Genomic DNA, 60,948 nt, shown 5'->3' with positions numbered 1-60,948 from the left:
GAATCTTCACTATATAATTATACTTGTACAAGCTTTTGAGTAGATATTAGGTTAAATTTAGTTAAAGGTCAAGTGGTTTTAGAGAGATAAATATGTGAGAAGTTTAAAGACGGACAAACGGACGACCGACAACGGCTGATCAGAAAAGCTAACTTGAACCCTCGGTTCGGGTGAGCTAAAATCCCTAGGACTGATTGAAGAACTGACAGACTGATGGACGTACGGGTCAAAAACATTATACAAAAAAGTTGCATGAGGTTAAATGAGGAAATATTCTTTGAATATTACTGATGGCTAATTTGTTGACCACCCATCCCCCTAAAGAAAAATCAAACATAACGATATGAATATTTTATATTCAGAAGCTATAAATACCGTAAAGACATTTAAAGGCAATACCGTAACGACATCTAAAGGCAATACCGTAATGACATCTAAAGGCTATTGCCATCTAAAGGCAATTTTCTTAATTCCTCAAGTGCAAGTTTGGTTTAGAGGAAATTGCTAGCCCTTAGTCGCCCCACTTTCTAGATCAGTTTATGTATTAACAAATCATTTGAAAACCGTTACTTAGATGACCGACGAAGCCTATGGATCTCTAGTTTTAATATGTATTTCAATGCATTTTTAAAATGCGTGTATCAATCTCAAAATAAGATTTGATCTTGGTCTTACGATTGACTGTACATGTACACTGGTAAGTTAAAAAAATTAAGTATTTACTTCACTATAAACATACACAACAAAATAACATATAAATACTATAGATTCCTAATTAAACGCGAGGAATTAATATCCGCGTAAAATCGCGAGAAACACCCTTCGCGAATTTTAAAATCTCGCCATTATTTTTTGAGAGCTGAGAACGATAAAAAATAAGTAAAAAGTTCCGCGTTCGCGATTTTATATTCTCGCGATTTGATACAAACCAGCGAGATCGCGGAATTAAGTACTCGCGTAATATAAGGAATTTACAGTATATGACAGCAAGCCGGGTGTGTGCGCTGGACGCCGTATTGTTTGCATTTCACTCTCAATGAAATTTTAAATTACATTATAAAATAGAATAACCGCATACAGCATATTTCGACCTGACATATTTGTAATACTTAAGGAATATAATTCATATTAAGCATGTACGAAAAATATGCGAAGCGCATCAGGGCCGGTCAGAAAAAGACTAGAAATAAAATAAAACAATTTTACTTTTAAAACTCAATAAAACAGCAGCTGAAGTGTCCAACCCATACATTATTACCATTGAAAAAAATTCAATTGGACATTTTCTGACTATATAATACAATGCATAAAACTTATAAAACTTATATAGTCGTCGATACTACATTTTCCCGCTATTGGTATCGATACGCGGAATAATAAAAGGATTTTCCGACTAGAATACAACCAAATATAGATATACAATATATCATGTATCTCTTATAAAAAATAAGTTTCCCTTCGAGTTATTGATGACGAAGTGTAGCTTTGTTCAATGGACCAATGGGATCATCTAAATCTGTCTCCGCAGCAACATATGTTGTCAAACGATGATGTAGACAACATTTCGATTATATCAAGTTGTATTTTCTATCAAAATGTCCATGAGAAAAAACAGAAACTGAAATCTAATTGTTAAAACCTTTGTAAACAATAAGGAAACTTGTGGTGATTCTGAAATGGATACTGCATCATCGGAGGCTCAAATGCAAGGATTTGGGGCAACCGTTTATCCCGAGGGAACAAATTTCCATGGCATTGTGTATACTGGCTACAATGACTATCACCAATCTGCAGTGGATGCAAGTCGGCAAATGGATGGAGTCCCCCAGTATCAGTATTTTGGATACTCCGCCTTGCCACAGACTGAACTAGAAAACGGCACATATTGGCAAACCGGTGATATGGGTGTTCATCCAGGACTCGCGGCTTACCCAGTAGCCTACGCCAACCCCACGGATTCTTCACAGGGGATTGACTATACGAGTTCCTCTCCTGGAGGCCAGCATGCCATTGGCAAAAATGGCAAACCTAAACGCAAAAGGGTGCAGTCTGCGGCCCAACGTCGTGCAGCGAACGTTCGAGAAAGACGCAGAATGTTCCATCTAAATGAGGCTTTTGACGAGCTGCGCAAGCGTCTCCCAGCATTTAACTATGAAAAGCGGTTATCCCGAATTGAAACACTGAGGTTAGCAATGACTTATATTTCTTTTATGAAGGGAGTTTCCGAAGGACAGGATCCACAAAAAATAAAACTTAGACCTTGCAAGACTGAGGAGAGTGAAAATTACCACTCTTTGGATAGAGAAAGTGGAAGTCCGTATTTTAGCAATGATACGCTAGATGACTAGTTTGCAGAATATTTAAATTTTGTAAAATAATGAAGCATCTATCTTGTAGTTTTAAATGGGGAAATCAAGTATGACTATCATTTACTGTAAGTTCCTCGTGTTTATTATAAGTTCCTCGTGTTTATTATATGATTCTATACCCAAAAAAAAAACATTTTTGTCCCATCTGCCAACATGAGTTCGCCTTTAATAGCATTACTCCCCATTTGAATGCGTCAACACTTTATTTAAACAATGTAGGTGCAAAAATATTAACAGAAGCGATATTTCTGATAAGCGCATTCATTTTATACTATCTCGTATGCCTAAATACAGTGCTTCATATACAATAAGGGAAGAAATGAGTAGATTTAGTTGTTCTGACAATTTTGACTTCCTCAGTTTATTGCCACAATTTGTTTATCTCAAGGAAAGGTTTTGATTTTCTCTGTTAATGAATGTATTGCATGCACTTAAGGCTGCTTCTTGTGATTCATACTGTCAATATGTACATAACTATACACAGAACTTGTGCTGGGTTCAATCAGCAAAATCACCATGTCTTCCACAAAACTATCGCAAATTAAAATAGGAATTTTCTTTCAGGAAAATAAATATTTTAAAGTTTTCAATCAGTCATTTTATAAAATTTAATTGTATTGTACTAGAAAAATTGAAAAATAAATATGTTGAATCATATAAAGAAATGTTTTATTTCGTTGCGGAATTTTATTATCGGCTTCGGCCGATCATAGTTAATTCAATATCATATCAGGCAAAGTTCACTGTTTGAGCACAAACTTGACGCTTTTCACGTTAACTTTGTTGGCAACGCAGCAACAATTTCGTGTGAATCATTAATAAAATGTTTTGTACGAAGGAACATTATTAGATAAAATCATTTTGAGATGCAAACAACTATTATCTATATTATGATTAAAGTCACGGTCCATGTGCTTAAAAATTTCATTCGAACGTGTTTCCCCATAGAGAGTACACGTACATTCATTGGTATTTCGGAAAGCAACAAATTGTCAGATTAGTAGAGCTTAACGTATCTTTTTATTGTACGATGGACTTTTATAGAAATGCACATTAATATATACATACATGAAGCTAACCATTAATATCACAGGCCGATCACTCTTTTTGAAAGGTTCTCTTCATTCTTTAATAGCTAACCTACATGTGTAGCTACATTTGTATCTGTTTGACATTTTACATTCATTTTAACCTTACAAACAAGCATTATCTATTTCAAATCTTTATGCAATGAAACCATATCAATCTATTTCATGCATTTATAAGATTTAAAGTCTTTTAAAATTGTCAGTGTCCTGTCATTGATTTACAGTGCTCATATCTAATTACATATAGTAAAGATACTTTAAGGTACTTATCAAAATCTCACAGATTGGTTTTAACAACACTGGTGTGCTTTTTTGAAACGTTTGTTTCAAAATTTACATTTGAAAATATAATAATACAAAACAGCATCTATCAAATATATTGCGAAGCATCGTAAGCACTTTTGAGATTATCAACATAAAACAGTTAAATTATTCCTTGACTGTGACTTTTGTGATATATATCCATCGGAAATGAAATTGCAATCGATTTTATTCACAATAAATACCTTAGTTCACAGAATTTGTCGGTAACATTTGGCGGGATATTGATTTTAAAGGTTTGCCGGTGCAACATATTGTGATGTGGCAATGGCTAACAGTAAACGTCAATGAAAATGAAAAACCGCAGCTTTTGTTGACAAGACCATTTTAGCAATATAAACAGATACATTTACAGACGCACATCTCGATAACTTCACAGCGAGTTATTTCTAAGATAGTAGTATTTACTAGATTTGTTTTTAGTATTGAATTTATTATAGAATATAAAAATCCGACCCAATTAAATAAGATGGTTCAAACTCGAACTGATACTTAAAAGTTTTGGAAATAATACAAGAGGGGACATTTTACAGTAGAATAAGATGTATTGTTTTGATGTTAAACGTAATTATTTCAATAATTGCATGTTCAATCATTTCAACTTTATTTTCTTGACGTTGAACACTGTCCAGCAGATATCGATAACTGTTAAAAATATTCAACTTAAACGTCAGTAAAGATATTGCATGTTCAAAAATACGCAAGATTCACTAAACAGTTTCCTTATTAAAATGAAATTGTTTTAAGAACAAATTGCAAGAAAATTCAAATTTCGATTTAAAAAAAAAAGCACGGGTGATCAAATATGACAACTGTAGGCTACATATTTCTACCACCATCATAGGGATGTGGGTAGACAAGTGCAATTATAGCTTTTAATATGGGAATTTATCCACAAACATTAAATCTCCTGAAAGTACTTAAGTTTCAGAAATTTAGCAAACTTTTATGTTACGAAAAACCAAATTAGGAAAAAATCGAAAACAGACTAATGATTTTGTGAAATGTTACATATGTAGCTGTAATCAAAATATGCGGAAATCTTTATGCAACATACAAATGTTACCTATTTATTATGTTTTAATTGTGCTAGAAGTACAACAATCGCGCAGCGTGTCTTGTCGACTAAATTCAAATACCATGACGTAGGTACATGTATGTTTTTTTCTTCAGTATAATCTATCTTTATTTCATATAATAATTTGCTTTTCTGTTACAATCCTTCAAATAAATAAACTTAGTAGGGAAATACCTTATAAAAATAAAACATTTATCAAATATGACAATTTATATCTTCATTCCGTTATATGATCCCTTTTTTCGATATAATTTACTTGTTTTATTATACTGATAAGGGAAATTGTATTTCCCGTTAAAATTCGATTTAGCTTAATGGGTTTGCAAGGTATAACGGATCAAGTAATCAACGTCCTTCGTAAACCGTTCCTTAAAATCACTTGCGATTTTCCAGCTGTGATTTATATGCAAATTTTCTTGAATTTACTGTTTACTTTGTATGCATTAAAGTTGGGACCAGAGAGCTGCAACAGTTGGCCCGGTAAGCGGCGAGTGAGCCAAGCTCCGTTATATACAGTGCCCATATGGTGCAGTGTTTTCTGATCCGCGGAGATTATAGCGGGTAACACGTGCGCCCTATCCCGGTATTATTCTAACTGCAGCCGTATCACTACACGCTACAGAAACGGTATTCCATTCATAAATTCACCTCCGGATGTTTTTACAGCAATGTATTTCATAACATTTATTGAAAAGAAGTCTCAAATGCTGGGTGACACCTTTGTGTTCTTTTATTCATTTACATGTAATATTTGCAGTTAATTTGATCCTGGGAAGTCAAGACGGAAAAAAATTATTTAATAAATTTTATTAAACGCCTCTCTCGTTTAGACTATTTTTTACACCGGAGTACGTATTATTGATTAAATAATAAGCAACAAGCCTTACAGGGACAACCAACTTTTTATTAATTTTCTAATGAATTGTAATGCGGACCTCTTATAATTACATGTATGTAAGACCTTTTAATACCAATCATTATAAGCATTCATTGCAGTGGAATGCATGTCAATGGTAAAGTTTTTAGGTTTGTTAAACGCTAATTTGAAATGTTCTTTGCTTTAAAAATAAAAATAAATCATAAACAATAAATCATATGATTCTAAGTTAAATGGAATAATAACGAAGGAAAAAATTCCTGCGCATTTTCTATGAAGAATGTCTTATAATCACCAACTGTGGATTGCTTCCACTACATGATTATATAGGTATTATTGGGTTTTTTCTTCAAAGTACTGCATACTTCTACAGTATTAGGTTTCACTACGATGAACTTTTGTGATTGATCCTTTACGGGTTGATTCCATCAAGTGGCGTCTGGGGGGACTTAGGAGACCGAGCTGTATCCGGGGCGGAGTGTGGGGGTCCACCACATCCCATACATGAGGGTTCGTGACCTCGACCTTCAGCAGCTCGGCGGCCTCTACATGACCTTGAACACAACAGCAAAAGTTGGGTTATTTAAGGGATGCTTCAGTAACCGGTTGCTTTTGCCTAGTGGACCAATCTTACATGAATAGATTTAATATTCTGAAGGTATGTGAATCAACGAAATAAATTTTTCCATGATGCGCTTCATTGATTCTCTTTTTTATCAGGGTAAAAATATTATCAATGTTACCATTAATGAATTTTACATTCCTAAATTCTTAAGAATTGGCGGTTGGTAGTTCTACATATATGTTAAATTAAGCTTTTTAAAATTTCATTTAACATTTTTCTTGATTTAATATCTAAATTTTAAGGACAAATGACAAATTTTACATGAACCAATATAATTATAATATTAAACGCACGTTGTTTTACATTTTTGCAATACAACAGAATTGAAATAAAAAATGATATCAAGCATGTAAATAGAAGGTCAGTTCTGAAAGTCTTATTTGCTACATTACCTGCAGTAATGGCACTGTCAATTGGATAGATTCCTGATTTGCTACACAGGTAAGGGTCTGCACCTGAGACACATCAAAGTATAATTAATCAGAGCAATATTTTTTTTAACTCCAAAATTTATTAAAAATAATTTCATATTGTATACTCATGAATGATTGTAGCAAACAAACTTTTACCTGATTAATTAAACCAATTTAAGGCTAACATAACCTTATAAACTAAAATTTAGGAAAAATAAAAATTTCTAGGAAAATCTATTAGCCCCCACAAGACCTCGTTTTATAAAAATGTAATTTTAAAAATGATGTGACCTTGACCTTGGTCAGTGACCTCACATCATATTAATGACACATCTGCAACCTTTGTGTCAAATAAGAGCATCTGATGTTTAATCTTATAAAAATCAAGGAGTACCAAAAATTATAGTCTGACGCCATGGACAAATGAACAGACAGAAAGATGAACATGCGATTCTGATATATCTCTAAATCTTCTTTTGTTGGGATACAATTATGGCTAAAATTAATGATTTTAACAAATATCACTATAGATAGAAAGTTAAAAAAAAATTACTTATCTGCCCAAGTTTATGAGATTGCCATATTTTTTGATACTGTGTTGGTACTGACCATTGTGAAGCAAGCAGCTGATGATGGTAAGATTTCCTTTACTGGCTGCTCGGTGGAGAGGGGTGTAGCCTTTGGCATTTTGTTGATTCACATCACATCCTAAATATTGCATTATTCTTGATGAATTTAATGGTTCATTGAAGGTTAACTAATTCTGTCTCCTGAACATTTAAAAATTATAGGTGTTCTTTGCACACTCATTTTTTATTTGACTGTTGATGAAAATTAAGACAGGCGTGCAGTGGTGTACATATGATTGAACACAAACTGTTATCTTCATTCAATGATCTATCAGCCAGCTTGTTCACTGACAAATAATTCAACATCAGTAGTTTTTTTATTACTGAAATTGATTATATTCATGTTTTTGTTTCTTTGCAATTTGCAATCTGGTTTTCATCCTTTTTGACTTGTCTAAAAATGTTTATTAAATCAAGATGAAAGAATATAAAATATATTTTTCTTTCTTTTTTTCTATTATACGACTTGGCATAGAAATAGTAATCAAAGTTTAAGATCTAACAAGGATTATATTCTTGGAAGAACATTGGCGAAGAAAAATATCACGCTTATGCAATTCAGAATAGCTGTAGATTCATGAGTTTATTTAGCATAATTATAAACAATAACACTAATATTGGATTTTTTCTTAGGAAAAAAAAGAACTTCAACCAATATATGTACCAAACTAAACAAAAACAAGGTGCAAGCCTTGTTTACTTTGTGAAGAATTGGAGTTTGTATCTTGCTTAAAGTTTTACGACCAACACTAACATTTTGGTTGATCATTAGAAATTATTTCTAAAACAATTTATAAACCATAAAAATTGAAAAATAAAATTTGGCCAAAATCATGACCATGCCCCTTTAAAATTTGATTTGACTATCAAATTACATTTTATTAGCTTTTTTAAGTGCTTATTCAAAAAACAGATATCGATTTGTGTTAAATAATCACTGAAATTGATATTTTATAATCTGTAAATGGTCAATATATTAGCTTTACTGTCAATTTTATATCTTTATATAAAATTTTCACAATTTGTAACTAGACAACATTGAGATGGTGTCCACCTAAAATAGCCCTGCTTAAATAGTGGACAGTAGGATGAAAAGAATTTCAGAGAATTTTGCTTTGACCTTGACCTATAACTTTGAAATTTTCCAGCTGAAATAAAACTTCTAATTCAATTTCATTACCCCTTACATACAGGCACTTTTGATCAATCTGAACAGATTAACAAAATGGGAAATAATCTATGGTCTAAAACTGCTATGACTTTCACACTGACTTGGTTCAAGATCACTGCACGCCAATAACCAAAGAGCTCTGTTTAAGTAGAGTATTAGTCCAAAAGGGCTAAATGGAGTGCATAAATATGCTCTTAAAAAGGATTTTTGTTTGATCTGATATGACCTTGACACTTGATCTACAAACATCATTCAAGTTCACTGCATACCCTTTGATCACCATGAGGCACCATGTTGGTGAAGTATGAGTCAGATTAGAGCAATGGGAGAGAAGATGTGCACTTGACAACAGTTTTTCATATAATTCTGCTATGACCTTCACATTTGACTTTTGAAATTGATTCAAGGTCACTACACACCAATTATTCATGAGCTCTGTTTATGTGAAGCATGAGCCAAACAGGGCTAAGGGGAAAGTATATATGCTCTGAAAAAAAAGGATTTTTACTTGGCCCAATATGACCTTGACCCTTAACTTACAAACTTTATTCAAGGTCACTGCAAACCCTTTGACCATAAGCACTCTGTGAGTGAAGTACTTGCCAGACTGGACCAAGGAAAGAGAAGATATTCTCTGGACAAGGATTTTATTTATAACTCTGCTGTGACCTTAACCTTAAACCTAAAAACATGGTTTAAGGTCATTGCACATCCTTTACCCAAAGGCACTCTGTGGGTGAAGTATGAGCCTGATTGGGCCATGGGGAGAGAAGATATGCTCCAGACAAGCAATATTGGATGGACAGATGGATGGAAAGACAGATAGATAGACTGATCACTATTGGGTGCCCTCAGAGCAGGATCCTAATACGGTAATCAGAAATATTCTATTATTGAAAGCATAAAGAAATAATCAAAATATCTTCAAAATTAAAGAAAATTAAGAGTTTAAATATTTATTTCAATTTAGTAGTATGAACTGATTGACATTTTGATTTTCTATCATTTCATTAAAGAATAGAAACTTCATATCTTAAACAGATGTCTACATAACTGCAGATAATTACATTTATTTTTATCATCCTTTGATTTGAGAAAAAAAAGGCAGTGACTGTGACCTGACCTTGATGCGAGAAACAAGATGGTCAAATTTGATTTAACTGATACATGTACCATCATTTGATTATATTATCTGTTTGACAGTGTAAAAATTTCATAAATTTATTAGTATAAGAAGTGCATGTGTCTGATAACGAGAAGACTCCTTCCTTAAGAGATCAATGACATAAACTTTCATTATTGGTTTTTATTCACTCCTCATCCTCAATCAAACATTTGCCAAATGTATAAACCCTGATTAATTCACAGAATTGCAAGGGTTAAATATTAAATATGTCACCGGTTGTTGTAGGTCAGTATATATTCAGTTCTGATGCTCACCTGCCTTTATGAGGTCATTAATGATTTCTTGGTCTGGTGTGTGGGAATTAAGAATACCATATGTGGCCAGGTATAAAGCAGTGTCTCCTGAAGATGTGGTCCTTTTCACATCAGCCCCTTAAAAAAGTTAATCAGTTTTTTTTTAAATATCCTTTTTCAAGTTTGAACCACAAAAATTCAATTTAGAAACAAATTCACGCTTTCTTTACAGCTGTTTTTATGGGTATTACGTAACCTATATTAGAAGACTAGGGAAATATTTTGGCATGGTTTTAACACTTCCTGGTATTTTGAATTGCGACTGACAAGTAATAATGACTAATTGCATGCTGATGTTGTTTTATTTATATTCAGTGCTGACAGGTTCAAAATATATAGTACATGAATACCTCTTTCCAGCATGTATAAAATCAACTCCCTTCTTCCACCCAGACAAGCACACTGAGAATGAAAATATTTCAAAGCAAATTAAGTAGTTGGGATTTGAATTTAAACAAACACTTACAATCAAACATCAAAAATTAAATTTCAACAATTTTACTCTCAACAAAATGATAAATGTTAAAAATTAATGTAATTTTTCTATCATTATTGGTACTTGATTAATAAAGTTGCATTCTGTAACAATTAATTAATACACAAAAAAAGAAAGAAGTTTTGACTAATTTAAGGAAGCAAGATAATTCAGAAAATTTTGCATGACTGCTTGACTACCATATTTTTATGAGAAACTAACCAGAAATAAGGATAGACCATTTGTTGGCATGACATAGTTAATGTTATATCCATAGTGTTCCACTAGCTTGACAACAGCCTCTGTGTGTCCTGGTTCATAAGCTGTCTGGAAAAGAAACAGAATTGGTGTCGCTCTTGCTAAGAATAATTATGGTTTTAACAAGAGGCCCAGGGGCCACATCGCTCACCTGAGCAACAATATCCTTAACTCTGATCCAATTAGCATTACAGTATCAAAATCAAAACCCACTATGTGGCCCCACTTTTCTGGTAATAGTTTTTGAGTAGAAGATTCTTAAAGATTTTCTTCCAACTGTTCTATAGAACAAACTTGAATCTACACTACCTGATGATGCCTTCACACAAGTGTAAGCTTTTCTGGCCAAATAGTTTTTGAGAAGAAGATTTTCTCTATATATTCCTATGTAAAAATTCATCCCCCCCCCCATGATGGCCCCATCCTACCCCGGGGGACCATGATTTGAACAAATTTGAATCTACCCTACCTGAGGATGACTCCAAAAAAGTTTAAGCTTTTCTGGCCAAGTAGTTTTTGTGAAGAAGATTTTTATTAAAGGTTTTCTTTATATATTCTAATGTAAAAATCCACTCCCCATTGTGGCCCCTCCCTACCCCGGGGAACCATGATTTAAACAAACTTGAATTTTCACTATCTGAGGATGCTTCCACTCCAATTTGAGCTTTTCTGGCCTAATAGTTTTTGAGGAGACAATTTTTAAAGATTTTCTCTATATATTCCTATGTAAAAATTCATCCCCCCATTATTGCCCCACCCTACCCCTGGGGACCATGATTTGAACAAACTTGAATCTACAATATCTGAGGATGCCAATTTCACAAGCTTAAGCTTTTCTGGCCTAATAGTTTTTGAGAAGAAGATTTTTAAAGATTTTCTCTATATATTCCTATGTAAAAATTCATCCCCCCATTGTGGCCCCATCCTACCCCTGGGGACCATGATTTGAACAAACTTGAATCTACAATATCTGAGGATGCCAATTACACAAGCTTAAGCTTTTCTGGCCTAATAGTTTTTGAGAAGAAGATTTTTAAAGATTTTCTCTTTATATTCCTATGTAAAAATTCATCCCCCCATTGTGGCCCCACCCGATTTGAACAAACTTGAATCTAGCACTATCTGAGGATGCCTTCACACAAGCTTTAGCGTTTCTGGCCTAACAGTTTTTGAGAGGAAGGATTTTAAAGACTTTCTCTATATATCATTTTCATGTAAAAATCCACCCCCCCCCCCCATTGTGGCCCCACCCTATCCTGGGGGATAATGATTTGAAAAAACTTGAATCTACACTACCTGAGGATGCCTCCACACAAGTTTAAGCATTTCTGACCAAATAGTTTTTGAGAAGAAGATTTTTAAAGATTTTCTCTATATATTCTTATGTAAAAATCCATCCCCCATTGTGGCCCCACCCTACTCCCGGGGACCATGATTTGAACAAACTTGAATCTACACTACCTGAGGATGCTTCAATACAAGTTACAGCTTTTATGGCCGAATAGTTTTTGAGAAGAAGATTTTTGAAAAATACCAACATTTTTTCAATAATTCTAAATTATCTCCCCTTGAAAGAGGGTGTGGCCCTTCATTTAAACAAACTTGAATCTCCTTCACATAGTGATGCTTTGTGCCAAGTTTGGTTGAAATCTGCCTGATGTTTCTTGAGAAGAAGACGAAAATGTGAAAAGTTTACAACAACGCCAATGCCCACAGACAATAACGGAAAAATTTTGATCGGAAAAGCTCACCTTGGGTGAGCTAAAAATGAAATCATTCACATCTTTAAATATCTTTTTTAAATATCTTTTGGTTACATGTCAAAAGTGGTGGCAAATTATAGGCATAAAAGAAAGCATAATTTAACCAGATTAAGTTACATGGTATACTAAATTAAGTTACCATTGTTAAAAATATGTTAATAAGTTAATCACAGTTGAATCTCATTGTAAATTCCTATCAATCATATAACATTGACTCTCAAATATTTATTAACAAATTCAAAGCAGGAAAGCGAAACCCAAAAAATTAAATATTCTTGTGCCCTGTTACTTTTTTCCACAGTAATTAAACTACATGGTGGGAGATGATGGTCCAGACCGGGATTCGAACCCGGGCCCCCTGAATCTCTAGTCAGGTGCTCTACCAACTGAGTTATCTGGCACCGTTATTTAAGAACCGGTCTGACCGTCACATTCCTCCCCCCTTAAATGATCTTCCCTCTCAAAGATCACCCCAGGCTCTACATTAATTCCCCTGGCAGGAATTAACCTGTCAGGGGTTGGTCACAGCACCAAATGTAACGGGATGGGAGAAATAATGATGGTCAATGATAACATCTAGCTATCATTGAAAATAATTTTCAACATTTAGTGCCAAATATAGGAATCTGCATAAATATAATACTCACATATATAACTGATAAACATACCTTTGCTAAATCAAACACACTAGTGTCATACATGGAATTAGTACCAGCAGGAGGAAATAAGCTTTCGCTACGACGATTTGATGCTGCCATACAGATAAAGAAAATAGTAAAATGCAAGGAATTTCAACAAAACTATCTGCTGCATGAATTTTTTTTAATATCTGAATTTTATAGGCCTAACATATACCTTTCATGCATGTTATCCCACAAATCAGCACAGAAATTGTACAAAAAACTAAGATGAGCTTAGTTTCCAGTTGTGCACATGGCAAAATCTGGACTATGCCTTCCAAAAGTTTGTTGCTAACATCTAGAATCCAAATAACTGCTTCACTGATTGTATTATGAAGTAACAGTGTGTAATGGACAGCGACTGAGAAAATGTACTCTTTCTCCAATATTAGACCAAGAAAAGGCGGGTTCTCTATAAAGACAATTATGTAACTATATATATATAATAAGAGTACTCAGAAATTTATTTTTAAAGTAACAAAGAGGTCAACAAAGGTTGCGATGGAATGAAAATTCATAATGCCTGAAGCATGTACTTCCCATTCCCAATTGTTACCATAATAATACACAATCAGATCTTGACTCTCTCCTTCTCTCTCTCTCTCTCTCTCTCAATATATTGATATAAACAAAATATAAGTAGACATATGTAGTCATATTACATGTAATTTGTGGAGCATAATTGTAATTAATGTATGATATATCTATATATGTATAACGTTACAAAACTCGTTATACAAAACAAAAATTCATGAAAATCATTGCCACGAGGCCATCATTTTCTTTAAAGAAGCCACTGTATATGTATACCGGTACATGTATCTTTAGAGAAATGTATGGACAGACTAGCTACATGTATGTCACTGTAGCTTTCCTCTTACATGCGCATTTAAGGCTTCTATTGTTACGTCATTTCAATTCAGAATCCAATATGACACATAGGGCCGGGCAGACACCGCGTCTATCTGTCTATTGCACGTCTATCTGTTTACTGCAGCATAAGTTACTCATGATAAACGCTTAATTATTTGAAATTGTGTTGCACAATGATATTATCAAAATGAATCATGTTTGGTGGAGAAAACTAAAGTTTACCTGTGTCATTCATGTTATTTAGCTAGTCACGTATAACGTTAGAGAGTCTATTTTCAGCAGACGATCCGAGTCGTAAACACGTGACGTCATTTCCTATAACTCATATAGGAGGTATAATAGTAACGTATTATTGGATCTAAGAACCTCGATATGGACCTTGATCTGATTGGTTGCCTACTAACCATATTTTGTTAAGCGAACTCTCATTGGCTAATGGTGGTACGTTCAAATCCTCCAGATCTGACAAGGAGCTAAAAATCCGTTGATTAAAACTGTGTGAAAACAGAATCATTGCCTTATGTCAAGAAAGGTAAGAAAAACAGAAAGAATAAACAACAATAGAACAATATATTCCACAACCTCTAATTGACTTGAAAGTATTTTTATTCTGTAATTTTTGGAGTAAACATCAATGCCGAATACAGATTGAAATCGTAATTTACAAAGGGAGGATTGTGTGTGTGTGTGTGTGTGTGTGTCTATAGATATATATGTGTGTTTGTGTGCCTGCGTGTGTGTCAATCAAATGTTTTACCATGTATTTTGTTAAACCACAATCTTTTCTATAAAATTTTAATTGTGAACCGCACAACACATTTACTACAAGATGTAAACAACTTTAAGCATTCATTTTCGAGCATATTTTTATCAGTTTATTAAAAAAAATTAAAAGAGCATTAAATGCTTCATATTTACAACACTCTACACTTTCCAACTGAATTATTTTGTTACTTTCTCATTCTACTTTCTCATTCTACGTCAATCATCCGCCTGAAACTACGTAATGTTTAATTATGACATCATGTGGCGTAAGAATACACAGTGGAACAGTGGAATATCAAAACTTTATAACTTTATTACATGAGTGATATCCACCGCATATTGAGCTAAACGTGATATTATTAACTCATTAGATTTGTTACCGACTGTTTACAGAAATTTGTGGGTTCTGTGAAGTCCATAAGAGGCGAGGTGTTATAAATATATATATATATATATATATATATATATATATATATATATATATTTAAGTATTGAATCCTTATTTTTTGAAAGATATAGTCTCATAACTGCAACGGTGTGTGCATACAAATTGAATAACGCGCGTTAGCGCGTTATGAAAATTTGTTTGCACACACCGTTGCAGCTATGAGACTATATCTTTCAAAAAATAAGGATTCAATGCTTATATTTACATTTTTTTACCTTCTTGTCTTGTACGCAAATGGGAATTATACCTCAAAATTACTGTATTATCCTATGGGTAAGTTCAAATTAATGGAAGAGCCACTGTAACAGCCACAAGCGTGATCTTTGATTTTCGCTTGTGACGTTGTATTTATCAGCGTTCAACGTTTGTGACGTCACAGTTAAAACTCGTCATTTAACCTTTTAGTACCCTTTCTGCGTTATGGTGCTATATCTGCAGTAGCTTTACATGCAAAATATACGTGGAATGTAAATATTTAAGCATTGAATCATTAGTTTTTGAAAGATATAGTCTCATAACTGCGCCGGTGTGTGCATACAAATTGAGTAACGCGCGCTAGCGCGTTATGAAAATTTGTATGCACACACCGCTGGAGTTATGAGACTATATCTTTCAAAAAATAATGATTTAATGCTTATATTTACATTTTTTAACTTCTTGCCTTGTCTGCAAATGTAATTTATAGGTCAAAATTTCTGTTTTATCCTAAGGGTAAGTTCAAATTAATGGAAGAGCCACGGTAACAGCCGAAAGCGTGAACTTTGATTCTCGCTTGTGATGTTGATATAAATAAGAAATTCGCCTAGGTGTGTGATATAAACCTCAGGGCTGTGATATAAGATTTATATCGTATACTTATGGAAAATATACCCTTTTCCACCCTGTGCGATATAAACCGAAAATTCGCCTAGGGATGTGAAATAAGATAATATAATATCGGCTATTATGACGTAGAGTTCGATATGCTTCGTTCAACTCCGATCTACGAGTATGAAGTCAAAAAGTTACGTCGACGTCAACCTAGTATACAAACAGCTGGCGCAAAATTTCATGGAAGTTTATCAGAGATGGAATATATAGACACGGAGCGATTTGTTAACAAAAATCATTCATCACATGATATTTTTATTGATTCTTTTATATTTTCTATAAGTATATGATATAAAAATCATAATGTGGCAATTTTTATATATATAGTCTGACGGCTCTCGGGGTGATATGCCGCGACATCGGGCTAATATAGGATACGATATAAAAATTGCCATATAATAATCTATAAATATATATATAATTTTTTTTTTCTTTTTTTTTTGCAGAAACCATCACTTGCCCTTAATAAAGTGCAAGCACCAGGATTTCTAAAATATGACTTGAGTAAGATACCACCAAAGTTAAGGAGGAAAAGTAATGTTTGTGCTGCAAGCAGTTCTGCTAAATTTGTCAAGAAATCAGCTCCATTGTCCATATTCAATGAAGAGTTAGACGTGGTAATTTTTTCTCTAATTAGATTGAAATTAAAAAAAAAACAGGTGAATTTTGCATTACATTTACATTATTAGTTGTTTCTTAAATATTTTTAAGCCAAATGAAGTTCCTCCGACCATGGAAGAAGTTTCTGCAGCATCCTGCAGTATTCCTATTGAGAACAATTTCAAACTTTATTGTCTTGGAATTGTTGAATCACAGTATTTTTGTCCGTGCAATGGCAGCATGACTGTATTTGCTCTGGCTGATTTTGATGAAACAAGAAAGGAACTTCAGGTATGCATTAATATTCTTGCATTTACAGATATATTTTCACTTTGGAAAACCTGCAGATGATACTGATTTTCTGTATTTACTTTATCAAAAAATATATGTATGTCCAAGACATTTTTATGCATCCACTTGTCATACAATATATGTTTATGTTGATTTGTCAGATCTTTATGTGGACTTGTGATATTGATGTCAGCATGACAGAAATAAGCCACCATATATATATATATATATGGAAAGTAATTTTGAAATCTGCCCATAAATTTGAGAATTTGATAATAAAGATTTGATTTTTCAGAAGCATCAGATACAAACTGTGAGAAGGAAAGCAGTCAAATTTGAAGGAGACACTCGATGGATTTGCTTCTGCTCCTGTAATCCACTGCATGCAGAATATGTGGATGCATTGTCTGCAAATCTACTTACTTCATATGAAGGTTAAATATGTTGTACTTTTAAGTATTATCTAATTGGATTTAATACCTATTCTGTTATTGGATGATCTGTTTGCAGGGATGGGGTCGATTACTTTCAAAAGTAATCTATTAAATTACAGTTACTTTGGGTTTTAAAAGTAATCTATTACAGGCTAATTACATCCATTTTTTAAAGTAATCGATTACATTAGATTACTTTTCCTCATTGTAATCATGATTACTTGTGATTACTTTAGATAACATTATTTGTTATTCAGTTTTTTCATAGTTTAAATGTTTCATTTAAAAAAACAGTGCATTTTATTACAGGACTCTTTATTCTGGTATCAGTGTAATTTGTAGCATTATTTACAAGCCTTTTCATTGCATTTTATCATCATTAACATTTGAAATGTAGAGTCATTTAGCCTGCATCTATCTGGTCTGAAGATCAGAAATTAAATAAGCACAGTATGTGAACTGTTTTCTAATGCGCTTAAAAGCAAGGACTGTTGAAAAGCAAACTCATTCTATCGTGACTGGACATGAATTTAAACATGCCCAAGGGCAATAAAGGAATACTGGCCAACTTTAAGACTGAACCTTATTCACAAAATATAAGATCCAATGAATAATGATTTCAACCTATTGAATTTTGCCATTGTAATCATAAAAGTAATCAAAAATTAATCATGATTACAGGACTTTTTCACAGAGTAATCGATTAAATTACGATTACTTGTAATCAGAAAAATGGATGATTACTGATTACTCATGATTACTCAGCAACCTGTAATCGATTACAGCTGATTACGATTACTGATTATGATTACCCTATCCCTGTCTGTTTGTTTTAGATTTCTGTTGCAAATGTAATACTGTACATGTATTTATTTCTACTGACCAGATAATGCAAAAATCATGAATCCATATACATGTATTAATATGTTAGAAGTATGTTATAGAGTACATGTATATCTCTTCAGCAATTCATTTTGTAATGCAGCTACAATCTTGGCATCCTCGCTAGCTAAGGGTTTCTGATCTGCACCACTCCTGAAAAACTCTTGGCATAAATCAGCCAGAGCAAATATGCTGTCATTGCATTGCACGGACAAAAAGGCAAGATTTTCTCCTGGATTTTGATTTGGGATTACTGAAACCGTTCGCCCAATAAAAAAAATGCAAAACATCTGTGTTTTAAGGTAGATTGCGGGTTTACTGCTTGCGAGAAAACCTACCCTGAAAATTTGTCAGCGTGATCCATAGGTATTTAAAATTTGATTTCTAAAATTTATTTGAGATTCGTCTGCGTGGTTATTATGTATCGTGTTTCAACACGGTGTCGCTGATTAAATCAAGCATTGCCATTTCAATAAAATAAATAGTAAATTGCATATCTTAATCGGGAATCGCATTTTAGAACAATAATTCTAGGTTTTAAACTATTTAGACAAACTTAATTTTTATCAGCACAATAACAGAAGAGATAATGTTGAATCAATTCATAGAAAATTATCAATAGGTGTTCTCAGCCAATTTTTTGCAAAACAACTTTAAAGATTTAAAAGATTTCGCAAAACCTTTTATTTTCATTATAACGTTAGCCCGATATCATCATTCTCTTAAGTCTGAGAAATAAAAAATACAAATGCTTAGATTGACTAGACTAGCTTCTTTACTCATCATTAGAACATATAAATTTTAATTAATTAGACATTATACTGATTTTATCGAATGCGCATATGCAATTATATATAATGTAAAGTAATGTGAAGAGAAGAACAATGGCTATTTTTTCTTTCCATGAAACTCTGAGTCAATAAATGCAAAATTAATTACTATACAACTATTGTCATAGTTTGTATGTTTGTAATCGTATACGATGATTAGCTAAAGTCAAATGAATTCTAATAGATCGGTGGTTGAAAATACAGAAGTTATAATTGTAAAAGAAGTGAAGCTAAAAAAAATGATTTTAAATAGAAGAGTTTCAACGCACAATCATACCTTATTAAACAAAATGTAACACTGTATTTCGATCACCCCTTTAAATTGTTACAACTTGATAATTAAAAATGTTTAGATTAACTGCATATAAGCTTTTTTAAATATTTCCTTTTATGTTTTTAAAGATCATTTGTCATTTTAGAGAAAAAAAATGTTTGGGTTTGCTATGACTCATTGACGGTCAACACATTACTGTAAATTCTATTGTGAAGACAGCAAACCTGCGACCTATGTTAATTAACAATGTTTCATACTGATTAGATCATGTGACAAAAAAGTTTCGACTTTTGAAAGCACGATATGCCAATTGTTGGTGAGTAGCTGTGCGGATCAGAAACCCTTGGCTAGCGAAAATGCAATCTTGGTAGACCTCAAAGATTGTTTTGACTCATCAATCTTTTGCAGTTCCATTTGGTACACATTATTTGAAAACTCTCATTTTTTTTTATTTACACGTATTTATTTTTTTTATTTGATATCTTCTAAACAATTGAGAACATTTACAATGTATATCTTAATTTAAAGGATAGAAGTTTGGAGGTAATGAAAAAATTAATTTAAATCATAACTTCAATTGTTAATTTATTACATATCTCTGGGCATTGCAAATGCATGTACATGTACATTTATATTTTTTGTGTATTTAATATATATTGTTTTATACTGGCATTAAGATTTGCACCATCTTGTTTAAGAAACTGTTTTAATAATATCAAGTGATATATAATAGAAGTTTGTACCTGATTGAAACGCTTCATTTTTTAAATTTCAGACTTCTCAGAAACGAAATGTATACATGTTAGAGTGGTTGAGAAGTTCACTGATGAATTTGATGATATTTCCCCGGATGTGTACTTCTCAGGTCAGTATCCTTTTCAGTGAAACTGATTGACACTTTCTCTTAAACACATAGTAAAACATGCAGGTAATGAATTGATGCATACAGGAAAGTGATTTTAATTCCTCTTGAGTTTAATATACATGTATATTGTGAACTGAATGGATATAATGAATCACGCTTGTAACAAAGCAAAATCCTCCCTCTCTGGCACTTCATTATAAGCATGTATTACTGTATACTATTTTGTTTATCTTTATTTCTGTTAGATCTTTCATTATGAGAATGTAAATGTAATGTGAGAATTTGCGAGTGGACGGGTGATCAGAATTGACATGGATTTCAGCGCCATATCAATAAAAGCAACTAATCTTATTTTGCGAGTGATGCTTCTCGTGAAATTACATGTTGATATATTCCTTGCATTTAATAAGGAATTTACAGTAGATGATAGTTTTTTTCCAACAAAATCTTGACAAAATGTCCATTAGATTTAAATTTAGAATTTATTTTCAGAGCATTCATATGGCAAAAAAGAGACAGAGGGACTGAAAGAGGTATTAATGTAAACTTCAAGAAAATTGATCTGTTTCTTTTGTGAATGCATGCATGTATTCATTATTTTGAGTTAATCTTGGTTTTCATTTACTTTGAGTTCTGGTTTATCTATATTGAGAGTAAAGTCGTTTTAATACCTTATCTATAATTTAGTAAGTTTAATTCTCAATGTAGAGGTCAAATTCAGTCTCAAAACAAAAATAAACACAACGCGAAGTACTGATAAAAACCTATACGGCACTGACCTGCTACATTATTTGGTGAACCGTGACCAGGATAGGGTTTGTACTACAATGGTCAGTGGCACGTGCTACTCACTTTGAGAGCCCTATTCAGTGATTCGGACTTGGCTGAATTCTTTTGTTGTTAGTTTCTATTGTATTGTGGGTTTTTTTTATTTCTTTAGCTGTCGCTTTTCTTTGTAATGGATTTGTGGGTTTGAGAATTCATGCATCCATGCAGATTTACCAGAAAAGAGAGAGAACGAGCACATGGCGAAATCTGTCCTGGAATGGAAGCTTGATGGAAGAACTGTTCCTCCTGGTAAAGTTATTTCTTCTCTTAGCGGTGAAAGGACTGCGAACGATAGCATTGTCTAGCCGCCTAACTAAAAGTCATTTTTTGAAAGTTGTCTAATCAAACTTATTTTTTCATTATAATGTAAACATTTATGTATATTTTCATTGAATATAAATGATTTGGTCAAACAAAGAGAGATAACTTTGTATTTTGGGTTAAAATAGCTCATTTCATAATAGAAAATAACGGAAAACGGAAATGTTTTTTAAAACATCTTTCCCCCCCCCCCCCCCCCCGTGTGAAACAAAAATTCCTTTTGAGGGGATTTAATTATTGTTATTTAGCATATTTTTACCAAAGGGTTTGTTGTTTCACGGGGGGGAACATATGTCTACAGACCGAAATACATTTCAAAAAAAGAATTTTGCTTTATAAACTTTCGAAAAATAATAAACAGATATGAATTAAAATAAAATTTTACTTTAATATATATGGTAAATATGTTAATTAAGTTTTTATGCACATATTGGCCGCTAAAAAATATTTTCCTCACTCATAAAGACCGGTTACAATGAAATTTTTTTGAGACCCCGCATTAGCAAAACTTGTTTAAAGAAAATTAATTTGATTACAAATTTTATTTTGATATAAATTGATTAGGATTTGATTATACTTTTTAGTAGAAAACTTAGTTTTTGAATATCTGTCAGAAATTCCGAAATATTTGGATGTAAAATGTAGGCGGGAAACGGGCGTTAGCGTTCGCAGTTCTTCCATTACAGTTGTCGTTCGTGGGTATTACTTCTATGTACAAGCCCGTCGACCCAGTATTGTACCCTTACTGCCGACCCGAGCATCCGAAGGGAATTGGCTAAATGTGTTTTGATATAACAATGCCAGTTGAAAGTTAGAGCGGTGTAGCATATTATGTCATTATAAACTTAGTTATCATTTACGTGTTCGTTGATTTGTTTATTTTTGTGGCTTATAAACTTAATTAGATTTTTTGTAAAATTTGATAGGTTATTAAACACACGTAAAACTAGTAGGTTAGTCTAACAGTAACTGTCCTCTGTCGATCTTGTTGACAAAACTGGGATAGTATGCCTGTTAATAACTGTGTAAACATAATACTTTAATGTACTGTAAAGTTCTGTGTTCTGTGTGATGATTTGATATATGGATTCAGTTATGATATTTATGACATGTTTATTAATAATTTTTCTTGATTTTTCAGACCACTTATTCACCAGTTTTATTGCAATTTATCCAGACACCAGGTTGACCAAAGTGAGATTTGGAAATGGACTGGAACCTGATACATTCAACTCCATATATTTCAAGTGTCTGATCGTCTTCATAATATCCGATGTTATACCGGTATCCACTGTGTTCATTCTGGAATCCGTGAAGTTTGTGATAATCGTGTGTAAATGTTGTGTTGTACCCATAGTATTATATCCCGGAATGTGTTCCAATTAGTGATTGCTGAGGACCATGGAGACTGGTGCTGTGAAATGAACTTAGCAATGTGACATATTCACCTGATTATGTTTTGCTTATATTTTGTATAATGTATGTTTTTTAAAGGGAATTTGATTGAAATGCACCACTCAATTTTAGTCAAATGCATAGCATTTGTCTTTAAAGGGGGAGGAATGTGGTAGATCGGGATTTCATTTCTATTTATTATTATAAGTATTCCGATCCCGATGTGATTTTATTCCATTACTTTGGTAACGCCCACTTTATACGAACGCCAATAACTTTAATGACAGTTGTCTTTGTTCTCTTTTCCGTATATAAACCAGTGTAAGTCCTTATTTGAAGAGGGAGACGGCTGGTTTCGCTAGCTACTTTTCTCCAAGCAGAGAGGGGGAGGGAGACGGCTGGTTTCGCTAGCTACTTTTCTCCAAGCAGAGAGGGGGAGGGGGACGGCTGGTTTCGCTAGCTACTTTTCTCCAAGCAGAGAGGGGGAGGGAGACGGCTGGTTTCGCTAGCTACTTTTCTCCATGCAGAGAGGGGGAGGGAGACGGCTGGTTTCGCTAGCTACTTTTCTCCAAGCAGAGAGGGGGAGGGAGACGGCTGATTTCGCTAGCTACTTTTCTCCAAGCAGAGAGGGGGAGGGAGACGGCTGGTTTCGCTAGCTACTTTTCTCCAAGCAGAGAGGGGGAGGGAGACGGCTGGTTTCGCTAGCTACTTTTCTCCAAGCAGAGAGGGGTAGGGAGACGGCTGGTTTCGCTAGCTACTTTTCTCCAAGCAGAGAGGGGGAGGGAGACGGCTGGTTTCGCTAGCTACTTTTCTCCAAGCAGAGAGGGGGAGGGAGAAGGCTGGTTTCGCTAGCTACTTTTCTCCAAGCAGAGAGGGGTAGGGAGACGGCTGGTTTCGCTAGCTACTTTTCTCCAAGCAGAGAGGGGGAGGGAGACGGCTGGTTTCGCTAGCTACTTTTCTCCAAGCAGAGAGGGGGAGGGGGACGGCTGGTTTCGCTAGCTACTTTTCTCCAAGCAGAGAGGGGGAGGGAGACGGCTGGTTTCGCTAGCTACTTTTCTCCATGCAGAGAGGGGGAGGGAGACGGCTGGTTTCGCTAGCTACTTTCTCCAAGCAGAGAGGGGGAGGGAGACGGCTGGTTTCGCTAGCTACTTTTCTCCAAGCAGAGAGGGAGAGGGAGACAGCTGGTTTCGCTAGCTTCTTTTCTCCTGAGTCCCCGTCTCTTCTGTCTCTTTGAGGTCCCTGTTAAAGTTTGGTTTTAGGGTTGGGGATTTTAAGTACTTGATATTGACTTGTGTACCTATTTTGTTAATATAATAATAAATTTATAAAGGGTTGTTAATCTTGGTTTTCATTTACTTTGAGTTTTGCTTATTATATCTGGTTTATCTATATTGAGAGTAAAGTCGTTTTCATACCTTATCTATAATTTAGTAAGTTTAATTCTTAATGTAGAGGTCAAATTCAGTCTCAAAACAAAAATAAACACAACGCGAAGTACTGATAAAAACCTATACAGCACTGATCTGCTACATTTTATTGAATATACCTGTACATGTATATATATACATTTACATGTATCAACTTATATGGATTGGCCAGTTGGCAATTGTACCTTGATATAAGCTGTTTCCATTCTCATACAATTTGAATCAAATGAAATATTTTCATTTTAAAAATTAAATTGCTTTAATAGAATACTCCTTATGAAATGAACTTGAAACTAATAATACCTGGCAAGGCATAAACTATAGTTTATTTGTTGTGTTACACAAATTATATTTTTCGTAGGAAATAAATTTTTCAAAACTTATAAACATAATACAAACAATATCTAACATAAGAAGTGAACACAGATCTAAGGAATTTATGCTTGAGAAGTGTTCTTTACATAATGAAAGAAGTTAACAAAGTTGGGAATTGATATTATAACAATATTTTTTTTGTACTTCATGTAGTTGAGCACATGACTGAAAGTTTTCACTCCAAGAAAACCAAGGTTTTTGAGGGGTGAAATTTTCAATGATATACCCTCAACCGAATGTACAATTTTATTGCATGGTTAACCGTTATATTGTGAATTTTTATTGCATGATGCGTATCATAATAACAGTGAATCTTACACACAGAAGTTTGGCAGTAAACATGTAGTCATCATTTTTTGATACATGTACATAGTACCATCATCCAATAAAAATATGTTAGCTGTTCACAGTGTTGTTTTGATCTATCTGGCTGGAGGGCATGGTTTAAACCTTCAGAGTTTAATAGTACCGGTGTAGTGTATCTAAGAAATGCTTATTGATAATCAAATTCATGTTATTTACATGAGCATATAATAATGAATAATGGATACAATGAAACAATTTTATCTTATCCTAGTGATTGGTTCTAGATCGTTTTCCTTTTTATTATGTTTAAGATAATCTCATTTCACAATAGAATGCAGATCTTGTGGAATTGCCATTTGGAGATGACTATTGCCTAGTTTTATGTGGGATAATGCCAGGAGTTGTCACAGTCTTCGCTAGGAAGCTTCAGTGTTTTACTTGTCAAAAGGTACATTGCTGCCATACCAACCACATCCATTCCTACATAGAAAAGGCCTCTACAGACACAGTACCTGATATTGTACTGAAACTCATGAGAGGTATGGTAGATGAGACCTCTACTAAGACTTTTATCTACCATACTCTCTCAAAAAGATCCATACAATTTAGGCTCGATGTTGCTCTCCAAGCCACATTTTTAGATCCTGTGGCATATTGCATCAAGGAAGATGGAGTTCTAAAATTTCTTCCATTTGAAAGTGATATCTGTAGTGATTGTGGCAGCCAACTGGAAGCAGAATGTAGCCTTCAAGGGAATCAACCAATGCCACTTTTTTGCAAATATCAAGTATATGAAGTGTCAGGTAGGAATGTTTATATATTAATTACTCCCTTTATTTGTTAAGATATTCTAGATACTTCTTCTAGATAATATTGCAAGCTAGTATTTATAAACTATGTTCAAATCATGCATGTAAACGATCTGATTTTTTAATTGACAAAATCTTGTGAGATATTAGTTGTAAATTTATTCTCATCTTTATTTTTTGTTTTTAGTGTGACGGTCAGACCGGTTCGAATACCGGCGCCAGATAGCTCAGTTGGTAGAGCACCTGACTAGAGATTCAGGGGGCCCGGGTTCGAAACCCTGTCTGGTCCGTCATTATTTCTCCCATCTCGTTACATTTGGTGCCGTGACCAACCCCTGGAACTGACAGGTGAACCCCTGCCAGGGGAAGAGCCTGGGGTGATCTTCAGGGAAGAAGATCATTTAAGGGGGGAGGAATGTGACGGTTAGACCGGTTCGAATACCGGCGCCAGATAGCTCAGTTGGTAGAGCACCTGACTAGAGATTCAGGGGGCCTGGTTTCAAAACCGGGGCTGGTCCGTCATTATTTCTCCCATCCCGTTACATTGGAAAGAAATAAGTTCATATACAGTTTTGTCCTGATGAGCAGTACTGGCATATTGCACAAACTCACTAATTAAAATTAATGCTTACACTACATCACAAGTATATGTAACTAACAACTCTCTATGTACATTAAAGGCAAACAATTGTTGTTAAGCTTATTTAAAGAAGATGATAGTGAATATATGTAGTTATGGAAATTTGTGTAGCAAGCAATATTTAACCATAATTTTGTGTTCTTTACTTCAGTTTTTTGTAAGAAGTGTACCTCCTGCACAAACATCTTGTTCTTTGATGGTGGTGATGTCTCTGTCTTAAACATGAGGTCTTTTCTTATGCATCATAGTATTCTCAGAGACTATATGTGGCATTTCTTGTATGCAAGGTAAAATATGCATAATATGTTGCTTCTTTAAAGATCTTGAATAGGATTTGAAGATCTAGCTAGTGTTAAACAATTAAATGTTGTTTTGATGAGCTAAAGTCTGCAATGAATTGTTTCAACTGCTGTTGTATTAGGTTTTTTAGAATAGATTTTTTTCTATGGAAACATTAGTTACTAGTCCAGTATCAACCAAGTTTCAAGCATCTTTGTATAAAGTCAATGACGTCAGAAGCAAATTAAAAGGGGGGGGATGGGGGCTAGACTTATCAGAAATCTTGACAAGCCAAAAAAAAAAACACCCTAATTTCCAAAATCATGAAAATCCTAGCGGGGGAAGGATTATATATATACATCTATAACTCAAAAAAAAAAAAATGAACAAAAAAATTCCCAAAATCATTAAAGTCCTAATCTGTTGGGGGGAGGGGGCTGCTAGTTAATGTATGACTCCAATTTTCAATATTATTTCATTTTTTTAAAGGTTTATGTAGGACCAATTATGTTTGTTGCATGAAAAGGGGGGCTTGGCTTTCCCAGATGCTATGTGCCTATAATAGTAAGGTCTAAGTTACGGTTATGACGCCTATGGTAATTCTGTCATGTTGTAGATAATTGCCATTTAAGGTATCTCAATCCTCACGTTTTAATTTCATTGCACACATGCTTATAATGAATTAATGCTCACTTTTATTTCCTGTGCCTGTACATGTAAACTGTAGTGTTCTTTACAATAAGTTACATTTGTAACGAAGCAAAAGCATCCATTTCTTTTCAGAAATTTTTTTAATATAACTAAATTGCATATTTAATAGATTAGTGTATTTCTTGCTACAGATGCACTCTCTATGCATACTTCAATATTTGGATGGAGGAACTATCAGATATGGGAATCAATGCAGATCAGTATGGAATGTCATATGTCAAATTTAGACACTCATGGTATGGATTTCTTAGTTTACTGGACATTGACTATGATATCGGATTCCAGTGTGAGATTTGTGGTCCATCACCGAGCACTATTGTCTGTGATGCTACAAGCTTGGCTTTTCGTAAATCTTTTGTTCAATGGCAAAGATTTAATGACTCAGAGGCTGTAGAGACTACAATTTTGATAAAAGGAAGATAAGTATTTAATAAGTGTCAAGCATGCATAGTTAAATACCGATAGTAATCCCTGAATGTGTAGAGGAAGTAGATTACATTTTCATTTTTATGGAAAGTCAGTTTGTAATGCTTTAAATGTATTGGAATACTATAAAAGAACTATTATTTGAATCATCTTTTATATCGCTATTTCTCAGTTTGAAATCAATCGGCACCAATTAATTTTCATGACAGGAAATATTTTTCACACACATATAAAAGTTGGTTTAAGGTAGAAATGCCTCTCTTTTTATGATTTGATTTGCAGTGTTTGATGGTTATTTGAATTGGCACAGTGGCTCAAAATATATGTTTTACTTTTGATTAGACAATAAAAATAAGAAGAGCTACTCAAAATTTCATCATACGGAAGGTTTCACACATCATAGGTCATCACCTATCAATTTACAACTCATTTCACTATGCATTTAAAGATGTTAGAATATGCAATGCTATATTTTGGCATTGACAAAATATAGTTTTTGGTTTATCATGTTTCCTTCATTTGGTCATTGTGAATTCTAAATAAAAGAATATAAAATTTTATTGTCTTTAAATAGGCATTGAGTTATTGTAAACCATATGAAGCAATTACTGATGAATCTGGTGATTTTTTAGTACTAGTACGATAATTTTTTGTTTCTTCTCTTTAATACTAGTCACAAAGAAAGAGTGGTGATAAAGGAGAAGAAATACAGACAAAGTTTAATGCAGTACTGTTTGGGAGTACCACCCCTGTGTGAAGCTGATTTTACCTCTATGAAGAAAAGCATCAGCCGTAGTTTTCCTCCATTAGGTCCTCTTCTGAACATCATGGAAAACATAGGATGTTTTGAAAGCTGCCCTCCAGAGCATCGTCCCCTGTTAGAGCTTCTAGGCAGTTCATCACCTGCATGTGCTCTTATTCCATACAATGTAGTTAATGAACAGATCCTTTCAAAGATGTTTGATTCTCCAAAAGACATATCAAGGGATGCAGAACTTCTGAACAGTATTCAAATTAACATTCCTTTACTTTTTGAAATACTAAAATCTGTGTCATTTGAAATTTCTCCAGAGTATAAGGAAATAATTTCCGAAGTATTTGCCAAATCCAAAGATACATTTCCTAATCCAAGTGCATGTACATCAGACCAGTTTCCTAAACCAAAGACTGAAGATCCTCTGACAAAGGAGGAGTTAGACATTGCCTCCCAGACAGCCTTTTTCCCAAAGCTGGTACCTATCCGTCAGAGGGGAAGGTATACAGCAGACAAAGGAAAGTTTAATGCTGAAAGCTGTAGGAAAGATTCAACCAGACACCCAACATTACTACCAGGGATTTTCACTGTCTTTTGTGAACATGGTAGGTACAATGTACCATTTAAAAGAACAATTAGTAAATTAAAGTTATTTTCCCCAGAACCACTTCTTTGTGATAAAGGGTCATCTAACTTTTTCTAATTTTTAACTTGAATGAAGGGAGTGTTAATTTTATTTGTTATCCCTAAAGGGAGACAAATGAAAGGAATTAAGAAATACACGTACAGTGTCTATATTAATGAGAGGGATCGGTCATCTCTGTCTCTTAAAGATTGGTATACTATAAAGTTAGACACAAAGCAGGATATGACTTCAAGACGTGTTCATATAATAAAAATGTACATGGCACTAAATCTGCATAACATGCTCTTTTTGGTTGTTAGTAAGGAAATTAATGTTGCACGCAGCTTTTGCAGAAAAAATGCATAACCTGCAAATTTGTCTGCAATACCTGCAACATTAATTCCTGTACTTACAACCAAAGAAAGACATTTTATTGTTTATATCTTTATCTAGTATATAAATTATCATTTAAAGAAGGATTCAAAAGATTAATTATTGTATTATTGAACATCCACTGATCAAGAAATCTGTACAGGTGATATGCTTAGTGTTGTTCATGAACTGATAAACTGCAATGATTTTCTTAAGAAATAAAGAAAATATTCAGTGTATGTAAATGTTCATGTATATAGAACATGGTCTTGAAATATAATTAATATTTGGGTGAGGATAACAAAGCATAATAGAGGGTGAGATTTGCTGACCCCAACTAAATGTTTTTAACCAAGCCAAATTGTTTATATTCAGTCAATGCAAAGGATGGTTGCAGTATAAAATTACATGTACATATACCATCAATTTTTCTAAATATGTATTGAGAAGACAATACTATCTTTTAAAGGAATTTGCTATGGATTCCAGATAATGGAAAACAACGAGTCCCCCAATGTTCCATTTACCTTCATACGAACAAGATTTTTAACAGGTGTGTATGTGTATTTATTAAGATTAACATACCTGGTATCTATATTTAATTCCTTAAAGAAAGGCAGAGTAAGTAGAATTAAAAAATCTGGAATTAAGTTTGTTTTTTTCTAACATTTAATCCATATGCAATACTGATTTAAGCGTTTATATTGTATATTAACTAGTTTACAATTCTTGAAGATGATATTTTGCATGAACTTTTACCTTATTTATTATAAACAATTCTGTTTTTATCTCACCATGCTGAAAGCTCAAGTGCGCTTTTCTAGTCACATTTTGTCTGTCTGTCCATCTGTAAACTTTTTACATTTTCAACATCTTCTCTAGAACCACTGGGCAAATTTCAACCAAACTTGGCACAAAGCACCCTTAGGCAGAGGGGATTAAAATTTGTGAAAATAAAGGACCACACCCTTTTACAAGTGAAATTTCAAAAATCTTCTTCTCACAAATCATTAAGCCAGGAAAGCTGAAACTCATGTGAAAGCATCCTCACGTAGTGTACATGTAGATTCAGAGCTGTGAAATCATGACCTTCAGGTGTTGTTGATTCTTTAAAAAATTTAGACTTTGGCTCCTGGACAGTTCTTGTGCCTCACAAGTGGTTCAGAGTTTGATGTAGGTTTATATCCTATTTATTTAAGAAAGGGCTTCTCAAGAGATTTGATCACATACCAGCCAAGTTCATATCACGGTGAACTTTTTAACATTGCTGTTTATTACTTATATTTAAATTTGGGAATGGCAAAACATTCAGAATCATTAATTTAACAGTGTTTTTACGTTTACAATATTGCAACCCTCAAGTGAATAGCACGTGCGGCTATCATTGTGACATCAGAAAAACGTTCATACAGAATTGAATGTTTTTGCTATTATATAGGTTCATATAAGGAAGCATATTTGCAAATGTAAATATAAACAATTGTTTAGGATCTTTTTTTTTAACTGAAGTGCTCAACTTGTGATACCAGTATGACTATAAAATTATCTTGGTAGAAAAGGGACTTGATAATAAATAAAAGAATATCCAGGGGGAAAATTTGGTTTATTTTGGGGGGGGGGGGGTTTACAGGATCTACACGTATTACTGTGGATTTATTAAATTTCGTGGTGGCTCAGTTTTTCTGGATTTTGTGGTTACCTCTCATCCATGATAATCATCCTCCATGGATTAATAAATTAAGGTTATAAAATCATATTTCTTTTTGTTAGGTAATAGAGAATACACGAAATTATGTCCTCAAGAACCTGTAAATTTGAAGTAATCCACGAAAATTGGCCACTACGAATTTTAATGATTCCACAATATGCAGCATTGTCAAGATATTTTGTATTATGACTCCATTTTGCTGATTTTGTCATGCCTATTGTATCTCAGGTGAGCAATGTGGCCCATGTGCCTCTTGTTTATTTACAGCACCTTCTGTTGTGATATATGATAATGCCTGCAATCTGCATGCATACTTCTTGAACAGAGACCCTTTATTTGTTCAAAATACTACTTTTGCTGTAGACAACTTGCATTGGAGAAACCACAAATGTAAGTCATTGCCTTTTTATGCCCTTATAATAAAATTTTAGGGAGTACAATGTATATAGTTTTTGCCCTGTCTGTCTGCTTGTCTATCTTTTTGTTTGTTTGTCCTCAAAAACTTTAACCTTAAATTGCCTATAACTTTTGAGTGGGTGGGGATATGGGTTTCATTTTTCACAGGTATATATTCCATGTGACAAGACCTTTTTTTTAGTAGGAAAAAATTTGACCTTTTGACCTTGACCTTTGGACTTTGACATGCATTTGAGAAAATTCATCTCTCGCCATAAGCTGCCATACTGGGACATCAGGGTTTCACAAACACATATGTTGTTAGAGTTATATTTATTTTGAAAAAGGGGGGGGGGGGTTCTGCTTGAATTATGGAAAAAAAGTACCATTATATGTTTTTTCCATTAACACATGGTCATTATGCTATTTCTTCATTTGCAGCCTGCTCCAAAATCTACCATGCAAAAAATATACCATTGTTGGATGGTGTTAATACACAAATGGTGGAACAGAACAACTCTAAACTGAGGAAGTTAAAAAGCCAGCTCTCATATATGAATCACCAGAATTTCATGAGCCACTTGAAATTTTTTCTATGGCATTGCAATAAAAGGGTACTTGATAAAAAATGATGTTCTGCAGAAAGTGACTGTAGTGGCCAGGAGTGGAACTTTAATGACTCAAGAATTTATTTCCAATTACCATATTTTCATTTAGCTAGATATTATATATACTCTTCTAAATTAAAAAGTTAACCTTTCACAACACCAATTTCTATTGAGGGACCAGTGCTGATTTTTTATTAGTATTGAGTATTTTGAATTTTCATTGTATTTTGCTAGAAAGAGCACGGAGGAAGAAAAATGCTTGATTAAGTCACCTAAGAATATATTATTTATATACTTAGTAATTGTGTTGTGCCTCTGGCTTGTGCACCATGTGTCAAACCCATGAAGTATCACCTCCTACAAATACGATAGTACATGTATACCCCCATTATGACATCATATTGTGATACAATTACAACGTACTTTTTGGGGGGTTTTATGTAGTTATGTATTATGTAAAGAAAGTTTCATGTAATGAAGAAAAGGTTGCAAGAAGATTATTTAGAAAGTAAATTTTATTACGTTTTGCTATGAAATGTATAACACAAACACCTTAATCTCATATATGTCTTGGATTAAATGAAGATGCTGATATTTTTGTTGTAATCTTTTCAAACCTATTGAGAACTGCAGGTTCAAGATTTTTAAACAGCAGTTCTATCAAATATATATATCATCTCCCATGATTTGTAGTTGGATACGCTTTTTATCTAACAAGTTGTGTGTTTTATCCCCGAGACTTGGCAAGGGTATAAAAACACACCATTTTGATATAAATCATATCCAACAACAAATCATGGGAGATTTTTTTTATCCCATGTTTTATACTTCACAGCCAATGCTTTACACGTTTTTTATGTAAGACTCCACTTTATTTTACTATTTACGCAAAAACCTTTATGACGCCACAACTGCACTTAGCTGGGTGATATCAAAATAATATCCAATGAATGATATATTAATATAAAAAAGAATTGATATCCAATATCTACAGAATTAAGCTCTAAACTTGGGTTAATATAAAATATTATATAGGTTACTGCATTATGTGAAAAATCTTTTATTGATGCACACTGCTGGCATATATTAAACAAATATTCCAATATAAAGTTATTGAAGAGTAGATATGGTTCTTAGGTAAAGTCAGGGTTCTTACATACAGACAGTATAGTGAAGTCAAGGTTCTTCGATACAGTCAGTATAGAGAAGGCAAAGTTCTAAGATATTGTCTGTATAGAGTAGACAAGGATCTTAGATATGGTTAGTATAGAGAAGGCAAGGTTCTTAGATATGGTCAATATAGAGTAAACAAGGTTCTTAGATATTGATAGTACAGAGTAGACGAGGTTCTTAGATAGGGCTAGTATAGAGAAGGCAAGGTTCTTAGGTATGATTCCTAATATTATTACAAGGTTCTTAGATATGGTCAATATGTAGTAATCAAGGTTCTTAGATATGGCTTGTATAGAGAAGTCAAAGTTCTTAGATATTGTCTGTATAGAGTAGACTTAGATAGTATAGAGAAGGCAAGGTTCTTAGATATGGTCAATATAGAGTCAACAAGGTTCTTAGATAGGGTTAGTATAGGGAAGGCAAGGTTCTTAGATATGATTCGTAATATTATTACAAGGTTCTTAGATAATATAGAGGAGACAAGGTTCTTAGATATGGCTCATATAGAGAAGTCAAGGTTCTTATATATCGTCTGAATAGAGTAGACATGGTTAGTATAGCGAAGGCAAGGTTCTTAGATATGGTCAATATAGAGTAAACAAGGTTCTTAAATATTGATAATACAGAGTAGACGAGGTTCTTAGATAGGGTAAGTATAGAGAAGGCAATGTTCTTAGATATGGTCAATATGTAGTAATCAAGGTTCTTGAATATGGCTCGTATAGAGTAAACAAGGTTCTTAGATATCGTCTGTATAGAGTCGACAAGGTTCTTAGATAGGGTTAGTATAGGGAAGGCAAGGTTCTTAGATATGATTCGTAATATTATTACAAGGTTCTTAGATATGGTCAATATGTAGTAATCAAGGTTCTTAGATATTGATAGTACAGAGTAGACGAGGTTCTTAGATATGGCTTGTAAAGAGAAGTCAAGGTTCTTAGATATCGCCTGAGGTTCTTAGATAGGGTTAGTATAGGGAAGGCAAGGTTCTTAGATATGATTCGTAAAAGTATTACAAGGTTCTTAGATATGGTCAATATAGAGTAATCAAGGTTCTTAGATATGGCTCGTATAGAGAAGTCAAGGTTCTTAGATATTGTCTGCATAGAGTAGACATGGTTAGTATAGAGAAGGCAAGGTTCTTAGATATGGTCAATATTTAGTAAACAAGGTTCTTAGATATTGATAGTACAGAGTATACGAGGTTCTTGGATAGGGTTAGTATAGAGAAGGCAAGGTTCTTAGAAATGATTCGTAATATTATTACAAGGTTCTTAGATATGGTCAATATGTAGTAATCAAGGTTCTTAGATATGGCTCGTATATAGGAAATCAAGGATCTTAGATATCGTCTGTATAGAGAGGATGAGGTTCTTAGATAGGGTAAGCATAGAGAAGGCAAGGTTCTTAGATATGATTCGTAATAGTATTACAAGGTTCTTAGATATGGTCAATATGTAGTAATCAAGGTTCTTAGATATTGATAGTACAGAGTAGACGAGGTTCTTAGATAGGGTAAGTATGGGGAAGGCAAGGTTCTTAGATATGCTTCCTAATATTATTACAAGGTTCTTAGATATGGTCAAAATGTAGTAATCAAGGTTCTTAAATATGGCTCGTATAGAGTAAACAAGGTTCTTAGATATCGTCTGTATAGAGTAGACAAGGTTCTTAGATAGGGTTAGTATAGGAAGGCAAGGTTCTTAGATATGATTCGTAATAGTATTACAAGGTTCTTAGATATGGTCAATATGTAGTAATCAAGGTTCTTAGATATGGCTTGTATAGAGAAGTCAAGGTTCTTAGATATCGCCCGAGGTTCTTAGATAGGGTTAGTATAGGGAAGGCAAGGTTCTTAGATATGATTCGTAAAAGTATTACAAGGTTCTAAGATATGGTCAATATAGAGTAATCAAGGTTCTTAGATATGGCTCGTATAGAGAAGTCAAGGTTCTTAGATATTGTCTGCATAGAGTAGACATGGTTAGTATAGAGAAGGCAAGGTTCTTAGATATGGTCAATATTTAGTAAACAAGGTTCTTAGATATTGATAGTACAGAGTATACGAGGTTCTTGGATAGGGTTAGTATAGAGAAGGCAAGGTTCTTAGAAATGATTCGTAATATTATTACAAGGTTCTTAGATATGGTCAATATGTAGTAATCAAGGTTCTTAGATATGGCTCGTATATAGGAAATCAAGGATCTTAGATATCGTCTGTATAGAGAGGATGAGGTTCTTAGATAGGGTAAGCATAGAGAAGGCAAGGTTCTTAGATATGATTCGTAATAGTATTACAAGGTTCTTAGATATGGTCAATATGTAGTAATCAAGGTTCTTAGATATTGATAGTACAGAGTAGACGAGGTTCTTAGATAGGGTAAGTATGGGGAAGGCAAGGTTCTTAGATATGCTTCCTAATATTATTACAAGGTTCTTTGATATGGTCAATATGTAGTAATCAAGGTTCTTAGATATGGTCAATATGTAGTAATCAAGGTTCTTAGATATGATTCGTAATATTATTACAAGGTTCTTAGATATGGTCAATATGTAGTAATCAAGGTTCTTAGATATGATTCGTATATAGGAAATCAAGGATCTTAGATATCGTCTGTATAGAGTAGATGAGGTTTTTAGATAGGGTAAGCATAGAGAAGGCAAGGTTCTTAGATATGATTCGTAATAGTATTACAAGGTTCTTAGATATGGTCAATATGTAGTAATCAAGGTTCTTAGATATTGATAGTACAGAGTAGACGAGGTTCTTAGATAGGGGCATGGTTCTTAGATATGATTCCTAATATTATTACAAGGTTCTTAGATATGGCTCGTATAGAGAAGTCAAGGTTCTTAGATATGGTCAATATAGAGTAGACATGGTTAGTATAGAGAAGGCAATGCACTTAGATATGGTCAATATAGAGTAGATATTGATAGTACAGAGTAGACGAGGTTCTTAGATAGGGTAAGTATGGGGAAGGCAAGGTTCTTAGATATAATTCCTAATATTATTACAAGGTTCTTAGATATGGTCAATATGTAGTAATCAAGGTTCTTAAATATGGCTCGTATAGAGAAGTCAAGGTTCTTAGATATGGCTCGTATAGAGAAGTCAAGGTTCTTAGATATGGTCAATATAGAGTAAACAAGGTTCTTAGATATTGATAGTACAGAGTAGACGAGGTTCTTCGATAGGGTTAGTATAGAGAAGGCAAGGTTCTTAGATATAAATCGTAATAGTATTACAAGGTTCTTAGATATGGTCAATATAGAGTAATCAAGGTTCTTAGATATGGCTCGTATAGAGAAGGCAAGGTTCTTAGATATTGTCTGCATAGATTAGACATGGTTATAATAGAGAAGGCAAGGTTCTTAGATATCGTCTGTATAGTGTAAATAAGGTTCTTAGATAGGGTTAGTATAGAGAAGGCAAGGTTCTTAGATATAAATCGTAATAGTATTACAAGGTTCTTAGATATGGTCAATATAGAGTAGACATGGTTTGTATAGATAAGGCAAGGTTCTTAGATATGGTCAATATAGAGTCAACAAGGTTCTTAGATAAGGGAAGGCAAGGTTCTTAGAAATGATTCGTAATATTATTACAAGGTTCTTAGATATGGTCAATATGTAGTAATCAAGGTTCTTAGATATGGCTCGTATAGAGAAGTCAAGGTTCTTAGATATTGTCTGTATAGAGTAGACATGGTTAGTATAGAGAAGGCAAGGTTCTTAGATATGGTCAATATAGAGTAAACAAGGTTCTTAGATATTGATAGTACAGAGTAGACGAGGTTCTTAGATAGGGTAAGTATAGAGCAGGCGAGGTTCTTAGATATGATTCGTAATATTATTACAAGGTTCTTAGATATGGTCAATATGGAGTAGGCAAAGTTCATAGATATGGTCAATATGAAGTAAACAAGGTTCTAAGATTTGGCTCGTATAGAGTAGACATGGTTTTTAGATATGGTTTGTATAGAGAAGGCAAGGTTCTTAGATATGGTTCGTAATATTGTTACATGTCTTTTAGATATGGTCAATGTAAAGTAAATAATGCTTTTAGTTTTTAATAGTACAGAGTGGACAAGGTTCTTAGATATTGTTAATAAAGAGTAGACAAGGTTCCTAGATACAGTCAGTATAGAGCAAATAATGCTTTTAGATATGGTTTGTAATACTTTCACAATGTTCTTTTATATGGTTAGTATAGAGAGGTAAGGTTCTTAGATATGGTCAATATAGAGGAGTCAAGGTTCTGTGATATGGTCTGTATAGAGTAGACAAGGTTTTTAGATATGGTTAGTATAGAGTAGACAAGGTTCTTAGATATGATTGGTATGGAGAAGTCAAGGTTCTTAGATATTGTTAGTACCGAGTAGACAAAGTTCTTAGATATGGTCAGTATAAACAGTGAAAGGTTCTTAGATTCGGCCATTCTGTATTGAATAGACAAGGTTCTTAGATATGGTTTGTATAGCGTAGAGACCATATCAAAGAACTTTGATTTATCTATACTGACTGTATCTAAGAACCTTGTTTACTCTATGCTGACAGTATCTAAGAACCTTGACTTCTCTATATCGACCATATCTAAGAACCTTGACTTCTCTATAATGACTGTATCTAAGAACCTTGTCTTTTCTATGCTGACTGTATTTAAGAACCTTTTTACTATGTATCGACCATATCTAAGAACCCTGTCTAATCTATACCGACTGTATATGAAAACCTTGTTTACTCTGTATTGACCATATATAAGAACATTGTTTACTCTGTATCGACCATATGTAAGAACCTTGTCTACTCTATACTGACACTATCTAAGAACCTTGTCTACTATATATACTGACTGTATCTAAGAACATTGTTTACTCTATGCTGACCGTATATAAGAAACTTGTCTACTCTATGCTGACTGTATTTAAGAACCTTGACTTCTCTTTGCTGACCGTATTTTAGAACCTTGTTTACTCTGTATTGACCATATCAAGGAACCTTGTTTATTCTGTACTGGCCATATCAAGGAACCTTGTCTACTCTATACTGACCCTATCTAAGAACCTTGTCTACTCTATACTGACTATATCTAAGAACATCGTTAACTCTATAGTGACCATTTCTAAGAACCTTGTATTCTCTATAATGACTGTATCTAAGAACCTTGTTTACTCAATGCTGACCATATCTAAGAACCTTGTTTACTCTGTATTGACCATATCTAAGAACCTTGTTTACTCTGTATTGACCATATCTAAGAACCTTGTTTATTCTGTACTGGCAATATCAAGGAACCTTGTCTACTCTATGCTGACTGTATCTAAGAACCTTGTCTACTTAATACCGTCTGTATCTGAGAACCTTGTCTACTCTACGCTGACCGTATCTAAGAACCTTGTCTACTCTATACTAACCATATCTAAGAACCTTGTCTACTCTATACTAACCATATCTAAGAACCTTGTCTACTCTATACTGACTGTATCTAAGAACCTTGACTTCTCTATGCTGACAGCATTTAAGAACAATGTTTACTCTGTATCGGTCATATCTAAGAACCTTGTTTACTCTGTACTGGCCATATCTAAGAACCTTGTTTACTCTGTACTGGCCATATTTAAGAACCTTGTCTACTCTATGCTGACCGTATCTAAGAACCTTGTCTACTCTTTATTGACTATATATAAGAACCTTGTTTACTCTGTACTGGCCAAATCAAGGAACCTTGTCTTCTCTGTACTAACCATATCTAAGAAACTTGCTTACTCTGTACTGGCCATATCTAGTAAAGTTTCCTCGATATGGTTAGTATAGAGAAGGCAAGGTTCTTAGAGATGGTCAATATAGAGTAAACAAGGCAAGGTTCTTAGATATGGTTAGTATAGAGTAGACAAGGTTCTTGGATATGGTCAGCATAGAGTACACAAGGTTCTTAAATATGGCCAGTACAGAGTAAACAATGTCCTTAAATACTGTCAGCATAGAGAAGTCAAGGTTTTTAGATATGGTTAGTATAGAGTAGACAAGGTTCTTAGATATGGTCAGCATAGAGTGTACAAGGTTCTTAGATATAGTTTGCAAAGTGAAGACAAGGTTCTTAGATATAGTTTGTAAAGTGAAGTCAAGGCTCTTAGATTTTGTTAGTATAGAGTAGACAAGGTTCCTAGATACAGTCAGCATAGAGTAGACAAGGTTCTTAGATATGGTCTAGATATATATCTTAAAAGATTTCTCTGTGTACATGCACCTTCTGGCTAAATGGCTTTTAAGAAACCATGGTATATGACAATAACTATGCAGCTCTTTGTCAAATTTTAATATTTTGTACATGTACAATAATTAAGCAAAGATACTTATTCTGTATCTGGTTAATTTCATTGACCAAACAGAAGTATGCTTCCTGCAGTAAGGATTAATTATTGTGATGCCATTCTTTTTTGGGTTGATTGGCTAAATCGAGGGTCAACAAACTAATAATCAAATTAATCGAATTTTATAGATATGACTTTTTAGCTTCAATATTATATATCTTGCTTCAAACCTTGATGTGTAACCTTGAAAATTACTGTTTTGACTGTGATTTTTTAACATTTTAAAATGTTTTGTTAACAATATGGCATGATTTTACATATAATATATAATTAAATGCAAGACAAAAAATACATTTTAAGAGAGCAATTTTATTATGAGACAATAAACATTGATCCAAAAGAACTTTAAGTGATTAAGCATTCTTTATGTATACATTTTAAAAGTTGATGCAAAAATACATTACCGTTAGTTTGAACAAATTAAATAACTGCACATGTATACAATGTAGGCTCTGCATTTGAAGAAACCTCTGCATTTCATTTATAATATAGTTAAATCAACTATGTAAGCTATCATCTATAAAACATGAGACCTGTTCCAAAAAAACTAAACCTCATCCAGCATCCAAAACCTATGGCTCAGATTCAGTATTCAGGCCTGTCAGGTGCATCAGTATACATGAGACACATCTCCATGCAAGTTTGGTGAAGTTCAGACCAGTAATAACTAAGATATCATCATCAGAGGGCACTAGCAATTAAAACCTTAACCTGCTCCAGGATCCGCAACCTTTGGCTCAGATTCAACATCCATGCCTGTCAGGTGCACCTGTATCATAAGACACACCATCCATTCAAGTTTGGTGAAGTTAGGCCCTGTAATAACCAAGATATATTTTTTAGCATCCTTGATAATGGAGATCAAGTCCTGCATCTGAAGCTTCCTCTGTGATTCATTCATATTACAGTTTAATCAACTATGCAAGTTTGAAATAGTACTATTATCTATTAAACATGTGACCTGTTCCAAAAAACTTAACCATATCCAGCATTTGAAACCTATGGCTCAGACTCAGCATTCAAGCCTGTCAGGTGCATCAGTATCATAAGACGCACCATCCATGGAAGTCTGGTGAAGTAAGGACAAGTAGTAACTAAGATATAATCATCAGAGGGCACCTGTTTCACAAACATTAACCAGCTCTAAAAACCTTAACCTCCTCCAGCATCCAAAACCTATGGCTCAGATTCAGCATGCATGTATCATAAGACGCACCATCCATGGAAGTCTGGTGAAGTTAGGACAAGTAGTAACTAAGATATAATCATCAGAGGGCACCTGCAACAAAAACTTTAACCAGCTCTAAAAACCTTAACCTCCTTCAGCATCTGTAACCTATAGCTCAGATTCAGCACCCAAGCCTGCCTGGTGCATCAGTATCATAAGAAACACCATCAATGCAAGTTTAGTGAAGTACGGACCAGTAGTAACTAAGATATAATCATCAGAGGGCACCTGCAACAAAAACTTTAACCGGTCCAAAAACCTTAACCTCCTCCAGCATCCGAAACCTATAGCTCAGATTCAGCACTCAAGCCTGTCTGGTGCATCAGTATCATAAGACACACCATCCATGCAAGTTTGGTGAAGTACGGACCTGCAGTAACTTAGATATTGCTATCAAAGGGCACCTGCAACAAAAACTTTAACCTGGTCCAACAACCTTAACCTCCTCCAGCATCTGAAATTTAGGACTCAGATTCAGCATCCAAGTCTTTCAAGTCCATAAGTAGGTCCAGATGCAAGTTTGGTGAAGATAGGACAAGTAATAGCTTAGATACAGGACCTGCAACAAAAACTTTAACCAGGTCAATACGCCGACGCCGAGGGTATAGCATAAGCTCCCCATGACTTCGTCTCGGTGAGCTAAAAATGGTTACAAAATTTTGGACTCATCATATTTTAATGCAAATAAAAAAAGGATTAAGAAAAGGCTATGAACAGTGCATGTCTGCATAAAAGACAAAATCATATAGAGTGAATTTATGTCAGCTTTAAATGAAGACAAATATAAATCTAGCTAAACTTCATTCATATCTTGCTACACAGATCGGGCATATAAAACCCTCTATTGGCGCCTCTGTGATGTGTACACACACAAAATGGCACCATCTACCACACACACCACATCCTATCCAGGCTTCTCTCTGCCCTGGTCTCCTACATCCTTCCATATCACAGAGTGTCCTCTGTGCTGGTGGCACCCTACTTGCCTCCAGTAGTTGGTTAAGGACATACAATCTCATGTTCATGGCACAGTCTTTATTTAATGCTTCCAAACTACTGCCACAAGCAAGGGCCATAGCATTCTAGAAAAAAAAGCACATCCTGAAATAAATTTCATGTATCTGTTTCCTTTCAATAAATCTTATCAATGATCAATGCAGGCAATTTAAAAACAACAGAAGTGGTTCAAGTAACCTTATCATTGATTATTTGAATTATTCTATGACTCTAATATTTTGTTTCTTTTATGGTTGAGAGAAATTCAAATTGTATTATAATTTATAGGTATGTACTTAAAAATGTTAAACAATAAAATGCTTTTTTTTTGTTCATTTTGAAATCAATGGTTCAAACTATTGCAGAAATAATTAATACAGTAAAACAAGTTAATAATGAATGTGCTTTTAATGAATTGATGCTTACAGCAAACTGATTTTCATTCCCCATGACTTTAAAATATATTGTTAACTATTGTGGATATAAGGAATTATGTTTATATCAAAGCAAAACCAGCTGTCCCTAGCATGTCATTATATGAGTATTTTACTGTACTGATGTTATACCATCAAAACAAAAACACCACAGCTACTCCCATCCGTCTGTCTTTGTGACTGTAGCTGTCCTACAGTCCACGAACACTGCAAATCATTCACATGCTTATCCCGGATATGCATGTACTTCCTAGACAAAAAAAAACTTCAACTGTAAATGATATCCAAAACTTTCAACTTAATCTTCATTAAGAAAATTGTAAACAATTATAGCAAATTTACATTACTTTTCTGATTATGAATTATTCACAATTCATAGTCTACAGTAAAATTTGATTATAAGGAAATCAATGGAATATCAAAAACTAGATTCCTTGTAACTGAGATTGTATATAAGATCCATTAAAAAAACCTCATAGCTGTGACCTCTTTATAACCATGTTTTATTGCAGTGATTAATAATGTACTAACTTTGTGGAAGGGATCAGATTCATAATTTCCCATATATTATATACAAATACATGTATGATTTACCTAATGCAATTTTAATATTCCTAAACTTTAGAGCTCGAGTGAATCTAAATTACCTAATTAAATCAGTATCAGCATGATTTGCATCAAGCAGGAATCAAATTAAGTTTATAATATGGTAATATAGGAAAAAGAGTGCAACATAAACACATTTAAGGCTTCATTTTGGGAAAGAGTACTGACAAAATAAGAAAATAACCATAAGATGATAACTTACATCCATCTCTGTATTAAAGTGTGATTCTCCCCATTCATTGAATCAAGGATGGTAACCGATCTCTGGGGAACATTGGCAACAAGCAGTACCCAGTGGTTTTCATGAACATTTACTGGTAGAAAAATCCATCTAAATGCAGATAATCGTACCTACAAGAAGGTGAAGAAATGCATGTAATCAATTCAGTTGCAATCAGCAGCATACTAGGAAGAAATGCATGTAATCAATTCAGTTGCAATCAGCAGCATACTAGGTAGTTTTACAATAAGATGAACTTTACAAATAAAGTTTAAGTGAAACATAATTTTAATGTTAATAACACAGAAAATGAAGGATAAATGTGTTATATCTATGACTATATTTAATATTGATGATGCAATGCTATTGTGCACAACTTTCACTTTATAATAGAACATGTAAGTTGAAAAACTGCAGAAAATATGAAGTTTTGCCTATTAAAGACAAATGTATAATCAAACAATCAATTTAAACATTTATCACTTTGTAATTAACTTAACCATTAAAAATGAAGCATTTACCTTTTGATACAACCAAGTATCGAACCTGCCAAGTTCCCAGAGAACTGCCAAATAAGAAGGCATCACAAATATGTGATTTGAATCCTCCTTATTTTGATTCCACATTAGAAGGGCCAGGTATGCATTAATAACCTAACAAAAATTATAAATAAGGCTTGCATTCTTATAACGTTCAAAAAAATACATTGAAGACAAAACGGAAAGACCCATTGCCAACTTCATATATGTACACTGATCACCTGCCACCTATATGCAACTTCGTCTTCTCTTATTGATAATTCCTCTAGTAAACAGTATGTAAATCCCCCTCAGGAAAAACAGTGAACCTGACAATACTAAAATATTCTAAATGATATTTATTAAATACCTTATCATTCAACCAATTTTGGTTTTTTAGGGTATTGAAGTCGCCCTTGTCCAGGACCTCCCCACAAACATGGTACCGTGTCCCTGGCTTGATTTTGGGCACACCTTTAGTTGCAGAGCTCAAAATAGTCTGAATCATTGAAAATGGGTCTGAAAAACAAATGAAAATTTAAAATATATCTGTTAAATTTTGCAATGATCTAATTTTCACTTTTTTTTTCGTGATCTCTTTTAGATCGCAAAATATGAATACGCAGAAATTATATTCTGTATTATTTTTTAATAAGAAAATTATACAAAGGCCAAAAAATGACTAATGCGAATAAAAAATACTACACATTTTCCTTATTTTCACAAATTTTGTGACATGCGAGAAAAAAAAACCGGATATACAGTATGAGGTAGAAGTCTTTTGTTAGTAGTTTTTGGAATAATACACAGATTTTTCACTACCTGTATCCTGTTTGGAACTGTGTGAGGCGCTCTACAATAATAAAGAACAGCTAATTACAAAGCATGATAAACAAGTGAAAAGCTGTCAATGTGACAGCAAACCGTGAACTGTATCCATAATCCATGTCAACCCGTATCCAGTGAAATGGAGTACCCTATATATGCAACATTTTGCCAAAAAATGACTAAGTTCAAAAGCTGTATTTTTTTCATTAATTATCAGAAATCAAAATCCTAGCAATATGCACACCTCTGATATATGTACAACTGATCTGCAAAAGAACAACTTCCTATCTTGAAAACTGTAGAAGGAGTTATCCGTACAATAAGGGTATCCTTTATGCAATATTTTGCCAAAAATGACTACCGGTAAGTTCAAAAGCTGGTATTTTTTCGATAAATTATCGGAAATCAAAATCCTAGCAATATGCACACCTCTGATATATGTACAATTGATCTGCAAAAGAACAACTTCCTATCTTGAAAACTGTACGAGGAGTTATCCGTACAATGAGGGTACCCTTTTGGCAGCCGCCCGCCCGCCCGCCATTTTCACAATTTTAATAACCGGATTTTTCCGTTAGAAACCCTGGTTAAAAATTGTAACATTTCAGATGGAGAGATTTGTGCTTGAATTTTTCATAAAAGTTTTACATATTTGAAAAAAAATCATGAATGAGTAAACTTTGATTGACTTTGCCATTACACACAATGAAGAGTATACCTATACATAATTATATAATATCCTGCATTGGTTTGACCAAAACACAACAATACAACAGTTGCTGATATATTTATAACAGTTACTATAGTAGAATCTTGATATTTTCATACGCCATGGGCATTTGAATAATTTGTATTCTCTACCTATTGACTTACATGTACCAGTTCAAATTGTGAATAGATTTTTCGATACAAGTCTTTTTATTTACATGCAGTCACTTACATGGACATTGGCCTTTGAATCTTTAACACTGGGCTCCTAAAAAATGATGACATAAAAGTAACATCTAATAACATTCATTTATAATAAGCCTGTTTCTACTTTTACAGTCACTTACATGTAATTCAACTTTCTCCTTTTCCTTCTTGGGATCTTCAAGAACAGGCTCCTACAAAAAAAAAAAAAAAACAAATTTAAAGTTCCACCATTAAAATCTTCAATAATTAGCTAATCCGTTCAAGAGATAATTAAATTTCACTTTACGTAGCTCGCGGGTTTGCTGACGTCACAACAGAAATCGACGTAAAGAGTTGACCGTCATAGTAAACTCATAATTTTATTTTAAAATGACAAATGAGATATTTAGAAGTATAAAAGAAAATATTTTAGACAGCTTATATGCGGTTTATGACTGTTTATACAAAGATTTATAATATCAAGTGCTGAAAATTTAAAGATGTCACATAAATTGTCACATTTTGTTTTATAAAGATAAAGAATGAGTGTGCGTTAGAACTCTTCCATTTAAAGTCATGTTTTAAAATAGAATGTATGCATTAACTTCGCTTTTTTTTTTACAATTATAACTTCTGTAATTTGTACTACTAATTAAATTCTTAAATTTCTTTTGGCTTGAGATAACCGTTTTATTTGATTACTTACTTATAATGTCAGTAGTTGCCTGGCATTTTATTTTTGCATTGATTGACTCAGAGTTTCATAAAAACAAAAATAGCAATTTTCTGTATCTTTACAGCCTTACATTAATTGCATTTGATAACATTCACAATAAAGTCTAATAAGCATTTACATGTTCTAAAATGTGTTAAACAGCTAGTCTTGTCAATAAATGCATTTCAATTTTGGTGTTCTAAGAAGTAAGGAAATAATGACGTCAGGCTAACGTCGTAATGAAAATATAAGATTTTGAGAAATCTTTTAAATTTTTAAAGTTTTTTTGCCAAAAATTGGCTGAGAACACATACTGATATTTTTTTATGAATTGATTCATAATTATCTCCTCTGTTTTTGTGTTGAGTATGATTAATTTCGTCTGAATCGTTTAAAAGTTTGGAGCATAGTTTTGTAATGCGTTTCTCAGTTAAAATGTGCATTTTACTATATATTTCATTGAAATGGCGTTGCTTGATTTTATTAATGACACTGTATTTGAAACACGATAACATTATTACCGCGCAGACAAATCTTAAATATATTTTAGAAATAAAACTATAAAACCTATGGATCACGTGGACAAATTTTCAAGGTAGGTTTTCTCACAAGCAGGTAAACCAGCGAGCTTCCTTAAAGGTCATAAACAATTATCTTCATTTACAGGTCTTACTTCAGCATCTGTCTTGTCCTCTCTTTCTGCCAGACCTGGCTCCTTGAAAAATAACATCAGAAGAAATAAAAGTGATTTGAGCCAGATTTTACAATTATGGATTGACTTTGCCATTACACGCAATGAAGAGTATACCTATACATATATAATATCCTGCACTGGTTTGACCAAAACACAACAATACAACAGTTGCTGATATATTTATAACAGTTACTATAGTAGAATCTTGATATTTTCATACGCCATGGGGATTTGAATAATTTGTATTCTCTACCTATTGACTTACATGTACCAGTTCAAATTGTGAATAGATTTTTCGATACAAGTCTTTTTATTTACATGCAGTCACTTACATGGACATTGGCCTTTGAATCTTTAACACTGGGCTCCTAAAAAATGATGACATAAAAGTAACATCTAATAACATTCATTTATAATAAGCCTGTTTCTACTTTTACAGTCACTTACATGTAATTCAACTTTCTCCTTTTCCTTCTTGGGATCTTCAAGAACAGGCTCCTACAAAAAAAAAAAAAAACAAATTTAAAGTTCCACCATTAAAATCTTCAATAATTAGCTAATCCGTTCAAGAGATAATTAAATTTCACTTAAAGGTCATAAACAATTATCTTCATTTACAGGTCTAATTTCTTCAGCATCCGTCTTGTCCTCTCTTTCTGCCAGACCTGGCTCCTTGAAAAATAACATCAGAAGAAATAAAAGTGATTTGAGCCAGATTTTACAATTATGAAATACCAGTAACTATATTTAAAAGTCATTAACAAATTTCTTCATCTACAGTCCTTACATCAACATCCATCTTTTCCGTAAAATAGGTCTCCTACAAGAAACAATAGATTGGTGAACTGGATACCATATACATTTATTTTTCATAATATATAAGTCTAGCCTAAATGGCAAAATAACCTTTTAAATACCTTCTCATTCAATTTAAATAATAAAATGATTTCTTTGTTTGATGATAGTACAGGAATTCATGTTTGCAACCATTGTGTTTTTATGCAGAAGTTTGAACCATTCATCCCAGTAATATCAAACAAACATTATATCTATAAAAGTATCTGTGATTAAGTAAAATATTTATATTATTGATCCACAGGGCCATAAAAACATCCCATCATGTTCTCATTTTAAAATTATAGAGGTATGCATGGGTATTGCATGTATATGAAAACATCACTTTGCGTATACTTTATAATTGTAGGCAGGAAGATGTACTGGTAAATCATATAATTCATGCATTAACTACCTGTTTATGATGACTGGATGAATTTTTGCTGGAACATTTTCCCTAAAAAATCAACAACAAAAATACACTATAGCTAAAATAAATATTAAGGTAATGAACAAAGTTTTAAAATGGAAGTTTGTTTGCCTCTTAAACACAGTTATCTTTGTTGCAAAAATGATTCACTATGATATGTGATATATAACAACCAAGTGTCATTAAACTTGTTTAATGCTTCTGTAAAAGAAAGAAAAGGGTTTTTGTTTGAAAAATGCACTAAAAATACTTTGAAATTAAAATTATAATTAAAAAAAAAAACCTTTACTGTTTGAAAATTATAGCTTACGCTCAGTACAAATGCTTTGTACGAATTTATCACTTTAACACACTCTTCTCTCTTCAACCGGTCTTCCTCTAAAACAAACAAGAGGCCTATGGATCACATCACTCACCTAAGTACCATTGGTCATGCTGTTCTTTACCAGATTTTCCACATTGTAACATCTATTGTGACCCCATCCTACCCGCAAGAGTCATGATTTGGACATTTAGAATCTACACTACCCCAGTATGCTTCCACATATGTTCCAGGACCCAATCCTATTTTTTTCTTTTCTTGATTATCTCCCCTTGGAGGAAGACTTGGTCCTTACTTTAACTGCCCTTCCCTCAAGGATGCTTTGTACTAAATTTGGTTTAAATTGGCCCTGTGGTCCTTGAGAAGTTGAAAATATATATAGTTTACAGACAGACGGACGGACAACGGATGATCAGAAAACTCACTTGAGCTTTCAGCTCTGGTGAGCTAAAAAGGGCTTGGTTCTAACTGTTGGGCATTTACATAGTTACATAATTATTTGAGATAGAGAACATTTTGGTGTACAGTTATTCTCTAAACTGTTTGCTTCTATTCTATTGGTGGTATACTTACTTCTCTTGTTGTCATTCGGTGAAACGAATGGAACATCTTTTGGATACCATTCTGGGGTCAATCTTTCAATACCCCAAAATCCTCTGACTATCCCATACTTGTTATATACTATAATAAAAATACTGTTTATCATACATGTAAAAGCTCTTTATCTTGTAACAATACATATTATGCTTGAAAAAGGATAATTATATTACTTGGTGTTTCCATTTTTTTTTTACATTTACCCTTAATAAATATACAAAAAAGGATAAAAATTATATGAATACAGGTTAAGTACGAAACCAATGAGTTATGATGCAGAGGGAATCTACAAATACATTGCAAGTGATTAGATGGTAATGAATGTGAAATATTGCATCAGTGTAAGCATCATTAAAGCAAGGATAAAATTTTGACAATTATAAATTGCTATTTTCAGGTGAATACAATCTACCTCACGGGAACAATATTCAACTGGCTCAAAACAATGTGAATTATAGCTTTTTGTGGGTTGCTAAATTATAATGCTGACGGCTAATATAAAAAGTAATTATTTCTTTATGTGATGAAATGATTGAAACCCATGTAGCAATATCTGCCATCTTTCTTAGCTGTTTATATCTGATGAATATTATGTGTTTGCCAAATACTTTGAGAAACAATGAAATTTCAAAGGTTGACAATATAAACATATTAACCTAAAGTATCAATTGATTCAATGCTGGTGAATATAACTTTTATGATTTACAGCACATTGGTTTGCAGCCAATTAGAGAGTTAGGAATCATTCAATTATATAATAGAAAAGTGAATGTTATTTTCATTATGAATATATTGTATATAACAAAGGATATCAAATGATAGGCATGTATTGTTAATAATACTGAAGCTTATTAATTAAGGTTTATGTTTTGCTATCATAAAACAGAAATGAGAAGTAAATTATTATTGAGAAATAATTTCAGTGATTTTAGATAACCAATGATTGCCTGTATAGTTCATCTAGCAAGAGTGTACTATGATAAAAATGCCACACACCACATCTATGTAGACCACCATGATGATATATACTTACCAAAACATAACACTTACCAAGTCCACTTACCCATGCACAGCTTTAATTAAATAAAATATAAAATTCAACCCTAATGATAACATAACCAAGAAACATCACTTGGCCTCATACATTAGGCACTCATATATATCTTTCTCTTTTTCATTTAAAGTTTTCTTTACTTGTTTTCTGTTTTTCTGGAGTACATGAAAATTTTTCAAATTCATAAACTTTAAAAAGTTCTCAATTTATTGAAAGGATACAATCTTCAAACTTGCATTTTTAACTAAGTCTAACTGAATTTTAAGTTTTGTCAAATGTTTTGTCAAATGTTCCATTACTGCTCAATCTTAAATATAAATTGCTAGGATTGTTCAAATTTATCAATTTATTTCTATTCTCTTTTGGAAACTGAATTCTCAATTTTAATTGAGAATCAGAATTTTTCACCCCCTGTTTTAGGCTTCTTGACATTTTAAACAGAACACTTGGCATTTCAATCAACCCATGTTAAATTAAAGAAAAAGACCAGCTTTAAATTTTACAATACTGTTTAAATTTAATGGGTATTTAAATTTACCATATGCTCCAACTAAATTTCCCACCACCTTTCTCAAGTTAGGCAAATTAATTTCCTCAGGTGCAAGAGCAGGCAAACCTGAAAGAGAATTCTTTAAAAACATTTCTATTGGAGTAGCAAATACACCTTAAGATACTTTAAAATAATTACTGTAGTTTCCTAAATAGACAGGATGAGAGCATGTAATTTCACAAGAAGCACCACTCACGCTTTTAATTTTTTGGAGTTAAATTTATGGTAAAATTTTCTAAGCCACCCAATCACTAATAATTTTTATAGCAATTTGACATCTAAGAGACATTTTGTGATACATGTATTTAGTACATGTGTAAAATAAAGAATTTACTTGAAAAAGAAATCTTGACATGAGTACTGAATTCTGAAAACTTACCAACAGGTACAATTTCTTTAGATGGCATCTGGACTCCATAAGAGCCAGATGCGGCATCTATGAATTTTTCCATAACCGATCCATCCTCTACAAACTTTTTCAGGTTGGATGTTCCTAAAGTTGTTGTAATAAAGAAATACAAAATATGGTTAAACTTTGATATCTCAAACACTGATGTCTATATGATGTTGAAGTGACTTGAAAGTCCCAACAACTTTAAGTATTTTACCCTTTATATCTAAAATCCTCAGTTATCTTGAAATTTGTTCATAGCCCCATAGACTTCAAATTAATGTGGTTTGACTGTATCAAAATATTGTAATGAGACTTTCTTTAATGTGAGAAGAATCATATCAAAAATAAATGAAAATGGTAACAAGAAAAACTTAAAGATGAAATACTCATAGCTTACAAAGTAAACAGACAAAAAAAAAGATCAGAGATTCAGAAGTTTTTTTTTTTAATTAAACATTAATTTATGAGAAATATTGCTGATTTTTAATTTTTATTTCTTTTGGTTATTTATCCTTATATATAATTTTAATTGGCATAGATCATTCACATTTAGTTTCAAAAATTACAAACCTCTAAAATCTATTGCCTTTGCTCTACTGTTGAAGCGTAGCACAGCCACTTGCTGGCCTTTTTCTACTAGTTTATCAACCTGAAATATTTATTCATCATAAAAATATATTTGCTTGACAAGAAGAAAGACATAATCAATATTACATTAGTTCTTGTGAGAACAATAAAATAGTGAAAATAACATATACTTATTCAAATTTTAAGAAATGACATACATATTTCTCTATCTTCTTCCACCATTTCTTTTCCATCCTTCTTTAGTTACTGAAAAATGTATCATAATAAGATTCAACAATCTATTCTTGTCTTTTTCTTTTTAGCCTATCAATATATATACCAACTAGACAACATTGATATGGTGACCATGTTAAAGGGCACCGCTTAAACAGTGGACAATAGGATAAAAAGAATTTCAGAGAATTTTGCTTTGACCTTGACCTACTGTAAAATCATTAGATTTTGTGGTGGCTCAATTTTCGTGGAATTTGTGGGTACCTCCCATCCACGAATTAACATCCTCCACAAAATAAAAAAATAGATGTTATAAAATCATATGTTCTTATGATGATAAAAAAGAATACACATAATTATATCCCCATGAACCTGTAAAAGTTAAGCAATCCATGAAAAATGGCCCCAACGGGTTTTAATGATTTCACAGTATATCTTCAAAATTTTCAAGCTGGCATAGAACTTCTTATTCAATCTCATTACCCCTTACATACAGGCATTTTTGTTCAATCTGAACATATTAACCAAATGGGAAATAATCCATGGTCTAAAACTGATTATAAAGTGAACTGCTTTGACCTTCACATTAACCTTGATCATGGTCACTGCACGCCATTAACCAAAAAGCTCTGTTTGAGTAAAGTATTAGCCAAACAGGGGCTACAAGGAGAGTATGTATATGCTTAAAACATGATTTTAGCTTGATCTAAATGACCTTGACATTTGACCTACAAACATCATCTAAGGCCACTGCATACCCTTTAATCAAAGGCATCACGTGGGTGATATATGCACCAGATTGGAGCAAAGGAAGAGAAGTCATGCTCCGAACAAGGATTTTTCGTATAATTCTGCTATGACCTTCAAATTTGACCTATGCAAATTTGTTCAAGGTCACTACAAACCTGTAATTTATAAGCTCTGAGTATGAAAAGTATGAATCAAATAGGGATAAGTTAAAAGCATATATAAGTGCTGATTTTTTTTTTTGCATGGGCCGTTATGACCTTGACCCCTGACCTGCAGGTCACTGCACACCCTTCGACCATAGACACTTTGTAAGTGAAATATGAGCTAGATTGGAAGAAGGGGATAGAAGATATGCTCCAGACAAGGATTTTTTTAAAATTCTGCTATGACCTTAACCTTGAACCTAGAAAATGGTTCGAGGTCATTGCACACCCTTTACCAAAAGAATCCCTGTGGGTAAAGTATCTGGCCAAGCAGATGAAAGGAAAGACAGACGGACAGACTGATTACTATAGGGCACCCGCAGTGAAGGGGCCCTAATTATTGTAAACCAAGTTCCAGGGATGGGGTAATCATAATCAGTAATCGTAATCAGCTGTAATCGATTACAGGTTGCTGAGTAATCATGAGTAATCAGTAATCATCCATTTTTCTGATTACAAGTAATCATAATTTAATCGATTACTCTGTGAAAAAGTCCTGTAATCATGATTAATTTTTGATTACTTTTATGATTACAATGGCAAAACTCAATAGGTTGAAATCATTATTCATTGGATCTTATATTTAGTGAATAAGGTTCAGTCTTAAAGTTGGTCAGTATTTATTGCCCTTGGGCATGTTTAAATTCATGTCCAGTCATGATACAATGAGTTTGCTATTCAACAGTCCTTGCTTTTAGGCGCATTAGAAAACAGTTCACATACTGTGCTTATTTAATTGGGAAAATTATTTAAAGGGTCACTTTTAGTTGGACTTTGTTTAGAGAAAGATGTCTGCTGTACAACATTTTGAGTTTTCTGATGATCAAACATCATCGGGTATTGTGAAAGCCAAATGTAGATACTGTTCTGCATACATATCGGGGAATGCAAAAACTACTTAAAATAGTAAATAATGCAACAAATTACATTGATACCAGAATAAAGAGTCCTGTCAAAAAATGCACTGTTTTTTTAAAATGAAACATTTAAACTATGAAAAAACTGAAAAACAAATAATGTAATCTAAAGTAATCACAAGTAATCATGATTACAATGAGGAAAAGTAATCTAATGTAATCAATTACTTTTAAAAATGGATGTAATTAGCCTGTAATCGATTACTTTTAAAACCAAAAGTAATTGTAATTTAATCGATTACTTTTGAAAGTAATCAACCCCATCCCTGAAAAGTATTTCACTGAACAAGTTTCAATTGAGGTGACTTACTATAAACCAACTTTTATTCGCGTGTGAGAAATTTTTGCGAGGTTTATGGGAGCCTTGTCATCGTGAATACCTATATCTCGCCGCGAACCAATCCTTTGTCTATAGTTTTTATAACAATACAGGTCTGGATAAGGCTTGGTCGGAGACATTAGTTGTTGTGACTGAGCCAGTTTATAAACAATTGATCGCGAAAATTAAGTCACCGCGAATAAAAATTGGTTTATAGTAAGTCACCTCAATTGAAACTTGTTCAGTGAAATACTTTTCATGCATGGATCAAGGGGGGGTCTAACACCCCCCCCCCTTGAGATATGCAGTTATTAAATGTATATACTAAACCATCCCCACAATGTCAGGGATTCTGAGTCAACATGTAAGGATGATACTTCATCAATAAATTTAAAATTAAAAACTGAAAGTTGAAAATTTTGGGCGTCATAAAAAAATAGAGGCGAGTGATTACATTTTATTATAAAAGGTCATTTTATCATTTAAAATATTTATTTATCATTTAAAATACACGTAGAAAGCATTAACTATATTCGCCACTGTTATGGACCCCTACTGATCGCTTTTTTTATTCAAACATACATATTTACTAGTAAACCTTGCTGACGATCTAACGAGAAAATCAATCTATTGATTTATTAAAAAAAAAATAATGGTCACAAATACCAAATTAGAAGATATTTAATCCCAAAATCATTTTAATCATTTCTGATTCCTAGCATCAAAACAAAGTACAAAATGCCTCACAAATTATCTGTTTAGACAAAATGTTTTTGGGTGATTTAATGTATCTCTTACTAATGTTGGTTATGTATTTTTTGCAATGTCGCTACCTGCATATCCCGAATGAATCCCCAAAGAAAGCATTTTATTGCATAGTAGCTATATAGTTATTATAACATCTATCATGGCACCAGTGTAATAGGAAATGAAGAACAGTCAGATACCACATTGAAAACATATAGTTGGACCAGGAATCTGTGGCGTCGAAGCAAATTGAAAGTGGGGGTTGGGGGTAAGGGGGCTAGACTAATCATCAAAAGCCTTGACAAAAAAAAAAAACTATTTCCCAAGATCTCGATATTCCTAATCCGTGAGGGGGGGGGGGGGCAGTATAATTTTTCTATTTTCAATATTACTATTAATATTTAATTCTTTTAAAGGTAAATTCAATTTAGGAACAATTATGTTTCCAGCGAGAAAAAGTGGGGGTGGGGGGCTAGCCCCTCCGGGATGCTTAACGTGTTATGTGTCTAATGGTTTGGTTTACGTTAATAATAAATTGTATTTTAAATTTCCGATCCATATAATAAATTATATACCTTGTGCAAATAGTTCAGCAAGCAGCTTACGGTGCAAGGTGACTTATGGTGAAAGCGAAAAAAGAAAAATCATTAGCCAATGAGAGTTCGCTTAACAAAATATGGTTAGTAGGCAACCAATCAGATCAAGGTCCATATCGAGGTTCTTAGATCCAATAATACGTTACTATTATACCTCCATATAGGCCTAAATAATGTGTGAGAAAAATATTTCGACTTTCTTCATTCAAAAAGTTTTGTCTTTTTATTAGAAATTGCAGACTTTGTAACGAAGGATTTTGATTTTGGGTGAAGATTTTAACCTTGAAAACGTTTCTTAATAAAGGAATTGATATTTATATCTTTATAATTTAATTCTGGTTGTAACGCGTTTTCTGATTGGCTAAAAAAATTATTTTATATTGTATAAAGAATGTTGCCTACGTCATAGTAAGACTAACGTCAAAAATGTATTAATCCGCCTGATGTTACGTTTGAATTTTGTACAATTTGATATCAATTTGATGGTCAAATGACCGTTTTTATCTACAATTAATAGCAAAAATAATTAAATTATAAGCAATGAATGTAATATTTTTTAGTTTTATACGATATAAAATGGTTTGGGGCAGTTTACGCTTTTTTATAAACCGCTTCGCGGTTTATAAAGCGTAAACTGCCCCAAACCATTTTATATCGTATAAATCTAAAAAATATTACATTCATTCCTTAAGAAGTTGCGATTTGTGTGATATTTATTTTGAAAATTTTGTCGAATGTTGGAATATATGGTTACATGTGATATAATTTATGTAATGTATTTTCTTATTTGCTGGATGATTCACCATACGTCATGATCATATTGTTTAACTTTGTATTAATTAATTTTCATGCACTCACCCAGTAAATTGAAAATGTTGTAAATGTAAATAAGGTTATTTGTTTGTATTATATATGTGTTACGTTCTTGTCGACGTAAATGTTTTATAATAAATGTAATTTGTAACAGTAAAATGTTATCTTTGGTGCTTCATTCGGGTTATGAAGGTGGCTAGCATTGCAGGTAAAATAGTATAAAAAAAAATTACCTGCTAACCGGCGCTTGTTATGTATTTTTCTGCAATGCAAGCTACATGTATAATACCGGTTACCTTCACACCCTCATGAAGCATTAAAAAGCATTATGATTTTATTGTTTAAAAAGTAATAAATGCTTCGCATGTACCGCAAAAGATACTCTAACTTACTCATTCCTAAAATATATCGTAATATACATGTAACGACTTATCTCAGTCGTTTTACGAGTTCAGTTTTAACTCGTTATAACGACTTAATTATAACTTATTGAACTTTGTCTTCATAAGCTATTGATATTTATTATTATTTTAGTTAGGCCATTCTTACAAAATTGTAGCGTCTTTTAATTCATTTCAAAATAGACGTTTTACATGCCTTAATTGAATGTTGTATTCTCCCATGCATCTTAATTTCTTTCTTTGAGCATCGTTGGAACCCCTCCGCCAGTCTCAAACTCGCTTTTGAAACCTGAGGAAATTTCCGTTCTGTAGCTACATGTTTGTCAATTACATTGTACATCTTATTCACAACTTAGAACCGAATTATTTACTAGTATTGGCTTTAATAATCGATTACTAAACATGTCAGACTCTGACTGCACTGGATTTCTCTTATCTAACTTTCCTAGACAAACTGCAAAATTCGTATATTCAGCGTATATTCAGCTTTTATGTGCAGACAATCTATCCTATATAAAAAATAACAGTGTGTAAACTTATTATTATTTGTATACTCATGTTTATAAAGTGACATATAGGCTCGATGGGCCGGGTGTTTATTCATCAAGTTAATATATTATATATTCAAATTATTTTACTTACTGACTTACTTACAAAACAAATAGAATTCATATATTTACTAAATACATGTACATATACATACTTTTTTCAAATAATATATGAAAAATCAATTTGTTCAAGTTGATGGGTTGTTTTTTTTTAAAATTTTATTTCTAAGTAAGTCAATATAATAATAGATACCCTTTTCCATATCACAGCTTGTATCAGCCCTCGACCAATATCATCCCTCGGGCCTTCAGCTCTCGGGCTGATAATGGAGGCTGCATGATACAAGCTGTGATATGGAAAAGGGTATGAATTATTCTCTATATATCACATGCACAATACGTTAATATTTTTTTTCATTAAAAAAATTCAACTTACAAAAATACAAATAATGAATTAAAACGTAATTTTGTCGCTTAACGTTTTAAAATTCGCCCTTTTTTGTGGGATCACACTTCAAAAACGCGATTCTCTATAGATCCATCAAATAAAGTTTTGGTGTGTCAAGGAACCTTAATTTAAATACGTAGTCCATCCACTATCATATTTCATATCTAATTGATTGCAAGTTTAATCACTAAAATCTTAGTGTGATTTTAAGGAGTTTAATTAAAGGCTATAGAAGTTAACATTGAAGTCTATAGGAGAAATGTGTTTTTTTAAATATATTTCTTCAGTACAAGCAATTTTCTCACAGTTCTCTTGGTAAAAAGTTGCAAAAGCTTCTCAGAGTTCTCTTGGTAAAAAGTTGCAAAAGCTTCTCACAGTTCTCTTGGTAAAAAGTTGCAAAAGCTTCCCCTTTCTTCGAATATGCTAAAATAATTCATAGTTTACCATATATATTTTCAGAAAGTGATTATTTAATTTTTCCTAAAGGGCAGACAACTCTTTAAAAAAGTTCATTTAATTGACTAGATACAAACACCCGAGTTTGGTTTATGTCAGCCTCATAATAGCTTTAAAATACGTATTTGGTGTAATATAGATCAAACAAAATTGTTAAATTCGCCTTAGTTATGGATGGACTACCTTAATAGAGTTTATCTTGTGTACGTTTTTCAAAAGTTCAAACTTGTATAACGTTACTGGTCTTAGGTTTACTTTAATGTTATTTACTTCCGGTTTTGACTTTGGGATATATGGTAAGTACTACCCGTACTGACTTATTTTGCGGCAAACGGGATAGAATAAAAAAGGTATTTTTCATTGCTATATTATGCTTCTTGAGGACAGTGAGTTCATTCTGAACCATGCATTGACACTCCATGATATTAGATTGCATTTTTGTGTTCTTTCGTGTCTTCGACTGTGTAAACGTCACGTGCCCCATTTTAACCTTACCATACACACCTACCTACATGTGACATGACACTGCCCGATCCAAACGTAAGCGTTTGTAGTTTTTCTTTAAAAAGGCATGCATATGCAGATAGTTGACATCCAATGCTAAGAAGAAGCAATGGGGGAAAGGTAGAACATTCTATCTACACATTCACATAAACTTGTTTCTTGAGATAGTTTATACCAAAGTACCGGTACATGTATTATAACATATATGACGACCTAACGTTAAGATAGTGTGATGGTTTTTCCCTGTAGGCCTTAACAGTATCTTCTAATTTTAAGGACTGCCGTCTTTCGTGAATTGCACTCATTATTTCCTTTAACTCATAGGCATCAGAGTCGAGGGGGGGGGGGGGGGGGGGGCTAGGGAAGGCTTAGCTGCCCCCCCCCCCCTCTTTTTTTGCAAAGTTAGACGTAACCATAATGATAACCCTTCTTTTTGGTATGTCTAGCCACCTTCGCCCCCCCCCCCCCACTTTCAAATTGCTTCCGACACCACTGTAATTGAAATGCTGTTTGAGGTCTTTGGTATGAACATCTATACTCAATGAGCAATGTTTGGACTCTGTTAAAATAAAGGTAAGCATGCTAGCTATAATATGACTTTGTAGGTAAATAACATTTGTTGCTGTCAGCTGATTTTTCGTTGAAAACAAAAATGAAAGGGGGTACTCCATGTAATTTGGGGTTAGCTACTGTACCATATGTGTTATTTTTATACTATAAGATAAACTTTATCCGAGGAACAAGTGCCTATGCTCAAATAAGATGTAAACAAAATACCCAGTTTGGAATGTATACCAAATAAGATATAAATTTAAAGTGTAAGAACTATGAAGTTAAAAGAAACAAATATTTATATGATAATTTAAAGAAGTCAATATAGATGTACATTGAATTTAAGATTCTCCGATCCTCAGCCTCAATGTATTCTTTTCATCATAAAAATGTTATTTATCATTCAAACTTTATAAATGAAATGAAATGAAAAGAAATTTACTGATGGCATCCATGCATTTTACGAAGTTATTGCTTTTTTTTCCACCATGGATATAAAGTAATTAATATACAAGTTGAGATCAAATTAGAAAAAAAAAGATGGCCGTTCCGGTGCATTCCGGTGCATCGGAGGATTGAACCCCTTTCTCAGTGTTTAGTAGTTCTGCATGAAACCACTAAGCTAAGGAGTTCATTGAATAACTGCATGCATGTAATTTTAACACTACAAAACTAAATAAGGCCAGCATTTTTTTATTTTTAGGTTTACAAACCCGCCGCTCGGTTTTCTGAGTTTTTAGAAAAAAAATAAAATTACAAAAAAAGATCTTTTTTTTTCTCCCCGACAGCAAATTTTTCCTAGTAGGTAAAGTGTATCGTCATTGCTATCAAAGAGGCATAAAATCTGCTCTTTTTGTGTCATGATAGCCTAAAAATTTCTTGCGCATCTTTTTCCCGTGCTACATTCTTCAGAGAAACTTCTACAAACACTCTGCTGTAAGTTTCATACTTTGAAGTTTTACCGACAGTGTTGACCAGTGGCTAGACGAGATAGTCACACCTCACTGAACATGGCTTCGATAGTTACACATGTACCTGTGCAGCTGTTTTCAAGTACATCACTGTAAAATGATTCCCTTTCTTTTTGTGTTGAATTGGCACATGCATTCATTGGCTTTTTAAAAAATTTATTTTACAGAGAGAGAGAGAGAGAGAGAGAGAGTGTATTAGAGGTATTATAAATGTCTGCAGTAACTATTCTCATGAACACATTTTAAAGTGACCTGCCTAGAGAATTAAAAAAAAACACATTTTGCATTATTATTGTTTGTGCATTTTCCGTTATTTTCAATTAAAATTTACCATTACATAATTAATTGCATAGTACACAAATAGTTGCAAAATGAAATGTTGACATGTCCGACAATAGTCTGACTAGTAACTTTGAATCTTGGGCTAGTAACTTTGTGGCAAAATTTTGTAATTGCACACCCCTGATCATTGCTATATTTATACATGTAATATCAGACAATATAAAGCTGTATGTCTAATATTCTATTGTACTATTTCAGTGATATGTTACACAGACGACATACTTTTCACATGCTACACTTGATGCAGTTACACACCACTATCATGAAGTTGTCATTCATTATATTATTAGAATAAAGATGATGTCATAAAAGGTTTTTTTTCTCCTACAGAACTTTACAATTTTGTGGTTCGTAAACCTAAAAATAAAAAAATTGTAGGTC

At 33.2% G+C, this 60,948-nt stretch overlaps 6 protein-coding genes across 14 annotated transcripts in view; 4 read left to right on the top strand and 2 right to left on the bottom strand.

The window, feature by feature from the left end:
- Window positions 1–1,549: 1,549 nt before the first annotated feature.
- On the top strand, window positions 1,550–3,277 carry LOC128163269 (protein Fer3-like). Its single transcript, XM_052826814.1, has one exon. The coding sequence runs from the start codon at window positions 1,677–1,679 to the stop codon at window positions 2,346–2,348; it is 672 nt and encodes a 223-aa protein (XP_052682774.1). The 5' UTR covers window positions 1,550–1,676; the 3' UTR covers window positions 2,349–3,277.
- A 2,462-nt stretch (window positions 3,278–5,739) lies between these two features.
- Window positions 5,740–14,396, bottom strand: LOC128164226 (poly [ADP-ribose] polymerase tankyrase-2-like). Its single transcript, XM_052827991.1, has 9 exons — window positions 14,322–14,396; window positions 13,402–13,638; window positions 13,215–13,297; window positions 10,748–10,852; window positions 10,401–10,452; window positions 10,012–10,128; window positions 7,381–7,479; window positions 6,751–6,813; window positions 5,740–6,287 (listed from the first exon to the last, which is right to left on the bottom strand). The coding sequence occupies exons 1-9, from the start codon at window positions 14,332–14,334 to the stop codon at window positions 6,109–6,111; spliced, it is 948 nt and encodes a 315-aa protein (XP_052683951.1). The 5' UTR covers window positions 14,335–14,396; the 3' UTR covers window positions 5,740–6,108.
- A 46-nt stretch (window positions 14,397–14,442) lies between these two features.
- LOC128164227 (uncharacterized) lies at window positions 14,443–24,241 on the top strand. The gene is made up of 8 exons (XM_052827992.1): window positions 14,443–14,631; window positions 16,629–16,799; window positions 16,894–17,073; window positions 17,369–17,507; window positions 20,269–20,358; window positions 20,851–20,891; window positions 21,299–21,435; window positions 22,649–24,241. The coding sequence occupies exons 1-7, from the start codon at window positions 14,620–14,622 to the stop codon at window positions 21,332–21,334; spliced, it is 669 nt and encodes a 222-aa protein (XP_052683952.1). The 5' UTR covers window positions 14,443–14,619; the 3' UTR covers window positions 21,335–21,435; window positions 22,649–24,241.
- A 4,081-nt stretch (window positions 24,242–28,322) lies between these two features.
- On the top strand, window positions 28,323–32,923 carry LOC128164224 (uncharacterized). Its single transcript, XM_052827985.1, has 4 exons — window positions 28,323–29,234; window positions 30,096–30,179; window positions 31,602–31,724; window positions 32,172–32,923. Exons 1-4 carry the CDS (start codon window positions 28,598–28,600, stop codon window positions 32,360–32,362), a joined length of 1,035 nt encoding a protein of 344 aa, XP_052683945.1. The 5' UTR covers window positions 28,323–28,597; the 3' UTR covers window positions 32,363–32,923.
- A 7,251-nt stretch (window positions 32,924–40,174) lies between these two features.
- Window positions 40,175–55,627, bottom strand: LOC128164222 (sentrin-specific protease 1-like). Of its 6 annotated transcripts, XM_052827980.1 has the most exons (22): window positions 55,512–55,571; window positions 52,212–52,286; window positions 51,985–52,033; window positions 51,770–51,848; window positions 51,185–51,298; window positions 50,794–50,871; window positions 49,178–50,274; window positions 48,593–48,660; window positions 48,268–48,309; window positions 47,806–47,838; window positions 47,637–47,690; window positions 47,466–47,516; window positions 47,351–47,386; window positions 46,998–47,039; window positions 45,771–45,821; window positions 45,656–45,691; window positions 44,710–44,740; window positions 44,258–44,406; window positions 43,891–44,022; window positions 43,352–43,500; window positions 42,676–42,793; window positions 40,175–42,195 (listed from the first exon to the last, which is right to left on the bottom strand). In XM_052827980.1, the coding sequence occupies exons 7-22, from the start codon at window positions 49,308–49,310 to the stop codon at window positions 41,914–41,916; spliced, it is 1,407 nt and encodes a 468-aa protein (XP_052683940.1). In that variant the 5' UTR covers window positions 49,311–50,274; window positions 50,794–50,871; window positions 51,185–51,298; window positions 51,770–51,848; window positions 51,985–52,033; window positions 52,212–52,286; window positions 55,512–55,571; the 3' UTR covers window positions 40,175–41,913. The 6 variants fall into 6 exon arrangements, with proteins under 6 accessions (XP_052683940.1, XP_052683939.1, XP_052683942.1 ...); XM_052827979.1 differs by lacking the exon at window positions 52,212–52,286 and having other exon boundaries at window positions 55,512–55,627; XM_052827982.1 differs by lacking the exons at window positions 47,351–47,386; window positions 52,212–52,286 and having other exon boundaries at window positions 55,512–55,626.
- A 2,730-nt stretch (window positions 55,628–58,357) lies between these two features.
- LOC128164225 (probable proline iminopeptidase) overlaps window positions 58,358–60,948 on the top strand; it is a 15,068-nt gene continuing 12,477 nt past the window's right edge. The window contains exon 1 of one of the 4 annotated variants that reach the window (XM_052827987.1): window positions 58,358–58,401. In XM_052827987.1, coding sequence (XP_052683947.1) covers window positions 58,373–58,401 — 29 coding nt within the window. In that variant the 5' untranslated portion in view covers window positions 58,358–58,372. Of the gene's footprint in view, window positions 58,495–58,714; window positions 58,739–58,796; window positions 58,823–60,948 lie in introns of those variants that run through there. The other 3 variants (XM_052827989.1, XM_052827990.1, XM_052827988.1) reach the window with 3 other exon arrangements.

This window comes from Crassostrea angulata, chromosome 9 (assembly GCF_025612915.1).
Source record: "Crassostrea angulata isolate pt1a10 chromosome 9, ASM2561291v2, whole genome shotgun sequence".
NCBI classification, from domain to species: Eukaryota; Metazoa; Mollusca; class Bivalvia; order Ostreida; family Ostreidae; genus Magallana; species Magallana angulata.
The sequence above is the reverse complement of the archived record's forward strand: the minus strand, read 5'-3'. Positions and strand labels throughout refer to the sequence as shown.

Coding starts and splice junctions, on each gene's coding strand:
- LOC128163269 (XM_052826814.1), top strand. CDS start 1,677: ATGGATACTGCATCATCGGAGGCTCAAATGCAAGGATTTGGGGCAACC.
- LOC128164226 (XM_052827991.1), bottom strand. Junction 13,298..13,401: donor TGGGATAACATGCATGAAAG/GTATATGTTAGG, acceptor TCTGTATGGCAG/CATCAAATCGTCGTAGCGAA. Junction 6,288..6,750: donor TGACAGTGCCATTACTGCAG/GTAATGTAGCAA, acceptor GTTGTGTTCAAG/GTCATGTAGAGGCCGCCGAG.
- LOC128164222 (XM_052827979.1), bottom strand. CDS start 49,310: ATGATAAACAGTATTTTTATTATAGTATATAACAAGTATGGGATAGTC. Junction 48,310..48,592: donor ACAAAGCATTTGTACTGAGC/GTAAGCTATAAT, acceptor TTGATTTTTTAG/GGAAAATGTTCCAGCAAAAA. Junction 45,822..46,997: donor AGGACAAGACAGATGCTGAA/GTAAGACCTGTA, acceptor TTTTTTTTGTAG/GAGCCTGTTCTTGAAGATCC.
- LOC128164227 (XM_052827992.1), top strand. Junction 16,800..16,893: donor TCAATGAAGAGTTAGACGTG/GTAATTTTTTCT, acceptor AATATTTTTAAG/CCAAATGAAGTTCCTCCGAC. Junction 17,508..20,268: donor TCTACTTACTTCATATGAAG/GTTAAATATGTT, acceptor TTTAAATTTCAG/ACTTCTCAGAAACGAAATGT.
- LOC128164224 (XM_052827985.1), top strand. CDS start 28,598: ATGCAGTACTGTTTGGGAGTACCACCCCTGTGTGAAGCTGATTTTACC. Junction 29,235..30,095: donor CACTGTCTTTTGTGAACATG/GTAGGTACAATG, acceptor TATCTTTTAAAG/GAATTTGCTATGGATTCCAG. Junction 30,180..31,601: donor ACGAACAAGATTTTTAACAG/GTGTGTATGTGT, acceptor GTTTATTTACAG/CACCTTCTGTTGTGATATAT.